The sequence below is a fragment of the Calypte anna genome, chromosome 9, assembly GCF_003957555.1.
Source record: "Calypte anna isolate BGI_N300 chromosome 9, bCalAnn1_v1.p, whole genome shotgun sequence".
In the NCBI taxonomy this organism is placed as follows: Eukaryota; Metazoa; Chordata; class Aves; order Apodiformes; family Trochilidae; genus Calypte; species Calypte anna.
In genome coordinates, this window is record NC_044255.1 from 15,346,082 (window position 1) to 15,416,173 (window position 70,092).

Genomic DNA, 70,092 nt, shown 5'->3' on the forward strand with positions numbered 1-70,092 from the left:
AAGTTTCAGCTCACACCAGCTGTCCTGAGGCTCTGTGCAGGGCACCGCATTTACCCTGATGGCTTCACACACTGCCTTCAACCTACCTGCAATATGGTGTAAGCCCTTGCTTCCTGCTAAGGATGATTTCAATCTCTCTGATGGATAAGGATGGAGTTAAGTCCCTGTCTCCCTGAATAAGTCTCCTAGTAAGGAAATTCAGCTTGACACATGGGTCTGGCAGAAGTGATGCTCAGAAAGCCCAACAAGGCAGGAATAGCCTGGAGGTTCCATGCTGCCTTCTGGATGGGGATGATTTCCACTTATTGGGGCAGAAATCCCTCTGCTTCAGAGCCAGAGGGACACACAGGCAATATTGGATCCCCATCCTTAATGGCACAGAGGCACCTAAGAGGGATGGACAGCAACCCCTAACACCCTGCTCTTGGTGAGCAGGACATAGTGCAGTCAGCTGAAAACTGCAAATCAGGTCTGGCAGGGAGACCCTGGTGAAGCACAGCAGTGTCACAGTCCCCAGCTCCCAGGAAAGCTGAACTGGGGAAGTGGGATCAAAGGTGGCTTCCCCTCTGCTGATAGATGGTTCAGTGCAGGCACTGCTCCCCACAGCAACATCTCTAATAGAGTAATGACACTGTGCAACGATAGTAAAGCAACACTCACTGTAATAACAACACCGTGCACTTGCAGTGGCCTCCATCTGGAGGGCTCTGTGACATTAATTAACCTGTCTGTCCTCCCCAGATCATAAAAAAACTGTTAGACACTTTCTGCTGTAGGGTCAGGAGAGTGAAGAGATGGCGACCCGTATTTCCCAAAGCCTCTCCTGACTTTCTGTCCCCTTTTTTAGCCCTGGCCATACAGCAGCAGTGCAGGCACAGCCTGGCTCTGAGCCAGGGCACAGGCAGTGCTCCAACCTGCTCAGCACCAGCCCTGCAGGAGCAGCCACTGGGAACAAGCAGGGAACATCAAACAGGGCTTGTGTCTGAACATCTGCAAGGCTGGTGCTTTCATCTGAGGCCGCCATCTGGATGGTCTGTAAAGGTACTTGTAGGGCATGAGCAGCCTAGAATAGACTGCTCCTTGGAGGTGAGTTGGGCCTCTTTGGAATATCTGGTTTCCTGCAAGCATTACAAAAGCATCACAGCAAGCCAGCCCCAGTGAAGATGCTCATGGAGGATTACTTGGCCAGGTTCAAACTGCAGCCAAGCAGTCTCCTCTCTGGAGACTCCTCTGCCTGCTCCCCTCTTCATAGCCACTCATCTCCCATAAACTCAGACAGCAAGTCATTCAAGTCTCCAGACTGAAATTCTTGGTATTACCATTACTGTCACAGCATCTAGAGGGACCCAATCAAGACCAAGGGACTTGTTTTGCTAGATCCTATGCATCACTTGCTTGGAGGGAGTTTCTCTGTCTAAGAACATACTCACTAACTTCCTGGTCTCACAAAGTCTTATAGGCATTACCATAAAGCCTCTGAGAAATTATATGGAAAGGACAATGACCAGACCCTATGGAAGCTGTCTGTTCCTGTCCCTGACTTTAATTAATCTGTCCACAGGCTTAAGCTGTGCTGAAACACCTTGTGGAAGACAAAGACAGGGCAGGGAAAGTTCAGGAGGAGTTAATGACCCACAGAGAGTACTCCTGAGCTATGAAAGGGGCCCTGCTCATGATGATCCTATGGGCATGTGCCACTCTGGGGGGCTGCTCATTGTACAAACATCTTTACTACTCCCAAGAGTCATCTTCCATAGGTGCCCACGCCTGCATTTGGTGGCTGCAGCACGGTCCCCTCTGCAGCAGGATCTGCAGAGGGTCTCAGCAACCTGTGCCCTGCCTCCCACAAATGCAGAGCCCAGCTCTGCAATGACCCAATATGAGCCACCACATTGGCAATGCCTGCCCAGCAGTGATGTGCTAGGAGCTTCCTCTAGCCAGTTCTCTCAGTAACAGAGCTACACCTGATATCTTTAACAGACCTGCTCCCTCCCGAGGTAAAGCTCTACACAATCATCTTTTTGCTTTACCCAGACAGTCAGACCGATGAACCCTTGAGATACTGGGAATGCTGGCTCCTAACAAGGTTGGCCAATGCCTGGGATGTCTGGGGGCTGCAGGCAGCTTAACTGAGCTCTTCCTGCTCAAGAGAAGGCTAATTAATCAGCTCTGCTATTCTGGCATCACCCAAAAGTGAAAATACTTTCTGGCAGAGCAGCAGGCACAAAATTAGCTGCTGCATTAAACTGCCAAATCTCCTTTACTCCTTTATTAGTTGCATTTGGTGATGATGAGGAGTGAGGCATTAACCGGTCCCTGATGGATAAAGAAACTATTACTCTGCTTTCTCTTTGCAGCAGGGAGAAGGAAATAGGTTTTATTACTGAGATTTCCTTGAAGACATTCACTTGACTTTGTGGCATCAGAGATGGAAGAGAAATGAAGAACACAGAAATCTTGGCACAGCAGGAGAGATTGCACACAGATAATAGAAAAGAGAAGTACTGGGTCAATTGGGATGTGAAATATACTTAGGTGATTGAATCCTTGTGTTGGGTCAAAACTCCGACAATGTGCTGGGCTCAACTAATTTCAGCGTTGCAGCCAGGATCTCTGTGCCTAAACAGGGAAACTTGCTGGGGATATATATTTGTGATGCATTGGAATGGAATGGAATGGAATGGAATGGAATGGAATGGAATGAATGGAATAGAATAGAATAGAATAGAATAGAATAGAATAGAATAGGAGACCTAGAGCATACAGGAGCAGGAGGGCAAAGCTGGTACAGAGTTGACCTAAGAATGGTAGGGGACCAACAGCCTATGAAAGAACATAGGGTAGAAACTGAAAAGCACGTGGAGAAAGAGGTTCTGCAACAGGCAGCTGGAGGCAAAAAGCCAACTTGACAAGTTTGTAATTGCCAAAAACGATGTGGTGGCCCAGAGCTGTGTGGACTGGGCTCCAAAGCCCACCCGGTCCCTCCGGTTCTTGGTCACTGAGAGACTGTTCTCATCTTGTAGGACTCTGGCTTGTGAAGCCAGACATCAGGACTGGGAAGGGGAACCACGTGAAACTGCCTTGTCCCATCCCATCCTGATCCTGAGGGGAGATGACTTGGGCTGGTGACCCTCTTTGCCATAGTGTTTGAATCTTCCAGCAGAGAAAATTCAGCATCCTGGTCCAGGAGTTGGCTTGAATATCAACAGGGCATAGTGACATGAGCTTGCTTCACAGGACAGGTCCGCCAAGAGCCCAGTGGTGGCTGGAGCTTTGCTGCTTCAGGCAGGCCTTGGTGGCTGCTGCTTGGGGCACCTCTCCCTGGCTCTGCTCCTTAAGTCCTCCCACCTCCCTCTGCCTCCCTTCCCACATCCACACCGTGGAGGTAAAGCTAATTACAGCCCCTAGAGCGGAGTTGCGTGGCTTGGCTTCCCTTGCGTTTCGAGAACGCTTGGAGATGAAAGGCACGCAAGAGAGCAGAGTATTGTTATTACTAATAATTATAAAAATTAACCAAATATTTGTCTAGCACCATCCATCCCTGCTGCTCTTTCTTACGTAAAATACACACATGCTCTGGCTGCCAAACCAAAGCCCCAGAATCACTACATCAGCCCTACAGTATCGAGAAGGGGGGCAAAAAATGCCTTGGGTCTAAAAAGGGTTGTCTGTTCCAGCAATTAATTTAATTGGCCTAAAAATAATGCAGGTATACTGCAGATCCAAATTGCTCACTGACAACAAACCCAAACAGGGCCCACGGGCTGCAAGGTAGCAGGTTAAACACTGCCTCTGAAGCTGCTTGGTTGATCCTGGCACACAAGTATTTTTTCTCCTGGTTTTCACCACCACTTGCTGCTGTGGAGTCGGGCTCTTGTAAAGTGTTTATCGATGCCTGGGCATCTTCCAAACCAAGAAAGGGTGCATGCAGAGGGTAGTGTCCCCTTACAGTCAGCAGGGACTGGATTTCATCACTTGTTTTAATTCCCATCTTTATAATTTTATTGCTTTTTTCCCCCCCTGTTTTCTAATAAGTTCTCCTAACACCTAATAAAATCAGTCCTTTTCCCTTCTACTTACCTCCCCCTGCTGCCATCGCGATTACCTAGACAAGAAAAATACAGAGCACGGGGTCCTGCAGCCTGAGCTTTTCGTGACTGATTTCAACAGACGTGAGCAGCATCGGCAATAAATTTCAATGTCATGGTGTTTTGATTCCTCTTTCTTTCATATTGCGTGCAATATCTGAAGGGGACAAACGCCAAGGAGTGGGAAGAATTCTTTTTGGTTGCATAGCCAAAAATGAAACTAAGACAGGAGCCATTTCCAGAGAGCTAGATGCAGTCAGCTGTGCAATACTTATCTGTAATAGATGGCATCTCTCACTGATGTGATCTCTATTATCCTCCTATCTCAGCATCTCACAGTCATTAATGGACTCTGCCCTCTAGCATTTCAGTGAGACCATGCCGTTGCCCTACACACATTTTACCAGCTGGGACCAAAAGCACCAACAGGCCAAGACTCAGCTCCTCTAACCTATGTTGGCACCCAGTTCCCACAGATCACAGTCTAAAAATCCATCTGAAATCTGGACATGATGCTATTTAACTGTGAATTTGTTTGCCAAGGTAGATAAAATGTTCTGTGCCCACAGAGAGGCAAACAAATCTCATAAACCCCAAGTTTGTTATTTCCTGCTCTGCTTTCAAAACAAAACACAATAATTTCAGCAGACAATTAAATTCCCAGATTTCCAAGGGAGGCAGGCATACAAATACTTTTAAGGATCTGAGCCCACATGATTATGTAAGGAATTAGCAGGAGGGAATTAACCCAGTCAGTGGAGCATCCTTGTGGAGAGGATCTCATCCACACTCAGAGCTGCTGTATGGAAACGTGTTGGAGAAAAATGTAAAAACCAGACATACTAGAAATATAAATCAAGAAGGTGCCAGAAAACATCCCAACATTGCTCCAGGTCAGGAGAAGGGCCAACTCGACCCCTCTCTTTCTCCTGCCTCACCACCCTGCTGCCTGTGTTCCCTGAAGCCCGGAGAAGCCAAGGTTGCACATACCCCTCCGGAGCATGTGGGATGCCTGTGCAGGGCAGAGCAGCAGCAGCAGCAGCTGCCTGGGGTCTGGCTGTCCATCTGTCCATGCCTTGCCCACTCTGCATAGGCACAGACTCTGCATGGGGGCAGACAGTTCCTGGGCAACTACAGGAGATTCGGCACAGAGGGTCCAGAGGTGTCAGTGTTGCAGCCCCTCCAAGCAGCCGCGAGGACGTGGGGACGAGGCAGCAGAAGTGCAGTATTTCCACAGCTCGGCAAGGATCTTGCATTCCTCCCTCTACCCTGGGGCTGCTTATTAAATATGCTGTCATATTAAAACAGAGCTACTTTAAAAATAAGTAGAAGCAAGAAGGATTCAGGGAGGTAATGAGGGAAGGTTGTGGGCCCGATCCTGGCTGCCCCTCAGGCTGGGGTAATGAGGAGCACTGGGAGAAGCCTCTGGGCAGGCAGGTCTGAGGGGGACTCCTTCATTCCTTCCTTCCACGCTGGGTGGAACAGAAAGGAGATCTGGCCCCTTTCCCATGTTTAATGTTGTCACAGTCGAATTTATCAGGCTGAAAACAGTGGTGGTGTTTACAGGAGCGAGGAGCTCAGCAGCCCTGGCACTGCAGCAGGCGGCCGGGGGATCCAACCCTCCCTGCCTGGGATGGATGCAGCTCCCAGCACGGGGCTGGCAATGAAAGCATTTACCTTCCCCGTGCAGGCAGAAGGTGCCTGAACTGTCACTTTAATTGAAACCTTCAGAAGCACTATACTTCACCTTATGTTTAATGATTCACCTCCTAAGCAGCCCACTTGTACCTTTGTAGTCTTTCTGAAGGTTAACTTGTTGATCCTAGAAACTTGTCAGGAGAGAGCGAGGCAATTTGGAGGGAGACTGAGAGGAAAAACAGTATCGTGTTTTCTGATGAAAAGTGTTCTTCTCCAGGGAGAAGGAAGGGGAAAAAAATTGCAAAATTCAGAAGAGACGATGAGACTTCAGAAAGAAAACAGAAAATAAAAAAAATAAAAAAAAAAAGAGAAAAAAAATCCATTAAAATAAATAAGGGGGGGGGAGCAGTTGGATTTAGTTTCCAGCTCCTGTGAGTCGTTCTATTTCTGCTTTATAGGAATTAAAAATATATTTGCCATTTACCAGATTAAATAAAAATAATCCCAGAGTTAAATTATTTTTAGGACATTAAGAGTTACGTTCTTATGCGTAATAATCTATTTGTAACACTGTAATGGAGTAACTGGCAATTTCATACAGTTTCAAGATCGATGCTTCCCTATTTGCCCTGTACCTATGCAAATAAATACCCCATTCGATTCATGTCCGTATCGTAGAATCTGCCTGCTTCTTTCTTACTCCTTTAGTATTTAATTATTTAAAACAAGGAGTGATCCCACGGGAATTTCTGTCTCAAAAAAAAAAAAAAACCAGCTGGCCTATTCTTGTCATTTGAGAATAACAGAAAAAGATGAGAATATCTAATTCTTCTTAAGTCCTAAAACTGAAACTCAAATAAGAAGGATGAGGAGAAAAAATCATAAAACCCAGAAACCAAACTTCCCTCCCCACTTTTTACACGAATATTCTAGGTTTTTACTGTAGCTATTCATAGTCATACCCAAATGTAGTCCATAAATCTACTAATATATTATTTAACGCTCTAACTACTGGTATAAAAAACTATAAAATATTCTGTTGGCAATACATTTAATTGAATTCTTCTCAGACACATTTTGTTATTGCCAGACATGCTTTTAGAGGTAGTGCAGAGAAATAAAAGAATTTCAGAAGGCACTAAAACAAATAATTGCCATTTTCACCATTATTTCCAGATACCCTCCCATGCAGTCATTAAATCCTTTAAGTCTAAATCAAAGGGTTTCAGTGAACAAAATATTACAGATCATTTCAAAGTATATAAAAATTATGTCAGTGTTTTATTTGAAGAGAGAAATTGAAATTCATGTAATACTGGCTTAGATGTCTGAAGAGTTATTAGGAAAATAAATAAAACAAAACAAAACAGCCTGAACTTTAGAGGCCTATTTCAAAATTATCAGGGATTCATGCAAATGCCTCTTTTAATTTCAATGTGCTTGTGCCTGTAAAAGTTTGAGGGACTGTCCTTCTTCTTAGGCTCTCTTCTGCTTTTTAATAACGGGGATCTGTAAGATTCTCCAAGGCATGAGTATAGGACTAATAAATAATACTATTAAAAATCCAAAGCAAGCACTGCCTTTATTCTTTTTAATTCTTTTTCTCAACAAAGCAATTGCTTTTACATTTTGTTTGAATAACCACAGAGTAACTCCTTATCAGGAAAGTATCTGTAGGGGTTAGTGAGGTTTTTTTAATCTTTACAGCTGAAAGCTGACAGATTTGCTGGAAAGGAAAGAGGTCAGCAGTGCTCTTCAGACACGGGCCAGGGATTTTCAGCTTCTACGGGTTACATGTTTCATATTTTCATGGGTGCCAGGATGACAATATTTGGGGACAAGCAAGGGAACAGTATAGGGATGCTGGCTGGGTGAAAGTTCCCCCACTATGTGCCTTGCCAGGGTCTCCTCAACCGGCACAACTCCACTGAGGCACGGCCAAGCTTTGGTCCATAAATGGTTAAAATTCGACTGGGACAGGGGAGAGGTGGGAGGTGATTATCTGTGGCTGGAAAATCTCTGGATGAAGCTTCCCATTCAAGTCAAAGACGGGATAGAGATGGAACAGGGCTGCTGGTGCACAATGGGACAGGGACGATCCTCACACACCTTCTAATAAGTGATGTTTATTCACAGCCAGTGTTTGGGAGATTGGGCAGGCAGGCAGGCAGGTATCTCCTTCCTTTGCCTATGTGGGAGGAAAGTAATTTCTGAGTTGCAAGTCTGCACTCTCTCCTGGCAGCAAAAGCCAAGCAGATATGCCAGTTATTTTGGCAATTTCGTAGGAATATTATCCTGATGTTTTATCTGAGTGTGGTGTGGATGCACAGCCCTCAACCGCTGGAGCAGCTCTCATGAGTCTGAGTGCAAGTCATTACCCCACACGGGGTGTCTGCACATGGCACAGAGGAGACAACACACTCTCCAGTGGCACAGGGAGCCTCCTTGTTGCACAGAGGCACTGTGGGCCAGCCAGCCACATGCCCCTCCAAAGACCTTGGCTCTCCTCCCTCCCTCTGTCTCTCCATCTCCCTGGTCCTGTCCTCAGGGTCACCCTGCATCCCCCACCCCATACCGGTCCAGTTCAAGACACTGTCATGCTGAGTGGTACCCACAGCTGTTTAAAGCCTCTGCATGAGGTGCAGTGGTAGCAACACAAATCGGGTCAGGGGCTTGTGGGTGGGTGAGTGGCAGGGGGGCTGACATGGAGCCAGGCTGGGCAGAGGCAAGGTAGGGTCAGGTGTGCCCAGGGTGTGCTAGAACAGCCACCACGACATTCAAGTTTTTCCACTTCTGGTCCTTTCCCTCACTGTAAGGACTGAGCCAGATCACAAGCACTCCAATTAAAATGAAAACAAAAGAAAAAGAGCAGAGAAGAGCAGAAAAGAAGAAGAGCAGAAGAAAAGAAAAAAGGAAAAGAAAAGAAAAGAAAAGAAAAGAAAAGAAAAGAAAAGAAAAGAAAAGAAAAGACAAGAAAAGACAAGAAAAGACAAGAAAAGACAAGAAAAGACAAGAAAAGACAAGAAAAGACAAGAAAAGACAAGAAAAGACAAGAAAAGACAAGAAAGAAAAGAGAAAGAAAAGAAAAGAAAAGAAAAGAAAAGAAAAGAAAAGAAAAAGAAAAGAAAAGAAAAGAAAAGAAAAGAAAAGACAAGAAAAGACAAGAAAAGACAAGAAAAGACAAGAAAAGACAAGAAAAGACAAGAGAAAAGAAAAGAAAAGAAAAGAAAAGACAAGAAAAGAAAAGAAAAGAAAAGAAAAGAAAAGAAAAGAAAAGAAAAGAAAAGAAAAGAGGAAAAACAGAAAAAGCAAGAAAAAGGAGCCTTGATGAGCATCACAGTGATCCATTCTCAGACATTTCCACACGCCTGGCTGCTGCTCCCTCTTCTCCTCTCAGCCGGAGCCCATGCCTCTTCCGATACCCAGGAAAACATTTTGTTCTGCGTTAAAAGCTAAAGCTAACACATGACCAGCAAGAGGCAGCAGTTTGTTTAGCTCTTGGAGTTTATTTTAATTGTGGCCTTGTTTTGTAATGAGGACAGCCGCGGCAGGGGGAGCCTCTGGGATCTGGGGGGCTGTTTCAGAGGAGTTTCCTTATCAATAAAAAGAAGTCTTGTCTATTTAAATTTACAAGAACAGGATGGGATGAGTGTTCAGCTGCCTCCCTTTCTTGAAAGTTAAGCCATACACATTTGCTTGTTAAGGATTTCAAGCTGTCCAGGATCACAGGTCCCCTTTCAAGTGCTTCCTTTAGTATCCCCACCCTCCATCGAGGAGGAAGGAGGGGGGCAAGGGACAGGCCCTGTGCTCATGCTGACAAGCAGAAAATAGCCTGGTAAACCTGAGTAGTTTGTTATGATGATGCATGAAAAATAGGAGCAACAAGAGAAAAATCATATGATTTTTATGCAAATCAGGTGAATTGGACGGTTAAAAAAACTCTAAATGTCAGGTAGATAAGATCACATACACCTAGAGCAGTGTCATGATATTCTTTGTATGTTACATTCATAGTGGGAACCAAAATGTGTTACAGAAATCAGACACCCACAAGAAGCTCTGAGATTGCACTGAGAACAGGTTCCTGCAAAGCACCAACCTCTGACAAAAAAAAAAAAAAAAAAAAAAAAAAAAAAAGAGAGAGAGAAAAAGTAGGTTAGATTAGAAAACAAGATAGTTCAGTTCAGCCAGGGAATAGGCTGTCCCTGTGCAGCGCACAGCCTGGCCTCCATGCACGCACATTAATATGCACAAAACTCCTTTTAAGTAACATTGGTGCAGCAGCAGCCGTCTCTGAACAGACAGACTGCTCCCCCAACCCACCCTTGACAGCCACTGGGAAGGGGAGATTTGCGGACTGTCTTCTGTCAGGCTGAACTTTTCTCTCCTAGACACATTTTTTTAATTATTTTCTAAAAAGCCCTGGCAGCTGTTCTGCATGGGAAACGGCAAGCCTCATGGCCTGAAGGAGTTAATTTCAAAAGAAAAAAATTATAGTGGGTCACTGTTTATTTAACCAGTATTTTGTAAAAGACAGCACTGCTTTCCAGGGGTGCAGTTCACCTGGTAAAAATACACACTGTTCTCAGTGTCACTTAAAAACCATTTCCTTATCCCCTGAGGGGGACAACCCAAACCCCAGGGTTCCCACTGCTGCCCAGCAGCACCTCCACCTCCAAGGGCCTTCGGCACCAGCCCTCAGGGAAGGCTAAATAATTTCCCACCACATTGTGCCCCGCATGCCAACAGGCAAGCAGAGGGGCTGCTTTTCGTCCAGGCTTTGCTGCAAGGGAAAGAAAAGTTGAAGCTGGAGCAGGATGCCCCTTAGGGGCTGTGAGGCACCTGTATCAGAACCCGGGGCTGCTCTGACCTCGGCTCCTGACAGCCACTCTGGCATGCCCAGGAGCACCCCTGACAGCTCCGAGGGCGATGCTGCTGGAGCCCTGGCATCACCACCACTTTGCATCAGGGTTGCAAAGGGTTGTAGCCTCTGCCTGGGTGAGGGGTTCTCCGCAGGGTAGTGGGAGGTGTTTTTGAGGGGGGGGGTGCATAGGGCTGTCCCCCCACAGTGGGAATAAAGCAGACCTCCACCACTGGGGCCGAGCTGCTGCACCTCCTTGTGCTGCACGGGCTCCTCGTGGGTGCGCAGGAGCCGTCCCTAGGCCAAAGCTGGGTGGGTGCCCCACAGCCAACATGGGGGCTGATGGTGGCTCCTCACCTCCCTCAGCAGCCCTCCCTGCCACGGGGCCACCTTTGCCCATCAAGTGAAGCCGGTTGCCACTGCCCAGCAGAGGTCAAGAAGCCCACCCCACTGGGGCACTGCTGCACTGCCCACCTGGCAGCCACCCTCAGTGCTACCAGCTGCCAAGCTGGTCCCCAGAGATGGGATGGGCAAGGGAAGAGGGTGACAAGGCCTTGCTGAGGGGGAGTCCTCTGTTTGATGGAGGGGGGAGAGATGCCCTGAGGAAATGACCCCATGCCTGGCACCCTGAAGCCCTTGGTGAGGCAGTGCTTTTGGGGACAGAAGAAAGCAGTGGGAGGTGGGGGCAGGTGACAGAAGCCCCTAGGGAACAGCAGCCAAGCCTCAGGTGAGTGGGAACTGGGAAGAGAAGGTATGAAACCAGAGAAGAAAGGCAAAAAACCCTGCAAAGGTGTCCAGGCTGCCCAGTTCCCAGCTCAACAGGGATTCTCAGTGGCTGCTCTCTGTGTCCCCACAACAAGAGGGATTAGGATGAAAATTCTGATGTGAGCTTAGCTTGGCAGTGGCCAGGCAGAGTGAGAAATCTCACCCTAGAAAAGTGCTTCTTCAACAGAAGCTGTGCTCAGCCTCAGGTCTGCACCAAAAAAAAAACAAGCCCAAGCGGCAGCCCTCACTGCTCCCCGATGTCCCGCAGACGCTGGGCTCCAGCTAAAGTGAAAGTGTCACACGCTGCAGAGAAATGGCAAACAGAAAATCTTTCCCCAACAACCCCCTTCCTTTTAATTTCATTGCTGTTAAAAGGAAAAAAAAAAAACCCAAACCAAAATCAAACCCAACTAAAAATGCCAGAGCAGAGTTTATATCTTTGGGTCAGTTCCTCTTTTGGGTGCTCACAGATCCCTGCAGCCCCCTCCCTGCCCAGAGTTGGGATCCGAATGGCACAGCTCAAGCTGCTACTTATCTCTGGGAATAATATTTTTACACTTTAAATACAGAAAAGCCCTCTCTCCAGCACATCTGTACCACCTCAAGTGTCTCGGGAGTACCGTCCCTGTCTTGCCATCAGGCTATTGTTAATGATGAGTCGGATCAGCAGAAGGGCTTTCTTCCTAATTTATTATATTCTTTTTTTTTTCTTTTTTCTTTTCCTCCCCCTCTTTGCTGTAAAGCGTTTCAGTTCGAGAGCTCGGCTGAGAAATCCAAACAGAAGCAGAACCCGTGGACTTTCTGCGTTCGAGCCGGCCGCTCCGTCGGGCTCGGCGGCGGCTGAATCAGTAGCTCTGAGCAATTGCATTAGTGGACCGAGGGCACGGTGACCTGCGGTGGTTATTCTCGTAAACAAATTTCTATTAATTGCAAGGGCCCGGGAATGCCATCGCAGCCCTCCCCCTGCTCCCTGCCACCCCGAGCGGCCGCAGCCACCTCGCTAAAAGCCGACCGGGGAAAAGAAAAACGAGCCCTGCGAACTGCTGATCCCCCCCTCCTCGAGACAAACCCTCGCAGCAGGCCCACTGAAAATAAATACGCAAGGCTAAGGGACAGAGTGGCAGAAAGCTCGGCAGATTTACATACCGAACGATACATTTCCATTTGGGACCGGAGGAAAGCTGGGGTGACAGACCCCTCCCCCTGCAGCCCCTGCAAAACCATTCCGAGATACAGATTGCAAAGGCTTTGCATTATTTCCCCTGCACACACCCCCCCCCCCCCCCACCAAAGGCCTTTGCCCAGCAATATGGCAAAAAGTGCCGAAATAAAATCTCCTCCCAGAAAAACTAACGCGGTTTTGCATCCCCGGCACAGACATTTCCGTACAAGCAGAGTATTTACAGACTTACAGGTTATTTTGCAACAGTAAGAACAGCTACAAAGAATTAACCCACCATTCCAGAGACCTGGAAAAGAGAAAACGGATAAAAAGAAAAAAGAAATTTTTTCTTTGGGGGGGGGGTGTCTGGAAAATCCTGGCAAAAAATATATTAAAATAAAAATAAAAATGGAAAACAAACAGAAATAAGAGGAGTGCATCGCGGGGGATTCCTTAAGGAAACAGCTTCTTTCCCCGAGAGTAAATCCCGCCGGAGGTCTTAAGCTGAGTGCGGCTGTTTGCAAAAAGTATTGGGAAAGAAAAAAAAAAAAAAAAAAAAAGCTGATGGAGCGAAAAAAAATTTTTAAAGAAGGAAAAAAAACCCAAAAAACCAAAAAAGCAAAAATCCAGTGCAATGCAGCAGGATCCTGGCTTTGCTCGCTGAGTTCTTTGTGGTTTTTTTTAAGGAGGGAAGGTTCCTTTTTAAATGCGAAAGTGACCCCCTCCCCAAATTAAATATAAAAATAAATAATAACTAAAAAAAAATTAAAGGCACTTTTTTTTTTTTCTTCCCATCGCACCCTCCCCCCCCCCCCCTTTCCTCCCCAGCTCTCTCCAAGAGGCAACGGAAAAAAGCGGCTGGAGCAGGGGGGAGAGGAGACTTGTGGGGGGGAAGGAGGGTGATCTGTGTTTGCACCGCTCGGCCTTGCAGCCGGGACCCCCCGTTCAGCCCCCGCCGTTGCTGCCGCTGCCACCGCCGCTTCTGCTTCTGCCGCCGCCGCTCCGTTCCGCGCCGCCCCGCTTCCGCGGCCGCGCGCCGCCACCCCGCCGCGCCCCACGTCACACACAGCACCCGCCGCCACGTGACCCGCCGCCCGGGCGAGACCACTGGGGAACGGGGGTGGAAAGAGGGGGGGGGGAACCGGAGGGCGACTCCTTGAGACCCCCGCCGCCGCCGCCACCCTCCCGGATAGCAGGTCCCTCACTGGGCCGCCCCGAACGGAGCGGACTGGGGGGGGACCCGCTACCCGGGAGGGCGGCGGCGGCGGCGACCGAGCTGCGGGGGGAGGTCCGCGGCCCTCCCCGTGCTCAGAGAAATGGTAGAGTCTGCAGCTCAAATTCCGAGAATTGGGCTCTGTTGATTCTTAGAACTGGGGTTCTTAGAAGTGGTGATGCAAGGAGTTTCTAGGAAAGCCCGGAGACCAGGTGATTGCTGCTTCTATTGCCGCGGCCGATTTTACCCTTTAATTCTCTCGCGCGCGCGCTCTTTCTTTTTTTTTTTTTTTTTTTTTTTTTTTTTTTTTTTTTTTTTTTTTCTTCCCTCCTCTCTCCATTTTTTTTCCCTCTCTTTTCCCTCCCTGCCCCACTCCGACGCCTGGCGCGGAGCCGCCTCTATATATTTCTACCTTTTTTTTTTTTTTTCTCTTCCTCCCCTCATTTCCCGCGGCAGGTGCTCCGACGGCCTTTTAATTTTCTTTTTTATTATTATCTCCTAAATTTAACATTTATGTTTCTCTTGCTTTATTTAATTCCCTCATACACTCCCCCTCTCCTCTTGCCCGCTCTCAGACGAGAAAAACAGGGGTGCCTGCATGGCAGCGTGTATCAAGGGGGGTCGGGGGGGTGTCTCCTCTCGTCGTCCTCTCCCGGGGATTATCGGTTATCTGGGATTATTGGCTTTCCCGCACCCGTGACGGCCGGTGGGGACGGGCAGGACGGAGGCGGTGGCTCCGCTCTGCACCTGCAGCCGCCCCGCGGGCGCAGGACGGCGGCGAGCGCGGCTGGGGCTGCCGGCAGCCGGTGTTTGGGGTCGGCTCCCAGTGGCTGGGTCCCTAGATCGGGGTGTGTTCTTTTTCTTCCCGTCCTCCCCCCCCCTTTTGTTTTTTCCCTTCTTTTTTATTTTTTTATTTTATTTTTAAAATTATTTACTATGCGTGTTGTGTCGCTGCTGTCTTTTCGCCATCGCGGAGCGGGGCTGGCGGCAGCACAGGGACTCGGCTGCACCGGGCACCGCCGCTCCGGCCTTTCCGCATTATTTTCCCTTCTTCCTCTCCATTTTTATTAATATAACGTCGTTATTATTATTATGTTATTATTATTATAATTCCGTCCCCGATGCAACTGCGAAACGGCTGGTGCGTTTTGCAACCTGTGGCGGGGCTGCGCCGTGATCTGTCAAGCCCCGGGCTAGGAGCGGGCGGTGATGGAGAATACTTGCGGCATTTCTCTACCGGGAGAGGAGGGGGGGAGCCCGCGGGAAGGTTCGGCCGTCGCCGGCCCCGGAGCACGGGGGAGCTGTGGGCCGAGGCGAGGGGAACCGTCTCGCTTCGACGGTGTGTGCCGGGGCGGCCGCCATAGGCTGGAAAATAAAACAGGGGGAAGGGGGAAAGTGTACGGAGGAACTCTGAATATTACGCGCAGGGCTCAAAATAATAATTATAATAACAACCCCCGCGGGGAGGAGAGGGGGTCCTCCGGCGGGAGGAGGGCGGCCGGAGGAGTAAGTGGGGTGCGGCCGGTAAGAGGGCTGGGGGTCCCGGGTACGGTTCGGGGCGAGCCCCCAGCCGCCCCCCTCGCAGCCCTTCCCCTGTGTTTACTACCGCGGCGGACTTGGCGCGGCGACAGGCGCTCGTAAATCTGCCGCCGGCAGCCGCGGGGCTGGCCCCCGGCCACACGCTATTCCTGGATCGAGCGGGGAGCCGCGCAACCCCCGCGCAACCCGCGTGCCGCTGCGCCCCCCGGTCTTCCCCGCCAAAAAAACAAAACAAAACCCACAAAAAACAAAAGCGGGAGGAAGAAGGGGAGAGAGATAAGGCTTGGTTTTTTTCGTTAGGTGTGGGTATGTATGTATATTTTTTTTTCCTAAAAAATAACGACCCTTAAAAAGAAAAAAAGGGTCAAAACAAACCCGAAGAAGCCCAACTTTGTTATGAAAACTTTCGTGGTCGGGCGGCAGCGACCTCTCCCGGCAGCCCCCCCCGACCCCCCCTCCCCGCCTTTACTTTGCAAAGTCACAGTATGAAATGTTATGAAATCGCCTCTTGGGAAGGAGGGAAACAGAAAGCAAGGCGTTTGTTTAGAAAAATCCGCGGCGGCCTCTCAGATGTGCCTAAAAAGCTGCCTTTGACCCCCCTGTTGCATTTCCAGGGAAGAGGCAAATCTGGACTTAAAACCATGAGTCAAACAACAAAAACAAACCCGTCCCGGGTTAGTTTTTTCCACTGACTTCAATAGGTGCAGGATTGGTGCGAAGGGAGGCTGGGGCCAGACGGATGAGGCACAGCAAGAAGTGCTGCATTGTTCCCAAATCTCCTTCTGGAGCCAAATTCATACCTGTGCCAGTCGAAGTGTCAGCAGGGCTGGGTATGGGATCAGGCCCTCATTTGATCTGGGGATGGTTATTGATTCCTCTGCTGAGGTTTTAAATGCTTTAAAAATTATTATGTCATGATTTCAAAGGTTTAAAGGATAAGTGCTTTCAGAGCAAATACAGGCTTCTCCCTGAAATCCTTGGGGGGCATGGGGGGTGGTGATGTTGGTTCAAAAATTGCTTTAGGAATATTGTAGGAGAAAGCTCTGTATATGCATGGGGAGGCAGAACCTGAGGTTCTTTTATTTTCTTCTAATGATAGGATCTTAGATTTAAAAACTTGTATTATAGATGGCAATTTTTGCCCCATGAAACAAATCATTGAGCCATTAAAATATTCAAAGGGTGTCTAGCAATTTTCCAGAAGAATGGATTATTACATTGTTCCAGTAAGAAAAGACTTAATCTGTGAGTGTTCAATTTTGACTGGCAAAACAGATCAAAGATCTCTTGGGATGCATTTCAATTCCAATTTCCAGTCCTCCTCAATTCTGACTGTCTGAGTCAATATTGGGAGAGGAAGTGGAGGTTAACTGGTTAGTTATTATTGAGAAGGAAGAAATCGGAGTGAGAAGTGATTCTTGCAAATCCCACCCCCCCCCCCCCAAAAAAAAAAAAAAAAAAAATCAGTCTAAAGTCTTTATGACACTTTGTAGACATCCCTGTTTGCAGTGCTGGTAGGACTCCAGCCAGCTGTCTGATGAGACAAAAATAAACCTAGCAGAAACATTAAGTTTTTTCAAAACAAGACTGGAAAAGCTCATAAAAATAATGTTGCTCAGGCGCGTTTTGAGTGAAACAGAATTGCATCGACAAAATTATATGTTTTCCAGGTTTGGTTGGGGTGTTTTATTTTCCAAGGGGAAAAATTGCTCCTGCAGCAAAGCGAACTGGTGCCATCTAGTGTCATACCCGCTCCCGGCCGGGGCAGGGTCTGCCCGAGTCTTGGGAGAGGTTTCTTTAAGTGCTCGTTAAAAAAAGAAAATTAAAAAAATTCCTACCAGCTAGGAGGAAGGTGGCAGAGGAAGCTCTGGATGCCACTGAACTTACTTAAGGAGCCTAATTGGAAACAACCGAGTGCTTATTAAAGTCACTGACGTTTCCATATGGATTTCTCTCTGGGCCTGGCCATGAAATCACATGTGAAAATCTGCCCGAGTTATGGTGTTAATCTACCCTTGAATTTCTGCCTCATTTAGGATGTATTGGAAAGCTATAAACTGTGCTTTTTTTAACCCCCTTCCCTTTTTTTTTTTATTTTTTTGGTCTTTCTAGGGGGGGGTGGTGGAGGGAAAGCTTTCAGCCCAAATGGAAGCAGCCTAGTATTAATTTGTAGGAATGGCGCTTTGATTTTTATTTTATTTTTTTTAGAAAACAGTAATGTCCTCAAAAATCCATTACAAATACAGGTGGTACAACTTCATGAGGCAGTCCTGTGTTTTAGCAGCAGAAGTGGGTGAACTCTCATTTTTATGTGAATACTACATTAAAAATAACATCTTATTACAAAGTCTCTAAGTGAGTAAAATGAAGCTCTAACCAGGAGGTGCATTTCTTACTGTGTAGCTTCTATACCTTCACATATTTATGGCATAGAGGTTGAAGAAATGTTTCGTTCCCGTTTTAGTCCATGTGCTGTAATGTTTTGGCTACAAACTCAACACAAAATGCTCGTACTGATTCAGTTAGAGCCTGAAAGGTTGTTTTCAGGTTTCTGAGAAGTTTGTAAAATCTAAATTTGGTGAAAAGTTGCCTGTGTGCTCGTAACCTCTTGTTCCATTTTATAGTAGCATGGGAGTCTATAAACAGGAGCCCTGTGTGCTGAGTGCCTGTATTCTTTTCTAGATCTATTTTTAAACCAATTCTTCTGTTTGGCAAAAAGTGACACTTGGTTTCCATGTTTACAGCAGGCATTGGCAAACCTCAAGAGTTCACAGTTTGCAGTTTGGTTAGATGAGTATCCAAAAGTTAGCATCTGACCAGTAAACTCCTTCAGACTGCAAATTTAGACTTTAGTCCTCCTTGCTTTCTTTTTTTGTTTGTTTTGTTTTGTTAAATTTTGCTTGTTCCTGTTGCTGCAGGACACTGGCAGCCAAAAAGACACACAGCCCTGCGTTAGAGCAAGTGTATAGTATTCAGGACTGCTTTAAAATCTCAGCAGCCTCCGTAGAGCTTCACATCTAAAACGCAGCAAAGACCTAAGGGTGTTGAGAGAGTGGAGGGATTTGAGGGCAATATTGATTTTTTTTTTTTCCCCCCTTTCTCCTGGTCAGTGTGCTGCCTTTTGGCTGTACGCTGGGTATGCAGGAGGAATGTGGGATCCCTGCTTACAGAGGGGAGAGCTTGGGAGAAGCACACTGCAGGACAGAGGCTCCTAATAAATGTGTCCTGTAATACAGGGCACCCTCTGAAAGGGTCTCCTTAAATCTGTGTGATTATTTAAAAATAGGGGTGAAGAGGTGCCTCTTCCATGGCCACAGGACCCCAAGCTGCATGTATGTTGCATCCCATCTAAGTGGGATGCCAGAGCAGTTCATTGCAGCCAAGGTGAGCTCTGACACCCTCAGGTCCAGAAGGACAGAGACAGGGAGGGGACAGTAGGTGCCAGCTGATGATTTACTGCTGTGGTGCAGGGTGGGGATGATGGGACACCTCCTCTGAGCCCAGCTGAGCTCAGCTGCTGGGGATGCCCAGCTCTGGCTGCACCTTGCCATTAGGTTGGCACCTGGATGCACCGTGCTGTGTTGGCAGAGTATGATGCCGGTCACTTGCTTCCTGGAGAAACTCTCTCAGCTTCAGCAGGGACACAGTTCCTGCCTGCCCTTGAAAAATTCATGTGCCAAATCGCTTGGGGTCATTTGAAGTGCTGAAGGAAGCTCGAGTCCTCACTTCCCAAGGGCATGCACTTCCTCTGCCTTGCAGGCAGAGCTTGGCTCCATGGAGGGCTGGGGAGTCCTCTCTAGTAGAAAACATTGGAGGCAGTTTTAGCGTGCTTCCCCCCCCTCCTCTGCGTTTTCTTCTGCAAAGACCAAAACAATGTGGAGACTTGAGCCGGGCCAGCTTTCAAGGGCAATCCTTTTAAACCCTCTTTTGAAGTACAAACTATAAAGTTCCCTGCAGCGCTCGAGAAAATATGCAGTTTTCCTGGTTCCAAATGCTGATAATAAACCCGTCCAGATAATGTATTGCATTTCCTAGAAACATTTGTTTGCTGGCAGGAAATTGGATCAGATTGAAAGTCAGCAGAGACCGCTCAATAGAGCGAGCGCAGCCCACTCACAGAAGGGTACGATGGAAAAAACCGACAGGGCTTGCACTAGTGATGCTGCTTTTGATCTGTGCTGACGCTGTGTGCTAGGACTTCTCTCACTCTCTTCTTGGGTTATTATTAAGCCAGCCACGTTTTGGCCTAGACGCCAACCAGAAGCTACTAAATTAATAAAATCTGCTGTGACAGCCAAAGGACACTTGGTGCCCCCTGAGTGCATGATATCAGGAAAGCTTAGCTGGGTGCTTGCACAAAAGCATCCTCTTCACTGTGGCTTGTGCCACCAAGAAGAACTGACAGGGGTGTATGCGTGTCTTCCACGCTACCCCATTTTCTTGGGTGTCTATCTGGTCCCTGTTCAGAAGAAGACAAGCATCCCTGGGCAGGGTGGAGGGGAAGCTGCCAGTGTACCCTGGTGGGCAGCAGGAGTATTCCTGTGGGGCTGGGACTGAGGAGGAAGGGGAGGGGGATGTTGGAGCTTCCCCTTGGGCGGGCAGTTTCAGAGAGCTGTGTGGTATGAGGGTGTGGGGAAGGGAGACTTCACTTAGCCACCTCTCAGGGTGATGTGAGGGAGTCAGCACTCCAGGCTCTGGAGGGGTAGGAGACTGGGGCCCACTGAGGGAGGGTGTTTGGTGTCTTCCCTTGACTATGCAGTTGGGAATGGGAGAGGGGCAAAGGCAAAGGGGTATGCCCCATGCAAAGAGGGGTAAGGAAGAAAGGTGTCTCTCCTTGGCACAGGGCTGGAGGATGATGGATGGAAAGGCTTTCCCTATAAATGGGAGAGGAGAGCAGATGGATGGAGGGATTTCCCAGAGCATGGCAGCAAGATGTATGGGGGGGGGGGGGGGGATGGGGGAATGGCAGTGAAGAGAGAAGTCGCCGAATCTCCCTTCTGCCCTAGGGTTGGGGAGCTGTAAGGGTCTTCCCTTTGCATGAGGTGGAGCTGAGGGGTTCCCTGCAGGTAGGTGCTGCCTCCCCATGTTTGCCCAGCTGGCTGTAGGGAGGGCAGAGCCAGCGCTGGGCTCCCTTCCAGGAATGGGTTTTCTCGGGGAGGTGCCGGCAGGGAAGGGCCATTCCCTGAACCACTGGGGCAGACCCATTGCCTTCCTGGAAGGCAGCAGCAGTGGCAGTCCCATGTGGCCATCCCCGAAATGGGTCCTGTGCTTGGCCTAGATTTTCCTCTCTGGGCAGTGGGAGCCCTGAGCCCTGCTGGAGATCACACACCTGCAAGGTACCTGGCAGGAAAACTGGAGGTGAGGGGCTTAGGGTGGTGTTCTGGTCTCAGGGTAGGGGAGCCTCAGTGGGCTTTGAGGGAGGGGGATGTAGGAGGCTATGCTTGAGGCATGGAGGAGGCACGGTTTTCTGTGTTCCCCTCACTGGTCTCTGCTTCTTGTTGCTGTCCCCTTCTCTGCACGTCTCTGGGGAGCATTCTGCCCTGCTGGGGTGCAGAGCTGGTTCTGAGCAGAGGCCGGGAGGGGCAGGGTTAACCTGGCTCAGCACAGCGAGGGGAAGGAAGGTCCCTTTCCCTTTTTTGTGCCCACATCCTGCAGTCAGGAGCTGCTTGGGATGCACCTGTCCGGCTCTCGGGGAGCCATGGGTGTTGTGGCAGTGCTGTGCTGGGGAAGGGTGGTTTGGGAGGATGGGGAAGGGGCTGTGCTGTGTCCAGCTCTGGGAGAGGAGCTGGGTGTCTGCCTGTCTGGGCAACACTGCGGGTTGAGGGAATTTGGTGACAGCGGCAGCTCCTCAGGGTCAGCTCCTCCTCAGGGGCAGCTCCTCACGTGATGCTCACAGGCGCAGAGTTCATCTCCCAGTTTGTAATTCGGTTGGTTTATGGACAGGTCACCTCTCTGTGTCTGTGACACCGGGGTGAGTCCCCAGAAACCTGGCAGAGTGTGTCTGTCAGCACAGCCGAGGTCGGGATGCCAGCCAGCTGCCCCAGATGCGTACATCCACTCACAGGGACACGCCGATGTCTGCTGGGCTCCTTGCAGGGGGCCACAAGTCCCTTGGCTTGCGATAGACGGTAGCAAGCAGCTGGCAGTGAGCGTGTACAGAAAGGTCAGAGTCTGCAGTATTTGGGAAATGAGTCACTTTTTGAGAGTGCATAAAGTTTTAAGCCAGCCAGGCTAAAAGCAGCTCTGAAGATTTGCATTTGAGGGCTAGAACGGGTCACTAAGACACCCCTCTGGTTTTTGCATGTGCTACATTGCCTTAGTTCTCACCTCTTCATCTTGCCCCAGTGTCTCTGGGGGCCTGGGTGGAGCTTGGGATCCAGAACTTCACAAGTGATGCAGATTTTCCCACAAGGGAAAAGGACACTTGTTCTCACAGTGCTGGATGGGCTCTCTGCAAGTGCTGGCAGCCTTACAGTCTCCAAGTTTTTGGGGATTGATCCTCAAAACAGTGTGATGATGAAGGTTCTCTTATGTATTGTGCTTCTTCCTTCTGGGGGGCTGCCTGAGGAACTTCTTCCTGGACTGATGCCAGGTCAGTTGTCTTTGCTGGTTTGTAGTAAATTTGTGAGTAATGGCATGAGCTCTAGAAGGCAGTGAACTTCTGGGTTTCCTTGCAATGCTGCCCCAAGCCATGCTGCTCATGAAGCCAACAGCTGGAGACTAAGCCCGTGGGTTGGGGGAAGTCTTTTCCAGCAGCCAGAGGAAGACATTTGTTCTGGGTCCTCATCCGTCTCCGCCGCTGGCTTCCTCTGTGATCCTGGCCAAGCCACTTCGGTGCTTGACGCCCATATCCTCCCAAGTCTGTTTGGCAGTCCTGTCCCAGGGCATTTTCACCAGTGGCTGGGGCGTGCGGGCATTCAGAGAAGGGTGGTAGCTGTTTTGGAAGAGTGGATTCAGGCTTTTTCCAGGTTTCTGAGGAGATGGGCAGCAGATGTTTGCGTGTAAGTCGTAACAAGTTGCTGGGAATATGGCATTGCTCTTGCATGTGGCACTGGCCAGGAAATTGATCTTGGCAGGGTAAGAGTTATCTCCAAAAGAAGTGGTGAGAAAATTCTCGCTTGACTTCCCTTCCCCACCTGCCTTTAAGTTCCTGAGTCATGGAAATGAAAATCTCCTTGGCATACGCCCATGGTTTGGGCTAGAGGGTGTGGAAGAAGCTATGATTGGATTCTCAAAGCTTGTGGTTGTGATAAGAACGTACTGTACCGGAAGAAACAAATGTTAACCTTGCTGGAGAGTAGAAGGTTTGTTATCTCTAGCTTTTATCCAGCTGATACTGGAGCGAAACAGCAGGCTTGTGTCCTGCCACAGCCAATTCCTAATTACCAGCTAATGTAGCATTTGTTTTCTTGTGCTTTTTTTGTAGGTTTGAAAGAAACTTTTGGACTGTGAATTGAGGCATTAGGTATGTAAATATAAATTTTGTGCTTTCCCTCGTAATCCCCCCTTTCCCTTTCCCTTGTTGAATGAAATATTTTACTAGCCCCAGCTGGAGCTTGCTCTTAAGAGAGCAGCTGCTGTGTAGAAAATACTGTTTGTTCGTATACCACTGGGGAAGGAGGAGTTGGGACTGTGGGAGAAGGTTGATCATGAAGAAATTTGATGCTGAAGATGCATGTTTCAACCCAAACTTCAGGCATAGGGAAATGTGAGTTCTCCTGAGTGCTAGTTGGACACTCTGAGATAGGTTAACAGGTGTTGTGCTGAGGGAAGGCTTCATATTCCTCGACTAACCCAAGCCTTGCTCACTGGGAGACACAGGGCTGTGCTTGTGGGTAGCAGCCTGGCAGGTCAGATGAGTTCTGCTCCTCACTGCCACCACCGATTCATTGGGAAACTATGGACAGGTCTTCTCCAGGATGACCATCACCTGGGAGCAGGAAGTAGTTTGCTGGTGGGTGAGGGTTGGTGCTTCACTCTGGGGTTGTCCAGATGTTGAAATCCTTCAGCTTCAGTTGGGACCTTCAAGACTTGTTTTGATTTGTGTGGCTGCACTTGCAGCCAGCTAGCAGACATATGAGGGGGGTGGCTGCTGAGGAAGATCTGAAGGCTGGGAAGCTGTGTTGGCAGCTTCATGGAGATGAACCCAAGTGGTGGTGGGAGGAGTGGGCTGGGGTGGAGCCACCATGGGTGAGGCAGGGAGAAGAAGGAGCCGGTTAGCTAATCCTCAGGAGGGTCTGGTCTCTCTCACCCACCAACTTGCTTGGTGAGACTGAGACATGCCAGGTCTCGCTGCTAGCCAGGAGACCTCACCAGGCAGCGTGGAAGGTACTTGGCATGGTGCAGGGCTGTTTGTCGTGGGACTGAGGAGCTGGTGCTGTCCCTACCAGGGGCCTCTGGCCTTCTGAGCACATCCCAGAGCAGTAGTTGTCTCTTGGCTGGGTTTAAAGTGCTTGCCTGGCTGCTTCTCCATTCCCATCCTGCTCCTGATTCTGTTTTGAGCAGACTCGAGATGGCCTCACCAGCAGACAGCTGCATCCAGTTCACCCGCCATGCGAGTGATGTCCTCCTCAATCTCAACCGCCTCAGAAGCCGGGATATCCTGACCGACGTCGTCATCATCGTGAACCGGGAGCAGTTCAGAGCCCACAAAACAGTCCTGATGGCCTGCAGGTGAGATCACGGTCCCCTCCCTGCCTTCCTTCCCTGCTCCATCCTCCCCAAGAGACTGGTGGGCTTCAGAGGCAGGGCAACAGAGGCAGAGAAGCCAAATCGAAAGGGGCTGCCAAGAAATTAAATTTATACCTGCAACAGGATTAAAGCCGAGACCTTTCCCCTCCGGTGTGGTGCCCACACCACTCCTCTTGCATGCCTGCACTCTCTGCTCGTTTCATATGCCCACATCTGCCTGTGGAGACAAAGGGGAGCACAGCAGTGTGAGGCACATCCCTGAAGGCAGAGCACAAACTCTCAGAAGTGACAGGACGGGAGAGGGGAGGGGGGGAGAGCTGGATGCTCACTGGGGTGAGCAAGTCCTCTGTGACCGCAGTGTCCCCTGCTGCTGCTATTTTTGGACCTATGCCTCTCAGACTCCGAGGCTGCTGGCTGCACCCACCTTTTGATTTTTTTATTTTTTTTTTTCAAGCCTGGTGGGGTCTGAAATCCCTTTTCTGCTCCTTGGATTGCTGGAATTGCTTTCTAGTGAACACTAATTAACAGCCCGCCATTGCTCAGTTATGTTAGAGCAGATGCCTTCCAAGGTTTCCTGCTGACAAAGTATAAAGATTTGAAAAAGCCAAGGTTTGACTATTGAGACATCAGAAAAATGTTTTGCCAACATTTCCTTTTATTTGTTTTTTTTCTGCCTGGTTAAAGAGTGATCATGAATGCCCCAAGAGGCTTCTGAAAGAAATGAGTCACAGTGGGAAGGGGGTGGTGGTAAGAACAACAACAACAAAAAGGGGAATTTCTAAATGGAGGCAGTGGGGAGTTGTTGAGCAGGTGAGATCTAAAAGCAGGCTGTTCTAGTTGGGAAGAGTGCAGCGCAGAAGACGCTTACTAAGTTAAGAAACCAAGCTTGATAATAAGAGGGAAGCTCAGAGAATTCTTTAATTACCTCCTCCTCCCTTCCCATTCACAAACCCCTCTGTGCTAAGGGATTTCAGAGAAATTCTCCTTTCTTTCTCTGAATTGTCATGACAGTTGTCATCTCTCCTGTTTCCTCTCTGCAGTGGCCTCTTCTACAGCATTTTCACTGACCAGCTCAAGTGCAATTTGAATGTCATCAATCTGGACCCTGAAATTAACCCTGAGGGGTTTTGCATCCTCTTGGACTTCATGTATACATCCCGCTTGAACTTGAGGGAGAACAATATCATGGCTGTGATGGCCACAGCGCTGTACCTGCAGATGGAGCATGTGGTTGATACCTGCCGAAGGTTTGTCAAGTCTAGGTGAGCTCAGTGAGTGAACTTCGGAGGGGCTGGGATGATGTGTTTGGGTGGGAGGAGGGAGTACTGACAAGTATCTGCAAACTTACCCTGAGAATGACCATGTCTCTCTGCTCTTTGCCTGGCTTCAGTGAAGTGGAGATAGTATCTGCTGTGAAGACCCCAAGGGAAGAGTTTTTGACTGGACGGATGCTGAGCCACCCAGAGGTGATGGCTTATCGGAGCAGAGATGTCTCAGAGAATGGCATGCCTCTCCAAAATGGGTCCCTCTGCAATGGGAGGGCCTTTGCACCAGGCTTGATTAATAGTTTGTCTGGATCCCCCATTTCCTACCATGGATACAGCCCTCTTCCTCTAAACAGCTTCCTTGTGGATGATGAGTTGCGAGAGATGAGGATGCCTCTTTCTGAACTCTCGAGGGCAGGTGCCTTCTCCAAGGAGAGGATCCTGCCATGTGACAGCTCCAGGACAATCCCTACTGAGTACATGAGAACCATTACAGACATCTCGGCTAACATGTGCCATGCTACCATCTATGCTCCAAAAGAAGGTGCTGCTGAAGAAGCCAGGAGTGACATGCACTACAATGTAGCTTCTGGACCCAAACCTGTTGCTCCTTCAATCCGGAACAATCCCTATTTCTCTTGTGACAAAGTGGCCAAAGAGGAGGAGCGGACCTCTTCAGAGGATGAGATCAGCCAGCACTTTGAGCCCACCACCACCCCCCTGGACCGCAAGGGACTTATCAGCCCCCAGAGCCCCCAGAAGTCAGACTGTCAGCCCAATTCACCTACAGAGTCCAGCAGCAGCAAGAACGCCCGTATTGGTCAGAGCTCCACGTCCCTCTTCACCAAGAGCCCCACAGACCCCAAAGCTTGCAACTGGAAGAAGTACAAGTTCATTGTCCTCAATTCCCTCAATCAGAGCACCAAGCAAGACAGTGCTGACCAGAATGAGATGGGAACTCTCTCTCCCCGCACCTACATGCCCATGTCCACTTGTCAGCAGTCCATGGAACCAGAGCATCTCAATGTGCAATCCCCCACCAAGATAAGTGTGAATGGTGAAGACTCTACAATCCCACAAGCAAGCAGACTCAACAATATTGTTAACAGGTAAGAAGATTTTCCCCCTGTAGTGAGGGGCAGGACTCACTGCGTTTTTGGTGGGAGTTTGGAAGCGTGTGACACAGCAGTAGTATTGAACTGGGGACTTTAGCCATGAGCAGGTGAAAGCTTCTCATTTTGTGGAGCACTGACACCAGCTGAGTGCCAACTATCCCCACCTTTATGTTGTTAGCCTGACCTGGCAATGAAATTTGGAACACTGGGTCAGGAGTCCCTGGCCCCCTTCAGCAGTTCTGGATGGTTTCTGGAGCCTGGATTTGCCCAACCTGATTTTCACCAGACTCCTTGTGCCTCAAGCTTTTGGTTGGCTGTTAGCCTTGGGAAGGCCAAACTACCAGGGAACAGTATGCTATCTTCTCAACTTTGGATGCTCTTTGAGAGGTTGTTTGGTGATGAGAACTAGAAGTATTGAAGCTCAGGGACTCAGGTGTCTGTCAGGGCTATACTGTGCATCTTACAGCTGAAGTGTCCTCTTAAAACATGGCTGTCTGGAAGGGTGCAAACAAGGGCCCAGATGCTCAAGTGCAGCAAGAGCCTTCTCACAGCTGTGTGCTTTGCTGTCCTTCCACAGGTCCCGGGATGGATCCCCTCGGAGCAGTGAAGGGCAATCACCGCTGTATATGCATTCATCAAAGTGCAGCTCCTGTGGCTGCCAGTCCCCACAACATGCTGAGATGTGCCTTCATACCCCTGGCTCAAACTTTGGAGAGGAGATGGGGGAAACCCAATCTGAATACTCTGACTCAAGTTGCGGTGAGTCTTGCATCCCTGGTCACCTTTTTCAGCCAGCAGGCGAGGGGGCTGTGCAGTCTGGTGACCAGTCCAACTGGTGCTCTGTGTCCAGACAGGCAGTCAGACCTGTCCCTGATGCTTGTGGATCCTAAGGTGCTTTACAGTCCCCTCTTAACTGTCTGACCAGCTGTGTACATGCATGTGAGGGACGCAGGCACATGGGAATTGCTTCCTTCCTCCCCTTCTCCAGCACTATCCAGATATTTTGGGCAGGGAGTTAGTCACCTGCTGCAAACTTGGCAGCTGAGGACAGGAAACAAAGTGCACCCCACCCCACCAGAACCACAGGAGAACAAGCTTGGCCGATGTAATGACCCTAATGGGGATTGGGCAAGATGGTGTGTCTCATGCATCTGTCATGATAACCTTCATTATCAGGGAGCCCAATGTTCACATCTGGAGAAAAGCAGATAATGAAGCTTGCAATCTTGTTGCAAAACTCCGCAAGACCAGAGACAAGTATCTGTGCACCCATCTGCCTGTAGCTCAGGGACGGGGAATGCAGAATTGTCACCACTGATGTAGACAGAGATCCACAGAGGGAACCCCACTGTGGTGATACTCATAGCTACATACAGCACTGAAGAGTTAGGCATCCTCCTACTGGTGGAACCAGCCCTGTGCTTCAGATGATGATGATGTTTTTTTCGTGCTTGAGGAAGACACCTATGTATGTAAAGGTTTAGGACCTCTAAGGGTGCTGGAGTTGTTTCAGAGTGGAGCATTCATGCTTTGGAGGATGCCTGATAACATGGGTGCCTTTGTGGACCTCTGAAAGATGGCCAGGCAAGAATGCCTTCCTTCTTGGAAGGAGCCTGTGTCTTGCTGAAGGAGAGGTGGCTCATGATGACTTTGCTCTCAAGCTGTGCATGTTGTTGCTTTGTGCATAAGGAGTTCAGGAGGTAATAGCACAATGCAGGCACTGTTGACCACAAATGTCTGTGCTTGTCTTTTTGTTCCAAAACTTGCTCTGGCTTCCCCTCTTCACCACCCAAATCCCATCCTATGGCTCATCGAGGAGCTGACCCATGTCTTGTCTATCTCATTGCTCTCCTCTCTGCCCTCCCAGAAAATGGAGCCTTCTTCTGTAACGAGTGCGACTGCCGGTTCTCCGAGGAGGCCTCTCTCAAGAGACACTCCCTCCAAGTCCACAGTGACAAGCCCTACAAGTGTGACCGCTGCCAGGCCTCCTTCCGCTACAAGGGGAACCTTGCCAGCCACAAAACCGTCCACACAGGTACGGTGTCAGCCATGGAGACAACTTACTGAAGAGGCTGAGGGTTGCTGGGCATGAAGGTGTTAATGGCTGGGTTCATCTTACACATGCTGTCCCCAGATGCTTTCCTCAGCACTTCGAGGGAGCCCTTGGGCAGAGCTGGGAAGGTGAAGATCCTCCTGGCTTTGTGGTGGGGATGGAGTTTGAGTTCCTTTGCTGTAAAGCACCGGGCATCACCATTTCTAAAGGCAGCTTCACAAAACACATGGCTGGGAGCAAATGCTTGGCATCCAGGTTACTTTAAGATAGACTTAGAAAACACTTAGGGAGAAGTCTGAGGTTTTTTTTCTGCCTTACATCCTAGAAATCCCAATAATATCTGTCCTGGCAGAAACTCTGCTGATGGGAAAGTCTGTGAACAGATGGACTCTGTGAATCAGCACAATGAAAGCTGAGAAAGGAAGGGGATATTAAGGGTTTAGTCATTTGCTGACAAACCTGGGGATTTTTTTTTTTTCATGCTTTTATTAATGCTGAGCATGTCAACAACCGGTTCAGTGGCTGGGAAGGAAAGTCTGTGCTGACAACCAGTGCTGCTGTACTCTGTTGGGCATAAAATCCAACAGCCTCTGCTGAGCTCCAGGAGGGCTGCGCAGGTGGATGAGCACCAGGGCAGTGCTCGACAGGGTCAAAGCCTGGAAGCAAAAGAAAAAGGCAGGAGGGAATAGGTGATGGCTGTTTCCTCCTCCCCTTTGAGCCCACCTTCAACTATCGTAAAGAAGCTACTTAAAACCTTCTTGCAGCTTCCTCCATCACCAGAAAGTCAGCCAGGGCCAGCAGCAGTGATTGTAGCTGAATAATGACTTGGGAGCTGGGTCACTGGGCATGCCCTGGCTTTCTGCTCCATCTGCTCTTCTCGCTCCTCTAAAGGGGTGATGAAAGGCCAGGGCAGGATGTGCCAGGGACTGCAAAGACCCCAAGGAGAGCCAAGTGGGCCTGCATGGCTTATCCTGACTGCAGGGAGACACAGGTGCCAACCGCTGTTGCGGGGCCAGGATGAATGATGCTGTTAATCCTTGCTGGCAGAGCTGCCCAGCTTTCTCTCTTGCCCTGAAGGCTACAGCTCCCAGCCCTAAAAAGAAAAGGTGCCCACAGTATCTGGATACCTCCTCAGCTCCCACTGAGCTGGGGACACCACAAGCTGTTCTCACCAATGCTACTTGTCGAGCCAACTCCTAAAGTGACAGTGCTGGTCTTCATTCCATGGGGTCTGACAGCTGAAGAGACTTGACTTTGGGGAACACAATGAATGACAGGGGCTGATCACATCAGTACTTCACCCCTCACCCTTTCTTTTTGGCTCTGCAGGAGAAAAGCCATACCGCTGCAACATCTGTGGAGCACAGTTCAACCGGCCGGCCAACCTGAAAACCCACACACGCATCCACTCCGGAGAGAAACCCTACAAGTGTGAGACCTGCGGGGCCAGATTTGTCCAGGTGTGTGTGGCCTCTGGGACCTGCATGGCCTGGGGAAAGGGGACGTGGCCAGAACTCTTGTCCAAGACCAGTGATGCCTCATGGCAGGGAGGATGCCGATGGGCCATGCTTGCTGCCTTGGGCAGCTCTCTCCATGGTGGTGTGGAATGAATTAGGGGCCTCAAGGTTAATGAGGGCCAGTTTGGCTCAGTAGAAAGCCTGATTGCTGGTTTTAGCTCCTCTCCATTTGCTGTTAAAGATTGGAAGTGTCCATAAGACCCTAGACATGTGTCCCTGACTCCCAAGCTAGAACCCAATAGACGAAAAAAAAAGATGCCTGGGCAGAACCTTGCCCCCACTGGGATGCCCTTGCTCCCATGGAGATACCTGTGCTCCCAGTGGGATGTGCTCTTCCCTGGGGCTGTCCTCACCCAGAGCTGCTCTCTCTAGGTGGCCCACCTGCGTGCTCATGTGCTCATTCACACTGGAGAGAAGCCGTACCCCTGCGAGATCTGCGGCACACGGTTCCGGCACCTGCAGACCCTCAAAAGTCACCTTCGAATCCACACAGGAGAGAAACCGTATCATGTGAGTGACCCTGTTGGTTTTGGTATTTTTTTTGGAGAGGCCAAACGTGAGGACCTGGGAAGACACTGGTGCATTCACATGTTGCAGCACCTCAGTGCTCTTCACAAGCCTCATGAGATCCCATGCCAAGGTCGTGTCCCTGCTCCTTGTGCCCCATCCCCCCCTCATGCATTAGCTGATGCCCATGTGGTATTTTGGTGTTAGCGGCTGCATTGGAAACACTGACGTGCAGCCCAGGCTGGGTACATCTTAGCTGCTCTTCTTTACTTCCACCCCATCTGGAAGAAGGTCATGCTTCTCCAAATAGCTATGGCTTAAATTACCGCTGCTGGCTGTATGCAAGGATGGGGGAAAGGAGCAGACAAGCCTGGCCTGGGGTCCCCTGTGCTGATGGCACCCATGCCAAGCAAGCAGCCTGTTCTGCCTCCCTTGCAGCCCTGGGAGCTCCCAGCTCTTCAAGGCTTTTCAATCTTTCCCCATCTAGAAGAAAGGAAGTTGGAGCAAGGTTTCTTGTCCAAACATCCCTCTGAAGCCATCCAGGGGTGAAAAGCAGCTTCTGAAATAGCCCTGAAGCTGATTTGAACATCTAGATAAGGAGCTTGGCACTATGTCCATCAGAGCCAAGGTCCTTTCCTAAGGGACCTCAGCCTTTGTGCATCCCATAAAGCAGAATACGCTGCTGAAAGCCTGGGACAGGGCACTTCCAGTTGCTGCTTCTCCCACCACATGCCCAGCTTTCCCTTGTTCACTGCTATAATGGGTGCAGCACCCTTGGGGGGACAGGAGGGAGAAGGCTGGCAGAGGACTGGTGTTTGCTTTGGGACCCTGAAGAGAGAGAGGGATGTGTCCCCTACCATCTCATTTCACACCTTCTGCCTTTGCCTCCCCCCACAGTGTGAAAAGTGCAACCTGCATTTCCGCCACAAAAGCCAACTGCGGCTCCACCTCCGGCAGAAGCACGGGGCCATCACCAACACCAAGGTGCAGTACCGCATCTCGGCGGGCGAGGTGCCTCCAGAGCTCCCCAAGGCCTGCTGAAGGCAAAGGGTTTCCCCAGGAGGAAGGCATCTTGGGGAGAAGCTGTCCAAAGGATACTTGCAACACTTTGAAAGAAAAGAAAAGAAATATAATAATAATAAAGAAATTTCATCACATGATGGAGTGCCTCTAAACCCATAGTGCAGATAGGTGGGCAAACATTAGAGATATAAAAAAAAAAATGACAAATACACGGGTTTTATTTTTCCCAGTTATGTGAAGCGAAAAAAAAGTAAAATTATTCAGTTCTTACTGTATATAAACCATAAAAAAGTAAAAATAGTCATTTTAAATGTCTGTGCAGTGGAGTGTTGATAAACTCTGGAGTCTAACCTTCACAGCCTTTGCCGTTTGAAGATGAGGAATGTAATGTTGACTTATGGGAACAGATTTTTTCTTTTGTATGCAAAATGTGTGTTCTTTTAAAGAGAAAGTATGCTATTAAAGAGAGGGCTTTAACTTTTTTAACCAAAGGTGAAGGAATCTATGGCAGAGTTGTAAATATATATAGATATAAATATATAAATATATATATAAAATAAATATATATAGACCTTTAAAAAAAGCTATATTAAAAATATATAAAATGCATTAAAGGCTCAGTTGGACTCTGCAGGCAGAAGCCACTCTGAGAATCTTTATTATGATAGAGCACTTAACAAGATATTTTAAAGTATTGCATCTGTACAAGTAAGAAAATATTTTGTCTAAATGCATCAGTGTATTTGTATTTTTTTGCAAGTGAAGGTTTACAATTTACAAAAAAGTGTGTATTAAACCAACAAAGCTGCAGAAGGAATTTAAAATAATAATAAAGTGTAATTTTTTTTGTTCTAGTTCTCAGTCTGTATATATGTAAAATGTGGTTTCGCACGGTGCCTTTCTTTTCAATGGAAGTTTTTGATGTATGGACTATATTGAGCTCAGTTTCTTCAAGGTACAGCCTGATGTTGCAAAAGGAGTTTTGGTGGAACTCTATTGGAGAATGTTTTATTTTTTTGTTTTTGATTATTTTTTTGTCTTATTTTACATGCTTGTGTTATAAACAATCTCGGGAGACAGGGTTTGGGCTGTGTCTAAACTGCATTAATGCATTCTGTAAAATATAGCTGTACAAATAAAAGAATAAAAAGAAGAAAAATGAAGTATGATGGAGTAAGGGGTCTGTTCTTGCCTGTCATTCTCCTTAAGCAGCTGTAAGGTGAGTTGGTGCCCCAGCAAGGGGCTGAGCATCCCAAGCCCTAGCACAGGCTCTTGGCTGGGTGCAGCCTGGCCTTGCGTTGAAGGCAGAGCTCGCTGAAGCCCTGACTCTGTTTCCAGTACTGAGTGAAGGTGGTTTCTGGCATTAGGTCAGAGCAACTCTGGAGCTCATTGCTTTGCATCCTGGTGGGGACTGGCCCACTGTATTGCCACCTCGACACTATGCATTTGCACCCAGTAACCACCAGAAATAGGGCAGAGCCTCGGAGAGACCTTTTGCTGCCCAGCCCAGGGCTGGTTCCAGATGGTTGGGTAGTTATTAATGAGTTATTTATATTTCCTGGAAACTGATGCATTTGCCAGAATTGCTCAGGGAAAAAGGCTGCCTGCTGCTCCTCTTGCTTTCCAGCCTCTGGGGCAGGGGGTGCTGCTTGTTCTGCACTCTTGTGCAGTGGAGCAGGGTCTGTAACCCCCTCCAGGAACTCCCTGCCCAGTAGTTATCCCTGGGGTGCATGCAAGGGCCTGGTCCTCTGTGCCAGCAGCCCCACCAGCTCTTTGCTGCTGAGGGCCCACTACTACCAGAAAAACCAAGAGCTTCATGGAAAAATCTTCCCTGGATTATAAAGGCAGGACCTGCTAAGTCCTGGGTGGGGTGTGAGCTGCTTGTTTCATTTTTAGTTTAGTTAACTCACGGATTCTTCTGGTGCAGGGCTTAGGGGATGATTCATGGTGGGAGGATTTGGAAACACCAGCTGCAAGGAGAGGGCCTGGATGTTTGAAGGTTCAGGAAAAGGAGAAGCTGGAGGTAATGAGGAGCTGGAGGTGCAGAGCAGGATGGGCATTTTAACACACTGTAGCGCAGAGATGGACATGAGACAATCAAAGTAGCCCTGCATGGGACAGAAATGCCAAGAAAGGGGAGAAGCTGCTGCTTGTAGTGCTGCTTTGTAGGACCCTCAGCTCCTCTGGCTTGTCTACCAGCTGACCAGGTATGCTGGCACATGAAGAAGCCTCCCAAAAAGCAAGGGCTGAGCACTGAGCTGAAGCCAGCCTCTCCTTCCTCCTCCTGCTGTTTGATTTCTGCAACAAGTGCCCCCCGGCTGTGGGGCAGGCTCCTTGTGGAGTGATGTCCTCCCAGCCACAAAACCTCTCTTGGCGTGCATCCTCCAGGGGCAGGAGCCTGTTCCTCACCCCTCAGGCTGGGCACACCCCTCTCTACTGCTCAGCAGGGCCGAGCCCAGCACAAGCCCGCACCAGCTTACTCGTGCCAGGCACAGGGTGGGGAAAAACCAACAGCAAACCGGGCTGAGCTTTGGGAATAGCAAAAACCTGCTTTCCCACCTTGCTCCCCTACTGGCTTTCTCTTCCCGCCTCTCCCCAGTTGGTTTCTAATGTTTAGTAAAGCTAGTTGTCCTCATAACGGGGTTTTGACACACATACTGTCCTCATTTGACACACATACTTAGGTTTCTCCCCTCTCTGCCAGGGGCTGCCTGCCTTTGAGCTCGCTACCTCTCTGATTACTGCAGTTGTCACTTTTGGAAGTGGCTGGGCTGGGCTGACAGCTTCACTTACCCTAGACAAGCAGGCTGCATAGCTGTGACCTCCATTTCCCATTGACTTGCTCAGCTGCGTTTGCAAAATAAATACAGTATTTTCCTGGATCATGGCTGCATTTCCTCCTCCTGACTTTCTTTTTTTTTTTTTAAACAATGATGTCATGGCTTTTCCAGGCAGTTCAGCTGAAGCAATAGCAATCATTCCATTACTATCCACAGGGCAGAGATCTGCAGACATCTGGCACGGCCAGCCTGAGCCAGCAAGCTTTGCTCAGCATGGATGGTGTTTGCAGAGGCGAGGGAGCAGTGACACACAGGGGTGCACCACACGTGTTTTATGGCTGCAGAACCCACCACAGACATTCAACTGGTGAGGCCTGCCTGTGTCAGAACTGCTCAGTTATTTGCCCTTTGATAACTCTGCTCCAGATAAAGGTCCTGATTCTTCCCAAGCCTTAGAAAAAAAGCATTAGAAAAAAGGACAACTCCAAGCTGACAAATTGGCTGCTTTCCAGGGAGCTTCCCAGAGTGTGTTTAAGCAGCTCCTCTGGTACTCATCCTCTTATGTAAAGACCTGCCCAGTAGCTGGTGATGTGGCCGAGATTTCCTTCTCTTCAGTTTTCTTCTAGACTGAGAAAAAAAAACAAACCTTCCTATGCTGCCAGGTCCCTCCCCATTCTACTTCTCAGCACAAGTGTTGGGAAGGCCTGGTCCAAGTTTCCTGGGGTTTAGCAGGACTCCATCACCCACAGTGATCCTGTGAACCAAGGGTTCCAGTTTTTCCTGTGCTCCTCGATTTCTTCTCTCATACTTGGGCCTTGTTTTGGTGCTGCGAAAACACGGATGTTGGGATGGTTTCAATGCAGACACCAACGCTGTGACTCTCCAAGAGGTGGATGTTTGATGGGCACACAGCTGGACTCAATGACACTGTAGGCGCTGGCTTTCTCTTGGCAGCCTTGGGGACCGGCTCGTCCCTGTCCAGATCACCCAGCGGGATCGACCTCCGCACTACCCCAGGGGGACCGAGCCCTGCACCGCCCCAGCGGGATCGACCCCAGCATCACCTCGGGGCCTGACGGGACTGCTCAGGTGGCTCTGCTGTATTCTGCCGGTCCTCCACGAGAGGGCAGACGAAGACGGTGTTTAAGCAAGGAGTCCCTGGAATAAAGACATCCGTCGAAAATAAATAATTAAAGAAATCAACAAATATGCAGCTCGACATGGGACATCTGCTGCTGCCGAGGAAAAGCTTACCACCCGGGGAGGTTTGCAGGCAGAAGGCAGGTGTTTGCCTGCAGCTCATCCCCAGGGTGGTCTCCTGGTGTGGGGATTGACCAGCTGCAGCCTGAGCTGGCTGGGAGAAAGCAGCCTGAGAACGAGCAGGATACTGTGTCACTTCTGCCTGCTTGTGGGGTTGGACACAAGTGTCCTTGGCCACCTGGAGCCTCCTGGCCTGGCCTGTTTGAGAGGGATCCAGTGTCACAGCTAGAGGGAAGGGAGGTCCAAGCTCTAGCTGTGGAGCTGGTGTTTATAGAGGAATGCTAAAGGGAGAAAGCAGAGCTCTGTACTATTTCATGTGCTCACCCCCCTGTATCCGTATCTCTTGCTTTATGCTATTAACTCCTCCCATCCTAGGCCAGCACTTGTGTGTGCAGTCCCTAACACAGCCCTATCTGTGGCCCCTAGTAGTCCCCTCAGTAGTACAGGTAGATACCCTGGTACTGCTCTGAGCTCAACCTGTGCACCTTTGCTTCTGCACATGTTTGTGCTTATCTGTCCCTTGTCTGGCTTCAAAGGGAGCTGCAGAAGATGAGAGTGGGAATGAATCTCAGGTAGCAACAGCAGAGATCCTGAACACAGCTCAGGCTCTTAAGAGAGGTAAGAAAAACTAAGCAGCAAGATCCTTCCTCTGTGGACCTCTGCAGCCTGCTGTCCCTTTTGCTTTTCTACCTGGAGTACAACCTATTAGGTTTTTTGCAAGCTGCAAGAACTGTTGGGCTGTGGGGCCTTCCTCACTGCCCCACAGCACCATCTGGACTTCCACAGACAGAAATAGGAATTTCATGGCCCTGGCTCCCAGATCACAGCTCGACCCCACCAAACTGAATGCTAGAACATAAGAAAAAGGGGGGGTCTCTGCTGGCAAGGGAATGGTACGAGGCAAAACTGTCCTGCTCATGAAAGCTGAGCTGAGAGTCTGGATAGCATTTTGTACATGACAGCCAAGGAGTCGAGGTGCTGTGAGATGCGGTGTTGTGGCCCTGGTGACAGCAGAGGGCACGCTTTGCTGTCACAGCGCTGAGAGTGCAGCCTGTGCACACAGTCCCCAGCATTGCTAGGATGCTCCGGATCTACGGAGCAGGCTGGTAACGTGAGGGTAAGGAAGTAGTCACAGGAATTCAATGCAATTCAGTCGTCTATAAAGCCACATTCATGCCTGGCAGCGCTGCAGCAGAAAGAAAGGAAGAGACTCTCCTCCATCGCAGCCTGGCTGGATATACCTGGCTGGTAAATGAGTGTGAAAAAAAATTCAAAGCACATTGATCACATAAAGGACCTGGGAGAGGGGGAAGTGGTATCTCAGTCTGCAACTTGCTTGTCACTTCATGCCTGTGCCAGAGCCTTAAGGACTTCTGGAAGTCTGCCCTTCCCCGGGAGTCCTCACTTGGAGATAGTTCAAAGACGTACAGAGCAGATAATGTCCCTTTCTTCACTCTCTCAGTGTCGGTTCCTTCAGATCAGCACTACAAAAGCACATATTTTATATTTGTTTAGATGGCATTTAGTTTTTCCTTGAAATGAAATATCATTATTCTTCAGCCACAGAATATCATAGTGGTCCTGCCAACCTGAGATCACCAGGAAATTCGGTCCATTCAACATTTTTATCCATCTCACAAGGCTCAGACACAATGGAAATTCAGCTTCTCTCCTTAAAACAGGTTAAGATGTTTCGAGGAGAATATTCTTACCAAAGCCTTGGCTGCAGTCTTACTTGTACCAGTCTCAGCTGAAATGCAACAGGGGAAAACCAACTAAGGTAGATGTCAGAGCCTTCCTGAGGCTTCTCTGTCTCAGGAGCCAAGTCACCTCCTGGTGGGGTTACAGGACCAGAGAGCAGAAAATGAACACATCCTTGATATCCTCTGAAATTCAGTGGGACAAATCTAAGACTTTGGATTTCCCTGCAGCAATATTTTTGCTGTTGCCAGAGGACACCGATGTAATTCCTCCAGCAACCCCCAGGTGGAGGGGCAGTCAGGGGGACAGACATCCAGCTCCAGTGCTGAACAGAGAGCTGGAGTCAGAGCCAACTTTGCCCCCATGTGTCTGGAAAAGCCACAGTAGCTGGGCTGACCGTGAAAACCAGGAATCCACAATGTGATTGAGGGTTCGAGCTTGCCCGGGAATAGACTATAGGGAGCATATCTCCATTGCTCCCAGTCTGAAACCCTGCTGAGCATTATTGCTGTGCATCAGGATGCCCTGCACTACCAGGTGGCCAGGCAGGGTTGGCAGGTCAGGGTTGGGATGGAGAAATGTTGGAATTAAAAACAAAGGCTGGGTGAAGATGTAGGCTAGCAAGGGACATCTCTGAGCTGAAAGCCTTTTGCAGGGCTGGACTCATGCACAGAGGTGCTACAGATAGCTGAAAAAGAGAGAAATGCCATCACTTTCCCCTGGAGGGGGACAAGGCCAGCCAGTGCCAGGATGGATAGTTGCCTGCTGTGTCAAGTGTCCAGGTAAATTCAGGTAGCAGGGGAGTTTGAAAGAACCCAGTGCTGTCTCCCATTTCCATCTCTGCTCCTACTCAGTCCTTTGTAATCCTGGACTGGGCTGCCACCACAGTGTGGCACAGCTGGGTTGTGGTGTGACAAGGGCCTGGGGTCTACAAAAGCAGTCTATTCCCCATGCAAGTAAACTGCAAGAGCCCAGATTGCTGCTATAGGAACAGCTTCAAGAAGTTGGGAAATCACTGCTGCTGGGAGAAGCATCCCTAGGAAAATCTCTCATTAAGACAGATAAGAGAGCCAAGATAGGTTTGATGCCCTGACATTTGCTGCCTTGGCCATTTTCTATGCACAGGACTAGCTCTTCTTCCTCCACTGCAGGAGAGGAGTGATGTTGCTCCAACTGCTAGTACAGGGACACAGTAGAGAGAATGAAGCTCTGGGAGTCATGGCTCCCATGGCTGCCCGAGAGCAATGCCAGTGCTAGAAGACAGTGTCCCAAGAGTGAAAGTTTTGGCCTTGTTCAGGCCCGGCAGCTGGAGAAAAGCTGGTTGTAAAAGCAGCACAGGTCAACCCAACCCATGGGTTGGCTTAGGATAAAAATGAAGGCTTCTTCTTTCATAAGTGTCATTCTTCTTGCACCGTGATTTGGGGAGAATGCTGAGGATGAAGATGATGTGTGGCTGCAGGTGTCTGCACAAAGGAAGAGAGGCACAATCCAGGGTGGAGAGTCCCAGTTCAGCCCACAGGTCTGCTTGACCTAGAACTGGTGACCAGCAGCATTCCCTCTTGCTGACTGTAAAGCAGATCAGGAACACCTTTGTTCATGAGCCATGCTACCAGCTCAGCCTCAGCAAATGCAGCCAGCAGCACCAGGGTTGAAGGCAGATGAGGTATACTAATTCAGCATGAAATGAAATGTCCTTTTGCAGATTTCTGGAGACATTTTTGCAGTACCTGAGTCCTTGTATACAGAAGCCTTTGACTTTCCTCAGGTGGAAAATGAGATGGCAGGGAGCCACTAATACCCCTTTTCTGGGCAGTAGCAGAGCCCCTCCCTTGCACACCCTGTTCTGCTCCTGCCAGATGGGACATAGCTGACAAGACCTGTCCTTTGGTGTGAAAAGGGCTTGCAGCTTCTTTGTCCCCAGTGTTGGCATCAGCCAGCTCACAGGGACAGGCTGGAGGAGGGGGAAAGGTTGATTATCCCAGTGGGACAGGAGCATCCCCAGGAACTAGCAAATCCATTTAACCTGAGATGGATTTCGGGCTCTGCCAGGGACCTGCAGGGACCTGCCAATTTGTAGGTGCTTTCCCGATTTGCAGAGCTATGGCAGAGCAGGGGCAGTTTTCCGGGGGGGGGCTGCCTGGATGCCAGCAAAGCTGTGCCGACGGCCAGTGGAGCTGGCCGGGGACAGAGGAGTGTGGCAAGGACTGGTGCCGGATAGCCCCGCAGGGGCCGGGGAGGCAGAAAAGACCACAGGGGACAGCTCAGCATCCCCCACTCCCTGCTGAAGCCGGGGGCAAATCCGCCCTAAAGAGGATAATTTTCATCTACCCGGACTCTGCAGCCTGCTTCTTACCCGACGGAACGGGAAGACGAGCTCCAGCGAGGGGCTTTGGCACGGGGAGTGCTGGGGAGCTTCGCCCTGCGGCGTGGGGCTCAGACCCGCGGGGTGAGAGGTGCACGGCTGGCACCTTCCACTGCCGCGCCGAGGGACTTGTGTCTGGGGAGGAGGGAGCAAAGTCGATGGCTCCGGAGAGATGGTGATTTGGAGAAAACGCACTGAGGCCGGGGACGGACGAGGGGCAGCAGAGGGGCGGCTCCGGGGAGGGAGGGTCACTCGAAGGGCACCGTGGACGCTTGGCCGGCCCCGGGCAGAGCGGAGCATCCCCGGTCCCGGCCCCCCCCTCGGTGTCGGGCAGGGACCCACCCCCGGCGGCGTGGGGCGAGGGGGGCGCCCCCGCCTTGACGTCAGGAGAAGGGTTTATAAAGGCGGTGGGAGGCGAGGAGATCCCCAACGCCGGAGCCGAGCAGCTGCGAAGCCACCAGCGCCTGCCCGCCGCCGCCTCTCCGCGCCCTACCAGCCGGCGAGATGCTGTCGTGCCGCCTCCAGTGCGCCCTGGCCCTGCTCTCCATCGCCCTAGTCCTCGGCACCGTCTCGGCCGCCCCTTCGGACCCGCGGCTCCGGCAGTTCCTGCAGAAGTCCCTGGCTGCTGCCGCCGGGAAGCAGGTGAGAGCCCCGAGACTGGGCGGCCACCCCGGGCACCCCTCGGGCACCCCTCGGCACCCCGACGGCCCTGCTGCAGATCCCAGCTTCTCCGCTGCACGAAACCCCCTGAATGCCCATTGCAGACCTTCCATTTCCCCACCAGAGCCCCCCTGGAGCCCCTGGCACTCCCATTACATATCTCCAGCTTCCTGCTCTAGACCCTTCCAGCTTCCCACTGAACGTCCCAGTACCCTCCGTGCAGACCAAATGCTCCCCAGTGCTGACCAGTGTCCTCGTTTCAGCTCCTTCAGTTTCTTGCTGCAGACCCCGCTTCTCTGACAGATCCCCTGCTTCCCTGGGCTGAGGCAGTGACAGGCTGGGCAGCTGGAGGCAGGAAAGGAGCACACTCCACCCCAACCCAGCCCAGCCCAGCTGGGTGCTGGTGAGGGTTGAAGCAGAGCCTCTGGTGAAGCTAGGCTTCTCTCTCCTGGGCTTCTCTGGGGCACTGAAGCAAGGCAGCTGCCCCAGTGAAGCAGGGTGATGTCCTTATCCATGCAAACGTGCAGCCAGGGCTTATAGTGACAAGAGGAAAAATAACCCCCAGTGAGAGGGTGATCCGACTCAGCCTCCACCGTGAGCTCCCTCAAAGACCTTTCCTAGGACACTTTAGTGGCAGTCTCACTGCATCCTCACCACATCCTCACCGAGTGCAGCACAGTGTGCTGGAGCAGCAGGAAGGGAAGGTGATGTGGTGCTGGGATGAGTTCATTCCCTGCTGCAGCCAGGACAGTGGTCTCTTCCCCACACCAGGCAGAAGTCAGAGTTCTTCTGCTTCCCTTTATTTCCTTGGTGAAATTGCTGCATAGCAGCTGTCAGTCAGGGCTCTCTGGGGAGAGCCAGGGTTCCCCTTCTCCTCCTGAGTCCTGGCATTGTGAAATCTGGGCACAGAGGTGTCTTAGAGGGACAGAGTGGTGAGATCGCAAAAGCCGAGGAGTAATCCTGGTCTCTTTTTCTCTCTCTTTTTCCCCAAGGAACTGGCCAAGTACTTTTTGGCAGAACTGCTCTCAGAGCCAAGCCAGACAGAAAATGAAGCCCTGGAGTCTGAGGACTTGTCCCGAGGGGCTGAGCAGGATGAAGTGAGACTGGAGCTGGAGCGCTCGGCTAACTCAAACCCCGCTCTGGCACCCCGGGAACGCAAAGCAGGCTGCAAGAACTTCTTCTGGAAAACTTTCACATCCTGTTAGCTTTTGAAACCCACCTCTCCTGTCCATCTGTCCCTGCCTTCTTCCTAGTCCCCTGTCCTGAGCAGAAGCTTCACCACAAAAGGCGAAGACTGTAAATAAACAATCCACAGTTATGGTGAAATTAAAAAACAAGGAAAATTTGAGTTTGATTTCCCGTTGTTTTAATAAAACTTTCTGTTCCAATTGTACACAATTTGCTTGAGTTGTGATTTCTGACTAGTTCTTTAATGACATGCACTCCGCAACTCTTTCAGATGTACTATTTTTAATTCTTTGTTGCAATAAAGTTTATGTTTCAAACAGTGATGCTGAGAATTGGTGGTCAATGAGAAAACCTAAGTCACCTCTCAAGCTGCTTGTCTCCAAAATGCCACTCATCTAGGCAGCAGCAGTAAAGAGCATCCCCATGCACACAGATGCACACATTCATCTCTTAAAGTGAGGTGGGGATTTTTTTTTTTCTGTGATCTTTCCAAGGGACCTAGCAACACAGTAGTATTTTAGATATCAAATCCCTGTAAGTTCATCTGAAGTTCATCTGAATCAAATCCACAACACTGGCACTTCAGTTAGTCTGGAGAATTTACACCCATCACCAGAGCCATCACTGTAATTCAGTTTTGTATTCTTAGTGATGGGAACCATAAAAGTGGTTCACAGTACATATTTACACCACACATATCTCACTCCCTTCTCAGCCGCAAACATGTAAGGGTTTTCTTACCAGGCATATTTTACTTCTTGTACAATCCCTCACAAACACTGCTTCTAGGATTCCTTAGGGAAGTTTTCCTTTGTTCTCCTGCTCAGGGGGAGGTTTCACATCCCTGTAAAGATGAGATGCTAACCCCACAGCACCAGCCCCTCTCCATCTAGTAAACTGGTTACAGCAGTTTTTCTACATTGTCATCATTAAAGGGAATATTGAAAGGTTCAGAGCTAGCATCAGCAAAAAGACACGCAGCACTCCATGGAAGAGAAATCCTCATGGTTTTGCAGCATCTCTTCCTTTTCTGGCTGTGCTGGTTTGTGAGATGCAACTGTGGGTGAGTTGGAGCTCGCATCCTGCCTGGGGGACAGGTGTCCCTTTGGTGAGAAATTCATCATTCAGGATTGAAGGTAACAAACAATTTGTAGCCATCACATGTGAAGGAAAATAGTGATAAATAAAGGTGTGAGCACTATCCTGTTGAATTCCCCAGCTGAGGATAGGTGAAGTTGCCTTTGGTTTGTGCTTAGCATAGCTCTTCGTGGGGCACCATTCTAGATGGCTCCTGGGCTCTTGCCTTTATTCTCAGCCTGCTCTTTCTTTCCCTGTGGGCAGGGGTGCATTAGATTGGAACTGGGAGCAGATGAATCCCATGTCATTGGGACCTATAGCAATGCCATTGTGGCATCCCAGCTCTGTCCCTCTGTCCCACCACAGGGCTTGGCTGGGCTGCTCTTCAGCCCACTGGCATTATGAGAGGGCAGTGGGGATTGTGCACAGGGAGGGGAGCTGCCAGCATCAGCCCCTCAGAGCCTGGAGGGAGGACTCTGTGCTGCTTGTGCTGCAGGAACGGCTAAGGACTGCCTCCTCCCTGCCCAAGTGCTGCCAGGGAAGCTGCATCCTGCATCTGCTGGAGAAGCATTACTATGACATGTTCCTGAAGTTCTCCAGCTCCTGGGAACCTCATCTCCTCCTCCCATGGAAGAGGGGCAGGTTTTGTAATGTGGCTTGGGGAATTCAGAGTTGGGTGCACTGTAGAATGATCACGGAACCATGGCTGTTCCGGCATTTGGGGGACAGGGGAAAAGCCCTGGAACACAGGACACCTTTTTTCACCCCCTGGATTCCTGTGTCTGGTGCAGCTGTGGAGAGTGCAGGATTAACTCACCCATGGGAGAGAGGCAGGGCTGGCACTGATGGGAGGGAAAGCCTCAAAAAGACATTTGAGAAGTGAGGGTGGTGCATATAATTTCTCAGCCCTAAAAGCAGACAGGGTGAGAAAAGGACCCTGTTTGAAAGTGATAAGACAGACTCTCTGAGTAGAGAGCAACTGTCCTCACTCACAATGGATTCTTTGCTGCTGTGCATCACCAAGGGACCAGATTTGGGGGGATTCAGTAAAGCAGAAACCTCCCCATCCCTGGCTGCTCACTCCTGCCTTGACTGACACTTAGTGTTCAAAAAGCAGCTAATTCTTCAGTGCTGAGACAGTCTCAAGACAGCAGCTACAGGAAAAGAAAGGAGTCCAGGGGCTTGAATATTCTTATGCACTGAGTCCATCTTTCATGGGATATAAATAGACCACCACTCACCTGAGGCTTTTCCTCTTGGCCACTGTGCTCAGTTAGTGCTTCTGAAGAGAGCTTAATCCTGCCAATTGCTGGAGTGAAACTCATCACAAATAGGGATGCAGATGATCCTCAAGCACAAGCAGGAATTAAAGACAGAGTGATTCACATGCTATACCAGTCTGTTTAAGCAATTCAGCTGAAGGCATGGCAGCTTCTGTGAAGATAAATGAAGATATACTGGTGGAGGCATCTGTGAAAGTCCTCAGTTCAGAGGCAGAAAGACAAACCTGCTCCCTCCATCAACTCAGAAGCTCCTGGAGTTGTGGACATGGCTCCTGGGGCATTAAATACAGAATCACAACATGTAATTGCACAGCATCAGCCTCAGCAATGCCAGGTGCTGGGATCTGGACAAACACAACACAAGTGACTGTCTTGCCCTGCTGAGCTAAAAAGATTTGAAAGGCTGAGAAAGATTTATTGTTCCTCTTTGATAGTTAAGAATTATGGGGTAAAGAAATTAAAGTACTTTATTTACTCCCTGGCCATGCAGCCACGAAACAGTGTTCTGGGCTGTGAAGAATCTTGCTGTGCAAGGTTGAGCCTGGGATGAGGGCAGAGGTACTGTCAGCTCCCAAGGCCAGAGCTGGTGAAGTGGAGAGCATCATGTGTAAGATGTTCTCTGCAGCTCAGAGCAGAGGCTCCACAGAGCAAGGGGGCTGCAGTGACCTACACACAGCTGATTCATCCCCCCTCTTGTGCTCAGTGTCACAGGCAGACCCAGAGCAATCCCCATTCCAGCAGGTACCTTAAGCCCAGTGATTCACCCGAGGCACTGTAGGGAGGTGCATGTGAGGAACCACACAAAAGGGCTTGAAACGGCTGCCTGAAGTGTTGCTTGTAATGAAAACCAGAAAAGGTTGTTTAAGGCTTGGAAATACACACCCCCTGATGGAAAGTCAATGATGAGCTTCTCAGCCATCCCAAGCAGCAAACTCTCCAACTAACGATGCCATGGGGGGTCATTCACATTAGCAAGAAACGCAGGATTTTCTTTATGTTCAGCCTAAATTGGTAAAAAAGGCAAGTCTTCCTTGGCCCAGAAAGCTTCTTGGTGACAGATAGCATGAAGTGATCCTAGATGTGGTGCAGATACCTGTGGGATCCAGATTTCATAGCCTGGGTCCACTCTGGCACCAGCTGACTCCTTTTGACTCCACAGAAAAGACCAAAAGCCTGGGCCCATGGGCACAACTATCCCTCACCTAGCACATCCTGTAAGATGCTCTGTTCTGCTTTTGCGTTTACTGTCTCTGCATCTCCCAGCAAGCATTACACCATCACTCAGATACACAGCCCCCTGGAGCACCTCAGATTCCCAGACCTCTGCTCTCACCACAGGAATCTTCTTCCCTTTCATCCTGCCCAGCTCCCAGCAGCTCAAGGGAACACTGGAGCAGCCCCCAGCACCTGTAGATATTAGCACCAGGCGTTTGAAAAGAAGCACTCACTGCTGCAATTGAGTCTTAATTCACTGAAAGGAAAGCAGCAGGATGCTTATTGACCATGATGAGAAAAGATATACCTAGGCTATAAAAGATATTATGATAAAGGAACAGACTGTACTCTCTGCTCTCTGAACACCTTCTGACTCTTTGACAGCTTCCCACCAGAATAATGCAATAAAACTCACTTGCACCGAGCTTTTTTCTTCTCCTTTAGCTTTCTTTTATTAGGGAATTATTACTTTTTGTCAACACCTAATTGCACATTTGAAAATAGCTCTTCGGCCAGATGATGTGAGTACCTCAGGAGGTTTTTTTGAATCCCGGTCTTAGGACACTTACCCCATACACAAATTGTCGAACACGCACAAAAAGCTTAACAAAAACTCACCATGTTCAGTTTTTCTGATAAGTATATACAAATGGCAGTTTATGCTATGAACTAAAACCCCACCTGGTCATTCAATTAATATGAATTTAATGAAGTGTTTCTGTCAGAGATATTCCCTGTGAAGGAATAAAATGCTACACACAAAGCTTGACTTTGTTCATCACCTAGGTTGGCTGCTGGACCAGAGAGAAGAGGGACTTGGACCCCATACATGAGGCCAGAGCATCACATTTGATGCTCTCAGCTGCCTGTTTCTCCTCCCCAGCATCTGGCTCTTGCAGCCTGTGTGATCTGTGGTGCTGAGGGATGAAGAGATCCTGGCCTCCATCCCTGGCAAAGCATTACCAGGAGACAAGATGAGAGCTGCTCCCGGGCCCTTTGCAGGTCCCTCAACCCTTGTAAGGAGATTCCTCTTCGCACAAAGGAGAAGCCAGGGAGTCCCTCCCGGCAATGAGCCGGGTGCTGCTGTGCCCCGAGGGAGAGCGTTTTCTCCCTTCCCCAGCTCTGTGTTCTGCCTCTAAGCAAAATCTCTCCTTCTGCTCAGGACTGAGGTTTGAGGAAGAAAAAGGATCCCCTGCAAATTGGCTGTCACATTTGTAAGGCTATTTTTTTTAATTCTTCACTTCTGACACTTTTCTTGCTTATTTCACTTTTTTGCGCTTGTCAGAGTATGTGTCTCTTCCCACCAGCTCGAGTACAGGATTTCTTTCCCTGCCTCTCTGCCCCCACACCCCCAGCTCCCCCAGCAACCTGTTCCGTTGGGGGGATGTGGGGGGACATTGCCGAGCAGAAGCCCGGGGACGGGGTGAGCTGCAGCCAGCAGAGAGAGCCAAAGAGCACAGATTGTCCTAGCTGTGTCCTGGCTCTTCAGGAGCAGATATTTCGGATGGGTGTCCCCTGTGCCAGGTGCTGTCTGGGCTCCGGCTACAGCCTCAGCACAGGCAGATGGGCTGGAAAGAGTGTTTTATGTCCTCCACGGAACAGCACATTCCAGAGCCGGAGCCGTGCAAGGATGCAGGTAGTGCTGCTGCCCTGGTAAAGAGTTTTCCCTCAAAGTTAAGTGCCTGTCTTTAATTTCCAAAGGGCATTTCTCATGTTGGAGTTGACGATTTTTGATGGCTTAGAAGAAAGTTAAATAACGTGAAAATAAGCAAACTGTCCTATCTAATGCACCAGAGCTGGTGTCAAAGCTGCAGGAGAAGAGCTGGACAACCCAGAGCGAGAGCCTGGAGGTTGCAGACATCTTTCAGAATGTCAGATTCATCCATTCAAACATAGAAGACCTTTCAGGATGAAAGAAACTCTGAAGAAAATCCAGACCCCATCCTCATACAGATGGCCCTGAGGGTCCTCCATCAACTGTCCACATCTACAGGTTCAAACAGCTCATGAAGGACCTGGGCTTTCCTCTCATTGCTCCATTGTGGAAAAGCAAGAGCAGCATGAAAGCTGCTGCCCTGGCTGCCATGAATTCCTGGACTGCAGAGATCCAGTGTCCTGGCTCCTGGCTGGGAGCTGCCTGAAGAGATCAGGGCTTGCAAACAGCACCTTTGCCTTTCCTCACAATGATCACCAGTTGCAGAGAGGCAATGGTTGCAATAGGAAATTCACCAGGGAAAGCAATTTGTACAAGTTCTATTGTTTTCTCCTAGGTCACATCAATAAGACATACACTTTCAAACCTAATCCCACTTGTCAAACTGAAAGAGTTCAAGAGATCAGAGTTGCTATGGACAACTGCAGAATGTCAGTGCCTCAGCCCAGCCCACTCCTCACATGTTTCCCAGGGAGCACACTGCTATGCTCATGTAAAACCACCTCTGTTTGTCCTTAACACCCCTCTTGCCTGCAAGTTCCTGAAGGTCGGAGTCCTCAGTGTTGTGACAGGTGTAACACTAAGCACTGCAAGGATGTTCACTCAGTTACAAGCCTTATTTACTGATAGATGTTTGTGCTGGGGCAGAGTGAGCTAGCTGCCTGCTGCACATGGCAAACCAATATTTTTAATTAAAATAAGAAAAGAGAAATATCGCCTGATTACTAGCCAACAAGAATAAAACACCTCAGAGATCTCAAAAAGTAATTACCCTTTCTGAAAGGCCAGAAAGACTTGTTTGCTCCAGACTATACCTCTCTCTAATGCTGCAACAAAGTCATGGCCACCCCACCACCCACCCCATTCATCCAGTGCTGTACCTGACCACAGGCTGCTCCAGTACCTGTGAAATCAGGCTCCAGTACATCCATATGTAATGGATGCAATACATGCCTTATTTTCTTTCTGAGTAGCTAGAGGATTCACAATGACAACATGGCTGAAGGCTCTATGGTTTCCATTCTTCGATTCCTTCCTACTCTGTCCTCAGGACACCCTCTCCTTTTGTGCCAAAGGACATGAGTTTTGAGGCTGGAGAGGAGCTGTATAGCATACATGCAACATAAAGGATGATTCCTCCACTGCTGTGCTCCATTTTGCTGCTTTGCTGTGCCCCACCACCAGCTGCTGTTCTAGCTTCTTCCCACCATGTCTTGGAAATGCTCCGTGTGATGGATGAACGTCATTCCAGCACAGTAACCTGGGATGCTTGTCCATCTGCTGACCTGTCACTCAGATCACTCTGAAATTTGCCCAGTCGTAGTGTTCCCCTTGCAAAAGCCCCTCTGTCAATGTGTTGTAACCAGGCTGACCTCCTGACCACCTGGCACCCTGCCAAAGGAAAAGCCATCAGCCAGCAGGCAGCACTGGTATGCTGAAGCCACATGTTATGTCATAGCCAGGGGATACAGACAGACTGTTCTGTGATGCTGAAGGCCTGATCCATTTCCTTAAGGGATCCAGAGGCTGTAGGAAATGGGGAAAAGTCAAGTCTTTGGAAGCCCTGCAGTATTTGCCAGGCAGGCAGACCTGACACATCGGGTTATCAGAGGGACTCAGAGCCCTTGTCAGCGGTCAGACAGAGCAAGTGACAGTCCCTGTCCTGCAGATATTCCATGTGATGGGAGGTAAACACATCAGCTGGGACAGGAGCAAGCAGCTTCTTGAATAATCTTGGTGTGTTCTCACATGTGCCCCTCAGCACAGCCACTGAGCAGCAATTAGAAGTGCCCTGAACATCAAGATGATGGTCTACAACTTATTCTTGCTTGCACCTCCTTGCCCCTGACAGCAAACAGCATGCAATGGGGTGTCACCATCCAGAATGGGTCTAGGTGCTTATTCTTAACAGTCACATTCAGGTGGTACTAAGAAAGAGAGCAAGGCTTAGAAATGTGCTTTGCACTCAGACATGGGCAACAAAGGGCTGTGCTCTGGAAAAGCTATTTCCAGCCCATGTAACATAGCCTGACAGAGAATCATGCCTTCTGCCAGGGAAATTCTACATTTTTAGGGAATCTCAAGAGACAGAGGAACAGGCTCCTGCCCATTAAGCAATGGTTAAGGGATGGGTCCTAATAAAGAGAATGAAACCTTGGGATTCAAGGATGCTCCTGCCATACCACATCATGAGGTTTGCTGGGTGGAAATTCAATTTTCCCCCATCCTGCCTCCTAGACAGACAGTCCTCCAGGCTGTTCATCCTCCTCCACAGCTCTGGGGATAAACAGATAGCAAAAAAGCAGCTGGGTCAGGTGGTGAAGAAGGAGCACAGCAAAGAGCTCATAAGAGAGATGACCTGGTACCTTTTGCTCTTTCCTGGTTTGGTCCTCTTCCATTTGCTGGAATCATGACCAAATTGCATGCTCAGGAGATGGCAGGGTCAGGCAGATCAATGAATTATAAATGAATACAGTATAAACAAATCAATCAGAGGGATAAAACCATTTTACAGTGCCACACTAATTAAAAATATAATAATCCAGATATCGGACATTTATTTAAAACTGTGCAATTACAGCTTTTAGTCATCTTGATTTAAATTAACAGCAGCTGCAAAGCGGCTGTGCAAACGTGTTCTTTGTAATGAGGTGCTATTAGAAAGCCAGTTTGGTGATCTCTCCCTCTCTCAGGCTAATACTCCCTCCTCTCATTGTAAAATAACCTTTTGGTGTCATTTTCTTGTAGAGTCTTGAAGATGAAGACACAATATTGGAGCTAAATTAAATCCCCTTCACATATTTTTCTTCTTTCAAGCTGTAAAAATTGCTAGTATCAGTCATTCAGTCTCTAGTGCTGACGCAACCACACTTGAGGAGAACATCTGGGGGCCCCAAGAGGAATCATAGGGAAAATAAAATCCTGTATTACAATCAGTCAGCAATTAAAAGGCAGGATGCAGTGGAGCAAAACCTACAAGATGCTGAGCAGGTTTGGTGGGAAAATCAACTGGTAGACTTGTGGTGGTCTGGGGTTCTTTTCTTCTTCACCAAGTCAACTGAAAGGAGGCTAGAATATTTCTAAATTAGCTCCTGCCCAGTGCAAGTACTCTTGGAAGCATCTCATGTTAATTCAGGTCAGTGCTGATCCAGAGGTCACAGAGTACTTGGTCTACAGAGCAACCCAACCTTGCCTTGGCTTGGCAGGTCCCTGCCAGGCTTGGTATTCAAATAGACAAAGCAAAGTCATAGTCTTATCTTCCCTGGGAAAGTGTCATGATCTTTCTCACATATATGTATCTATACGTGCCCTGTGACAGCATTTTTCCTACAGAAGAGCCTGGTATCTACCAGCCACAACGCTGACAAGAGCTCAGAGTAGTAATGGAAGTGAGCAGGTTTCCAGACACATAGCAAGTCAAACTGTTGAAGGCAAAGCCTTCTGGACACAGCTGCCCTGAGGTGACTTTGAACTAGCAGCCAAGGAGAGGCCATTTTCCACTGGCTGTGAAAGCTGTCCTGGTCTGCGGCCTGTCCACCCTGCCAGCCAGCACTCTCAGCTCCGCTCTGCTCCTTCCTTTGCTCTGTCCCCTTGTCACACTTTACACAGGGACAGGCACACAAGGGCAGAAACAGTCCTGAAAGTTCCTAAGCTCAAGACTCAGCTTCCAGCAATGTCCCTGACATGTGTCACCCAGCTCACACTGGTGACAGTGCAGAACTGGTCCCTCTCACAGCTTTGGGATGCTCCATGTCTCAGCTGGGCTTGCTGAAAGGCTGCAAGGAAGGGGAAAAAAAAAAGAAAAAACATGGGGAAAATGGTCATCCCATAGGCATGCAAATGTGTGCATGCCTACAGACATACTTCTGCATGTAAGTCACATCTCCTTCCAGAGCCACCCACCTACTCCCATATTTTGGCCACTGTCACCAGACACAGTTATGTCGAACAGACATTGAACATTGTTGAACAGTTGAACAGACTGTGGACTGTTTGCATCCATAGTCCTGAGCACACAACTAAACTTAGGAGCCCTTTGGAAAGAGAATTTCATCTCTCTAACTAGCACCAAAGCCTCCCCTCTCTCCTGTTTACCCGGCGGATGTGCAAACACAGGGAGAGGGAAGTGAGAGTCACACAGCCCCCACTGCTGCAATGGGCAATGTAATTACCTGGCCTGCACATTAAGATTAATAAATATTAACTTTACTTGTGTTTTTACTGTCCACCAAAGATGGAAACAATGAGCTTTACTACTTAATCAAATTAGAGCTATAAAATGATTTCCCTTTTAGAAGGTTCATCTCTGTTTTGCTGGCAATTAATGTTGATTATTTGAGTCCCATTTTTAAAACATTTTGAAATATGGAAAATGGCAGAAGTGCCACAGTGCATTAACTGAGCCATAATACACATCAGGTAATAAAGCATGAAGAGCCTGTTTACTTTGAGTACTCTAATTATTTGAGAGCTTTTTTTAAAAAACAACAAACCCAACATGTTAAAACTTTAATTTCAGTTCAATTACTTTTTTTAAAACAACCATGGGGAAAAAAAAAAAAAAAAAAAAGCTCCACAAACCAACCACAAACCGAAACCTTTTTAAGTGTTACTCTGAAATTCTCCACAGCCAGGCCATGTTGCAGGCAAACATTGAAAAGCATATTTTCCTCATATGTTCTTCTCTTTCTTTTCTCTCTTCAGGGTGTGCTGGGCAGGGGGTACCACTCACACACTGGATGCTCACACAGCTGCTTGTGCACCATCTCTGAAAACATCTCAAGGAATCAGTGAACCATCTCGTAGGAGACTTCCACACCTTGTGGATCTGCAGGGGACAGAGTCACTGCCATATCCTGGCCTAAGAGATCAGAAAATCCCTTCAGATCTTTAGCATCACCAAAGAAATATTCAGCACCTGCAGCTTCCTTGCCTCTGCAGCACTGGGAAGTATTAACTCCTCTTCTTTACAAATCAGCACCAAAGAAGCCATGTAACTGAGGCAGGATGGGACTTCGGAAGGTCTCTGCTCCTGTCCCCTGCACAAGAGGGCCAACTTCATAGTTAGGTCATATTGATCTGGGCCTTGTCCTACTGATTGTTGAATATCCCTAGAGACAGACATTCCCCACCACTGCCCTGTCCCAGGGCCACAGCACTCTTTATGAAGGTGCTTTTTCACCATACCTAGTTGGCATTCCCCCTGCTGTTGCCTGTGCCCATGGCCTCTTGTCCTGATGCTGTGTACCTCTGGGGGCAGTTCAGCTCCAGCCTCTCAGTTCCCTTGGTGGCAGCTGAAGCTATAAGCAAGATCCTCCTTGTCCTGCTCATCTTCAGCTCAAATAAACCCAGCCCTTCCATCAGTAGCTTCTGACAGGCTTTGTCCTGTCCACTCTGCTTCATGCCAGAGGCTCCAGCCATTCCTCTCTGCACCTGCCTGTCCTCCCATCCTGCTTCCACCTCCACCATTTGGCTATGGCCACAGAGAAGAAAGAATCTCATGGAAAACTGAATGGCTGATAAAAGGGAGAAGACACATGGACAAATCCTTGCCATCTCCCTTGATATGACTCAGTAATGCCAACAGGTTGGTCAGCCTCCTCCATACAGCACCTATGCTGCTGTTTATATCCAAGCACACTGTTTCCCTGACCCTTTGCCTGCAGCTTAGTGAGTTACCCTTCATGACCTGGGAGATCTTAGCCTGAACCAGCTCAGATGACACGCTTGAACTTGCATGAGCTCCCCCTGATCAGGTGTGATCAGGTCCACCGTACAGAAGATTGACGTGGGATCAGCTCAAGACCTTTGCAACCGTGCAAAGAACAAGGTGGTACAGACTCTGGCCCCAGATCTGATGGCCTGGTTTTTCTACAGCTCAGCTGTTCTCCCTCTTGCAGAACTTGCATCGCTTCACCAGTCAAGTGTATTTGCAAGGCTATACAAGCCAAGATAAATTTGCCCCCAAAGTAATAATTTTTCAATTACCTTCATTATTCCTTGCTCAACACCAGAACAGCACAGCACCTCTTGAGGGGGCAGCTGAGTACTTCTCTCCAGGGTGCACATTTATTATTTTAAGAATCATTTAATTTTCCATCTGAACAAAAGGGGAGAATGTAGGTCCTGAATGACTCCAGGGCCCTGTTCAATACTTCGCTGCTCTATCCATCATGCCATTTGCTCATAGTAATTCATCTCTGAGAAACTTTAATGTGTGGATCTGAGAGAATTTGAGGTACCTGGCATGGCTCACAGCTCTGGGAGCCCATGGAAAGAAGGCATCATGAGTTGGAAGCATGTTGTTATGCCAAAGAAACTCAGGCAAAGTCTTTAGCAGTGAAATTTTGAGCATATCAACAATCTGCAGCCTAGCTTTCCAATGTCTCTCCCAAACTCTGCCCTGCCACAGAAAACAGGTCCCACATCACTGCAAGTCCCATTGCTGGAGCCAATGTGACGTACAGTATTTATACAGTAATGCACTTCACAATGGGTTCACTGTCGGGCCAGGCTGAAAGTGTTGCCAGCATGAGAAAAGTGACCAAAAGCCACCACAACAACTAGTCCAGAAGAGAAACTATTTACTCTCTGTGGTCTGCAGAGCAGCACCATCTCTTTATCAAAGTGACCTGCAGGCTTGAACCTGAGGAGGAGGAGGAACCGGACAAGGAGGAGAGTTTAATTACAATTTTCAAACATAAAGAAAATACCAAGACAGCTCTGATGTTACAGATGAAGTCTTTCCCTGCCTCCAGATGCTCTCTGCCACCTTTATTACCTTCCAGTATCCATTTAGAAAAGGCTACCTGGGCTAGAAAAGTTACTGAGAGCTGTGTCTTTGGCACAGATGTATCCAGAGTCAGGTCTCCAGGATATTCTCTAGATCCTCCTTCAATAGCTGTTTCTTGGTGGTGTGAATACAACCCTGGTCTGTAAAGCAAGTCAGGGATCACACTAAGCCCTGCAGGAGCACACGGAGATGCAGGGTGCTTATTCAGTCCCCATAGAGTGGGAGTGGGTGGACTCCTGTCAGCTCCTCAGAGGCACAAGAAACAGCCTTAAATGAAAGAAACAGCACTGTCACCGGGCTCAGGAAATAACGAGAACCGTAGTTTGCTTCAAAGTGTTTCAGGAACAGGTACTTGCTTCATGCTGAGAGGCCACTTTGCATGACTGCATATTTGTGCAAGCACAAGTGCTGGTGCCCAAGGACAGACAGTCCTGAGAGACTTCTCTCCATGTCGCTGACACGTGTGTCAGCCCTCAGCAGGGATGAAGCAGACAGTGCCAGTACCCCACGCACAAGTGACATCCTGACTCTGTGCTCATGACTCTAAGGAATATGTCCCCTCCAGCCCCCTGAGCCCATCGCACAGGCAGCCTGGATGTGGGTCACCTACCACCAGACACCAGAGATGGATGCTTCACTGGGGAATTAAAGGTTAGCAGGACAGAGCAGTATTTTTCATGGGGTGGCACTTGTCTTCTTACTGTTGTTTCAGTTCCCAGCATCCTCCTCTCAGTCAGGTCACCAGAGTGGGCATCCCTGCAGACGCCAGGGAAGAGTTGGTTGAGTCCTTACAAAAGAAAAAAGTGCAGGTGAGTCCCCAGGATTTTATTTCTCTGAGTTTCAGGAAGATTAAAGGCAATAGAAAGTCCAGTCTGGCTGGTCTTTGGCTGGGGGAAGCCAAGCAACAGAAAAATTCTTCAGACTACGAATATTCATTTGACCATTTCTTTTGACTTTATGGACTACACAATTCAGGAAACTCCTCCCAGAAATCCAATGAGTACTCCTGATTGCCTGGACTATAATTTTTTGTGGAGGTTTCCCATCAGTCTTCAGACTGTTGGACACCTGCAAAAAAACCTGAAAATTCCTGATGCTGCTGCAACTCCAAGACTAACTCTGAACAGTCCGTATGGAGACCTCAGTCCCCTCCAGCCAGGGCACTTTGGCAGGCACAGAAGGTCCTGCAGGTTGAATTGGAAAAGCCATGTGAAAACCTCCCAGATACAGGGAAGAAAATGTATTAGACTAATTGCTGTTCCCAGACTAGGTGTGCTCAGAGACAGACCCATACATGAGGCGATGGCAATTTGCAGCCATCAGGAAGGAATCACTGCTGTAAATGAGGCTTCCTTTGGCTTCATTTGTTCCTCGTGGACACAATTGCTGTAAAGCAGACCTGTGGCATTTTCCTGGGTACAAGGACATGTTCAGGTATGAACCTGTGCCTGGCTCTCTAGGTTTTTATGAGGAGGACCTCATAAAAAGCAGGCAGCAAGGTGAGTTGAAAGAGTAGAAATGACAAGCAGGGCTCCTTAATGCATTGTTGAGCTCTCCACAGAGCTCATGGGAGGCAACCTGAAAGTTTGGCTAATTGAAAAATCATCTCATTCAGCTGTGGAGGTAAAGGGCTGTTCTTCCTCAGAGAACCATTACTAACAGGAGAGCAGAGAGAAGATATCTCAAGTGTTTGCATTGCCTACTATTTTTCTCCCTTTGTTCAACTAGTTAAAAAATTCTTTCTCTGCAGTTCCTCAAATTATCACAAGCCTGGTCTTACTTAGCAAAATGTTCCCCAAAGTGCCAAAAAGCATATGGGTCAGAGCATGACAATGCTCAGATGCTTTCAGTATTCCCAGCATCACCAAGCTGTCCAAGGAACACCACAGCCCATCCCAGTTTGCACTGTTCTTGCTGAAAGTGCATAAAAGTGTGAGAGCCACCTCCTCTGCCTGCCTGAACAGTAGCAATGCCCCTGTGTACCCATTGCTGCTCAATGCCTGTCATAATGCTGTATTTGTGTCTAGAAGGGCAAGAAGAGGTCTGAAATTAGGCTCAATTTCTAGGGTGCATATTTTCTGCCTGAGATGAGGTCTCACGTCCTCTAAAAGAGCCAAGTTAATGACCATCGAGTCCCTTCATAGGATCACTGCACCATTTTGGTTGGAAAGCACCTTTATGATTATGAGGTCCAACCACTGACCTAGCACACTGCCAAGTCCATCACTAAACCATGTTCTCAAGAACCATATCTACATGTCTTTTGAGAAACTCAAGAGTTGGGGTACAACTTCCCTGGGCAGGCAACTCTCTTGTATGCCTAGTTCCACTTCTCAAGGTTTAGCTCAGTCTACCAAAACATTTGGCTCATTTTGCAAGAAGCTAAATCAGCATATGTGCAAATACAAAACATGTGGTGTGTGTAGCTGTTTCATCTCTGCCTCCATCTCCCTCCTGAAAAACAAAGCACTTCACTCTGACTGTGTAGAGTGACTACCAGCAAAGGGCATGGCAGCGGCATGAGCTGCAGAGGAAGGAACTCAGCAGATCTTTTGGGCAGTGTGGGGTGGTATTTTTCCAGGAAGACCAAAGCATATCAGCCAGACACAGGAACTACTGTGCTTTGGTAGCACTGACAGACCAAGCAGCCGTGTGGAGATGCTGATCTCACCAGGCCTTGCATGCATGAAGATGCAGTATAATGAACTTTCTTCCAGAGGAGTGTTTAGAGGATGCCCTTTGTTTCCTTTTGCTGGGGACTGCAGAACAGTCACTATCAAACAGTCACTATCAAACATCTGACACCATGCAGGGGACCCAGAAATAACAAGAAAATAACATGACTAATTAGCCTCATGGACTTGTTTAACTGGCTCCCTCAGGAATACCCTTGTTGAACAGCGTTAGATTTCTTCCCTTCCCCCCAATTACTAATCCTCACATTTAATTACACTGGAAACCTGGCTGTGCCTTGTTCTGATGGAGTGTTTAACTGCTTACATGGTCTTTGCAGATAAGAGATGATGATGCTATTGCACAAGTGGAGAAGTGGCTTTGAGGGGTTTTATATCTCCTTTGGGAAGCTGCAGCATCTGCCACCTCAAGCAGTAAGACCAAGACAGAGGAAGAAATCTATGAGAGGAGGCAATAACTCCATACCTTGTACAGGAGAAATAATGCTGTCATTGTCTTGATCCTTTCACCTAACTGAAGAGGCTAAAAATGACAAACTGTTAGGTGAATAGTCCATGTGAGAGAAAGGAGATAGGATTGGCTCCATCAGAGGCCTGGCTGATCTCACAAGGATAGTGAGCTTCCTGAACAGCTTACTCAAAGGATGATGCCAGGCAGTGTTTGGAGAGAACAGGATGAACATCCCTTCCTGACAAGGGTATTTAAGGCAATGAAACTGATATGGTCAACAGCCAGGGTGAAATTGCAGTATATAAAACCTTCCATCCCATCAACTGACCAACACATTTTCAAAGGACACAAAACCAGATGCCTCCAGAGGGGGATCCAGGGTCGACCCCTGGATGAGAGAAGATACTGGACTGAACACTCAGCATTTAATAGGGGTTTATTTTTTTTTTATACCAGCCACTGAAAAGATCTTCAAAATGGAAAAAAAAAATTATGCTTCTTTCCCTATGTCCTGGTTTGGGCCAGGATAAAGGTGGTTTTCTGTTTTTGTACTTTTGCTTCTAGCTAAGTCTCCTGTAAGTAGCTGCACTTGCTGAAACTAACAGCAAGTTTCTTAGTGTCTGTTTCTAGGATTGATAACACTTGATGTTTATAGTTACTGCTAGAGACTGGTATGCAGGGCCAAGGACACTGCTCAGCTCTGCATGAAAATATTTTACTGTCCAGGAGGACACAGAGGCCCCACCTGAACCCTCCCTTTAGGGAGGAACGGACAAGATAGATGCCAGAATTGACCAAACAGAGTATTCCATCCCATATACGTCACACTCAGTATAAACTTGAGGCATCACGAGGGCCGAGCCAGATCTTTTCCGGATCTTTTCCTGCTTCCCTTCCTCCCTGGCATCCTGGAAGGATCCTGTCCATTCGTCTGCCTGTGGTCCTGACCCGTGCCAGCCCATATCTGTGTGTTCCTGCCTCCGGTTCCCGACTGCTGCCGACTCCAGGAGTCCAGCCTGGACTTTCCCAGGGCTGCCCTACAGCCTCGGTGGTGACGTGAGAGTTATTGGGGGAGAGGGGGGAGGAATGTGGTTTCCATTTTCCTGTATATTTGTATATATTTAGTAATTTTTCCCTATTTACCATTACTGTTTCATTAAAGTTGTGTAGTTTAGTTTCCAACTCATAAGTCTCTCTCCCTTATTCTCTCTCCTTTCTTCATCGAGGGGAGAGAGAGATTAATAGAGAGCGTCTGTTATTCGGTTTAATTGCCGGGTCAGTGTTAAACCGTGACAGATTTATTGGCGCCCAACGTGGGGCCCGAGCTAATTGGCTCGAGTCCAGTTTAAATTTTGACTAAATTGCCTGAACAGTTTGAATTCCAACTCCAGAGAAAGAATGGCTTTCCTGAGCTGGAATCAGACCTTGTTCTTTGAAAATTTCACAGGGTTGGAGATTAAACCAATCGTGCCATATCTTTGGTATTTAGGGTATGTGATGTGTATTTTCGCAGCTGGAATTGCTGTTGCTATGTGGGTTTTCGTTCGTAAGAAATGCTTAAGAACCATCGTTGCAATATGGTCCTCCATACTGATGTATATCATCGTGCATGGTGTAGTGGTGTTTCATAGAAGGATTAAGAACTTTGTTGGTAATTACATTTTCAGCCTGCTTTTGAGGAAATACACCACTCTTGGGCTGAGTTCAATGGATTCTAGTCAAAATGGCATTATGATTGTTATAGTTTTGTGCCTCCTGATTCTTGTAGGCATTGTTGTTCAGGTGTCTGTGAATATTTTCATGTGCTACCATATATTGGTGAGGAGTAAGACAATTACAACTAGGGGAACGAGCTCGCCTCGTAAAGAGAGCACCCCCACTCCTGCCTCTGCAGCCGCTTCTCGCCCCCCCTCACGCAAGGGCACAACTCAGATAAAGCCGGCCAGCATTGCCAGCTTATCGGCTACAGCTCCAGTTGCTGTGTCCACTCCCACAGACACTGCCGCTGCTCAGAAAGCAAGCCCTGCTGCTGCTACTGCTGCAGATGCCTCAGCCTCTCCCCCTCAGCCCACACAGTTACTTGTTGACCCTGTAACTAGGAAAAAAGGAAAACAAGGGAAATCAGAAATTAACCCTTCCAAGTCTGAACAAGATGACCAGGTGATAGAGGAAACAGAGGAAACAGGGGATACTGCCTCTCCTCGTACAGCATTCCCTAGAGCAGAGTCAGATGAGGACTCAGACTCAGAATCTGCTCAGCCCTATTCCATGAGAGACTTGCGTACTCTGAGAAAAGATTTCAGCCGTTTTACAGGTGAACCACTCCTCTCTTGGTTATTCCGATGCTGGAATGATGGGGCTGCTACCATAACATTAACTCAGAAGGAAGCCAGGCAGCTGGGCCCTGTAGCCAAAGATGCAGCTATTGATCGGGCATTTGGGGAAAAGGCTGGAACTACTAGCCTGTGGAAACGACTCTTGTCAGCTGTCAGGGAGAGATATCCCTATAAAGAGGCAATAGATTGCCCACGAGTCAAAGCAGCCACACTTGGAAAAGCTATCAGGTATCTGGAAGAATTGGCTGTACGAGAAGTGATCTATAATGATGATGACATTGAAGACCCTTATCACGTACCATGTCCTAAACCTATGTTGCAAAGGTTTGTGCATGCTGCACCATCACCTTTTAACCATACTCTATCAGTACTGCTATGGGTTCCTGCAGAAGTGGATACAACTGTGGGTGAAGTGATTAAAACTGCACGAGAGTGTGAGGAGGCTGTCACAGCCCCTCATCGGGCCTGGGTCTCAGCTATCAAGAGAGCATCTGAGAAACTGCATTCACCCCTTTTTCCTCAGACAGACGGAGGACGCCCCATTGCCACCATTAAGAGGAGACGCCCTCCTATGAGACAGAATCGAGGGAAACAGAATATCCCAAGAGGAATTCTATGGGCACTCCTGTGTGAGTGTGGAGAGGACATGACAAAGTGGGACAAGAAACCTACTGCTGACCTACAGGACCGAGTGATTAAGTTGATGAGTAAGCCGAAGGCAAAAGGAGGTCCTTCTAAAAAGATGGCTGCTCAAATCTCCAGTGTGGAGCTACCCAATCCAAATATGCTGGTGACTCAAGATCCCTGCACATCAGGTGTGAGTACTGGGGATGCAAGCTCCAGTAATGCACCTACTGATAATGCTGTATGTGCTCAAGCTTAGAGGTGCCCTGCCTCCAGCCAGGTGGAGGAGAGGGACAACCGAATCTATTGGATTGTGTGGATTCGATGGCCTGGCACATTAGAGCCACAAAAGTATAAAGCCTTGGTGGACACTGGTGCACAGTGCACCCTAATGCCATCGAATCAGAAAGGCACAGACTCCGTCACTATTTCTGGAGTGACGGGGGGATCTAAAGAACTGACTATTGTGAAGGCTGATGTGAGCCTCACTGGAATAAAGTGGCATAAACACCCAATAGTGACTGGTCCAGATGCTCCAAGCATCCTTGGCATAGACTACCTCAAGGGAGGTGATTTTGAGGACCCGAAAGGGTACCGCTGGTCCTTTGGTACTGCAGCTATTAAGACTGAGAATGCAGAATGGCTGCATACTTTGTTTGGCCTTTCAGATAAATCCTTTGTAGTGGGATTGCTGAGGACTACAAACCAGCGTCTGCCAACTGCTACTTCAGTAGTGCATCGTAGACAATATCGTGTCAACAGAGATGCTGTGGTCCCCATTCACAAGCTGATCCGGCAATTAGAGAGCCAAGGAGTGATCAGCAAGACTCATTCACCCTTCAACAGTCCTGTATGGCCAGTGAAAAAGCCAAATGGAGAGTGGAGGCTGACAGTGGACTATCGTGCCTTGAATGAGGTTACACCACCACTAAGTGCTGCTGTGCCGGACATACTAGAACTTCAGTATGAGCTGGAGTCAAAGGCAGCCAGGTGGTATGCTACTATTGACATTGCTAATGCATTTTTTGCTATTCCTATAGCACCCGAATGCAGAGCACAGTTTGCCTTCACCTGGAGAGGTGTCCAGTACACTTGGAATCGACTGCCCCAGGGGTGGAAACACAGTCCTACCATCTGCCATGGACTGATCCATGATACCTTGGAAAAGGGTGGAGCTCCAGAACATTTACAGTACATCGATGACATTATTGTGTGGGGTGACACAGCAAAGGAAGTCTACGAGAAAGGTAAGAAGATAATTGAAATCCTCCTAGAGGCTGGTTTTGCTATTAAAAGGAGCAAGGTTAAGGGACCTGCACAAGAGATACAGTTTCTGGGAGTTAAGTGGCAAGATGGACGTCGCCACATCCCAATGGACGTGATTAACAAAATAACTGCTATGGCCCCACCAACTACCAAAAAGGAAACTCAGTCCTTCTTAGGAACTGTTGGTTTCTGGAGAATGCATATTCCTCTTTATAATCAGATTGTGAAACCTCTCTATGAGGTTACCCGGAAGAAGAAAGACTTTAAATGGGGCTCAGAACAACAAGCTGCTTTTGAGAATATTAAACAGGAGATTGTACAGGCAATGGCCCTTGGACCAATTCGAACAGGGCCAGACATCAAAAATATTCTTTACACCGGAGATGGAGGTGATGGTCCTACATGGAGCCTCTGGCAGAAAGCTCCAGGAGAGACTCGAGGCCGACCTCTAGGATTTTGGGGTCGAAACTACAAAGGCTCCGAAGCCAACTACACAGCTGCTGAAAAAGAGATATTGGCTGCATATGAAGGAGTTAGAGCTGCTTCAGAAGTGATTGGTACTGAAGCACAGCTCCTCCTAGTACCACGATTACCTGTACTGGGTTTTATGTACACAGGTAGAGAATCTTCCCATCATGCTACCGATGCTACCTGGAGTAAATGGATTGCTTTAATCTCACAGAGAGCTAGGATAGGAAGACTCAATCGTCCAGGAATTGTAGAAGTGATAACACATTGGCCAGAAGGCAAACACTTTGGAATGCCACCAGGAAAAGTGGTAAAACGGGCTGAAGAAGCCCCACCATACGACCAACTATCAGAGAGTGAGAAACAATATGCTCTTTTCACTGATGGATCCTGTCGTCTGGTAGGAGGCCATCGAAGGTGGAAAGCTGCCGTATGGAATCCTACACGACTAGTTGCAAAAACAGATGAAGGAGATGGTGAATCAAGTCAATTTGCAGAAGTAAAAGCCATCCAATTGGCTTTGGATATTGCTGAACAAGAAAAGTGGCCGAGACTTTATCTCTATACTGACTCATGGATGGTAGCAAATGCCTTATGGGGTTGGTTAAAGCAGTGGAAGCAAAACAACTGGCAACGTAGAGATAAACCTATCTGGGCTGCTGAACTCTGGAAAGACATTGCTACTAGGTTAGAGAAACTTGATGTAAAAGTGCGTCACGTAGATGCCCACGTACCTTCATATCGAGCTACCGAGGAACATCGAAACAACCAACGAGCAGATGAGGCTGCTCAAGTGTTCCAGATAGATCTGGACTGGGACCATAAAGGTGAACTGTTTTTGGCCAAATGGGCCCACAATGCTTCAGGTCATCAAGGCAGGGATGAAACATATCGATGGGCTCGTGACCGAGGGGTGGATTTATCTTTGGACTCTATTATGCAGGTTATCCACGATTGTGACATATGTGCTGCAATTAAGCAAGCTAAAAGGTTGAAACCTCTTTGGTATGAAGGGAGATGGTCAAAATATAGGTATGGGGAGGCCTGGCAAGTCGACTACATCACATTGCCTCAAACTCGCCAGGGTAAGCGCTATGTGCTTACAATGGTGGAGGCAAGTACAGGATGGCTGGAAACATATCCTGTGCCTCATGCCACAGCCCGAAACACTATCCTGGGCCTAGAGAAACAAGTCTTGTGGAGACATGGTACACCAGAAAGAATTGAGTCAGATAATGGAACTCATTTCAAAAATAGTCTCATAAATAACTGGGCCAAAGAACATGGTATTGAGTGGATATACCATATCCCCTATCATGCACCAGCCTCAGGTAAAATTGAAAGGTACAATGGTCTGTTAAAAACTACCTTAAAAGCAATGGGTGGTGGAACTTTCAAAAATTGGGACAAGCACTTGGCAAAAGCCACCTGGTTAGTTAATACCAGGGGTTCCATCAATCGAGCTGGTCCTGCTCAGTCAGATCTTCTACACACAGTAGATGGGGACAAAGTGCCTGTGGTGCATGAGAAGAATCTGCTAGGGAAAACAGTTTGGATTTATCCTGCCTCGGGCAAAGGTAAACCCATTCGTGGGGTTGCTTTCGCTCAAGGGCCTGGACACACTTGGTGGGTGATGATGAAAGATGGAGAAGTACAATGTGTACCACAAGGGAATCTAACACTAGGTGAGAATTCCTAATTTCTGCTTGTCTAGTTTAATCAGTAATGCATGGACTCTTTGGGAGTCATGAACTTGTATCCCACCATAACTACTGTTATGTGAACTGTTGCATAAACTAACAGTGTTCTATGAGTGTTTTTCAGGATGATTTTGTGGTGATGAAACCAGAACTAGGTTCATCGGCTGGCATCCAGTAACTTCCTTGAAGTTACCACCTGCAACTTGTGGACCATGGAAATGAACTGTGAAGACTGGTCCTTCTTTTGAGAATCTGCTACAATAGATCAACATCTGCAATTGTAGACTGAATTACTTAGTGAATTTTAGCACTGAGAGATAGTAATCATTTGTGTATAGATATGTTTAGGAATAAGAGTTAGTAATGATTGGAGCATGACGCAAATGGTATGGAATAAGGGGTGGAATGTCCTGGTTTGGGCCAGGATAAAGGTGGTTTTCTGTTTTTGTACTTTTGCTTCTAGCTAAGTCTCCTGTAAGTAGCTGCACTTGCTGAAACTAACAGCAAGTTTCTTAGTGTCTGTTTCTAGGATTGATAACACTTGATGTTTATAGTTACTGCTAGAGACTGGTATGCAGGGCCAAGGACACTGCTCAGCTCTGCATGAAAATATTTTACTGTCCAGGAGGACACAGAGGCCCCACCTGAACCCTCCCTTTAGGGAGGAACGGACAAGATAGATGCCAGAATTGACCAAACAGAGTATTCCATCCCATATACGTCACACTCAGTATAAACTTGAGGCATCACGAGGGCCGAGCCAGATCTTTTCCGGATCTTTTCCTGCTTCCCTTCCTCCCTGGCATCCTGGAAGGATCCTGTCCATTCGTCTGCCTGTGGTCCTGACCCGTGCCAGCCCATATCTGTGTGTTCCTGCCTCCGGTTCCCGACTGCTGCCGACTCCAGGAGTCCAGCCTGGACTTTCCCAGGGCTGCCCTACAGCCTCGGTGGTGACGTGAGAGTTATTGGGGGAGAGGGGGGAGGAATGTGGTTTCCATTTTCCTGTATATTTGTATATATTTAGTAATTTTTCCCTATTTACCATTACTGTTTCATTAAAGTTGTGTAGTTTAGTTTCCAACTCATAAGTCTCTCTCCCTTATTCTCTCTCCTTTCTTCATCGAGGGGAGAGAGAGATTAATAGAGAGCGTCTGTTATTCGGTTTAATTGCCGGGTCAGTGTTAAACCGTGACACCCTAAAACACTGTGTCTATTTAGATCATAAATTCTTTAATATCAAGACCTTGACATCATCTTCTTTTCCATGCTGTCTCAATTTGTCACCCCACTATTTAATACACTGTGCCTACACACAGCCAGGGACTGTGTCTGCCCTGAGACAAGCCTGGCAGAGGTCTTAGCACTGTCCTGTACCTTCTTATGAGATAGTTGGACTTGTTTTCCATGTTAGACTAGCAATAAGTATGCTTGAGTCACATAATAGTACAAAATTTCCATCTTTTCAAAAGTCATTTTCTTCTGACAGGCTGAATCTCTCCCCTGTGTCTCTCCTTACATTAATATGGAGCTTTTCAGACAAAGATTTCAAACTAATTGTGCACAACTGCAGGTTAATATGATCAAAGGAGCTAATAGGCTTTCATATGTATTTACATGATATAAGGCTCCCAAATTCAAAGGCAGGATCAAGAGATTTGCGATAAATTGCGAGGATTATTTGTCTGCCTGTTTTGCAGCAGAGCCCTTGCCTCTGCTCCATTGCAAAAGTCAATGGAGTATTTGCCCAGGCTGGGAAACTGAAGCTTTCTAAATAATTCTGTACAGCTTTCACTGTCTTCTATAAAGAGAAGAAAACCTCAGTAGCTGGCATTTAAGCTAACTGAGGTGCTCGTACAAAGGAAAAGAGAGATGTCCCAAGTCATGAGCCAGGCTTGGCAAGGCTGGGAAGATGCTCACAAGCAGAGACTCTGCTAAACAAGAGCCACCATGGCAGACACAACAGGAGGAATAAGAGGAGGCTGGGAAAGAAGCTACAGATCAAGGAAGGGGTTTTGGGGGAGGAGGATTTCACCTTGCAAAAGCAATGCCATCTTCATTGTTGGCTGTTTAAAATGAGGGGTGCTGCTCTGAGCAGGGCCCAGGCAAAGTCTAACAGGTCTGTTCTATTTACCATGTGGAAAAGTGTAGTAATTTGAGCAGGAGGGCAATGAGAGAAGCCCCTGATAGATAAATAAGGTATTTTTTGTTGTGGAGGCCAAGTCCACATCTCTAGTCCAAATCAAGAAGGTGGGGGATGTGACCCAAGTTTCCTGTGATTCTCATGTCATTCCATCAATAGAATCCTTATCTTTTTTTTCCAATTCAGAAGCAGAAAACCCCAAAGTTTTAAACCTCTCCAGTATTATTAATTTGTAAAAATATTTTAATGGAAATGTTTAATTTTAGAGAATTCAAGCTTCCCTGCTCTTTTACATGTAAAGCTATATCAGATATATATATCTCATAAGCTGTGGTTTTGTTTTTGAATCAAACCAGATGAAAAATGAAAATCATCCAATGCCAGCATGTGAATACAGGATAATTTGAGCCTCTTCTTGCTAGACAATATTGTGCAGAAATTCATATGTTTGGAAAAAAGGTTTTCATTTAACTTAAAATAGCCTTTTTTCATCCAAACTGTAAAGCTTTTCTGGCCTTCTCTGTAAGAAGCACAGCTGATTATCATCTCTCTTTTTCTGCTGTAACTCTATAGAGCTCAGAGCAGCCCATGTTTGCAGCTGGGATGTGCCAGGCTGAGGCAGGGACCTGTGACAGGCTGGTGCAGCAAAGGTGAACACTGGGGTTGGGGACGGGGGAGAGTGTTGCAGTGATGGTAGTGTGGCTTTGCAATCTCCTTTCTTGACCCCTGCATCTCAGGTTTTTTGCCCTGTTATTATAAAAAGAAGAGAAAGGAGGACATAAGGAGAACAATATATTATGTGTTACTATTGTGACCTTCTGGATCTGCAAAGCTTTGCAAAGTTCTGCAAGACCTCTCCACGAAAGATACTGCTTTTAAAAAGTGCTTTGCAGGTCTTTTTATTTCACTAGCAGATCTGTGGCATGATTTCAGAGTAGTACTGCTTCAAAAGAGAAAAATGGTCTGAAAATTGTCATCTGCTTGGAAAACAGAGAGGAAGAAGAGTGACACATAGAAGAAGATCTGCCTTTATGATACCTTCTTTGCGTGGACCACAGTGTTCTGCAGTCCAGCTTCAAGATTTCCCAATATTCTACATGGGCAGATGGTGTAAGGCAATGAACTCCCTTCCCTACAATATAATCATCATTTCTGCACAGAAGCATATAGCCCTTGGATATGAAAGCCCATTTCCTAGAAACTGGGAGCACATCAAATATGTTGATCCTTTTTGGGGAAAAAGAGAGAAGGGACGTGTCCTGGGAGGTAGAGAAGAGGCCAAAGCCAGTGGGATGGGAGAATTGGTGTCAAGCAGTGTCTAAAATACCCTCTTTGCATCATACTGGCTCTTAATTGTCACCAGCCATGGAGGAACTGGTTGAGCCCAGCAAGGGTCCAGCAAAATAGATAATTTCTCACAGGCATCTAAAATTCATGAGCGTGGCGGTGATCCCGTCACACCATTGCTCTGTTGCTTCACGGCCCAGAGACTTCCTTGAAGGGTGAAAATATCAGGGGTAATTTTTTTTCCTGAGAGTGGAATACATTTGGGTTGTTAACACATGGCTCACACTTCAGGCGGGTCCTCACTGAAGGGTCGAGAGCTCATCTCAAACCGCGTGTTGTAAATTAACTCTTAATGTGATGAATGCATTAAAGAGCTGTTAGGCCTGAAGGATGTGCTCAGAAACCCAAAGTTCTGATTAAGGGCTTGATTCACAAAAGCTTTACGCACCATTTACGCAGGTTTCTTTATTGGAAATGTTACTTGGAAAGAGCTCTTGAGTAGCTTCTTCCCAGAGAAATGGGGTAGGAGCCTGGACACGCAGGCTCACACGTGTGCCTGCAAACATAGGTACTCACAGAGACAAGAAAACGAGGTGGACATGCAGAGTCTTACACGTACTGATCAAACACTGCTGTCACACTTTTCTGGGATGTCCTGAGCCACTCACGATGGAGCTCAGAGACTGAGCACAGCAGAGCAGTCAATGGTCCTCCTGCAGACTCAGCCCCATGCATAGCTCAGACTGTAAACCTTGGCCCTGCTCAGGACTTTTTCCATGTGTGGCTCCTGCAGTGTTCCAGTGGGACAGAGACTCCCCAGAGTGCCCTGCTGTCTTCTCTGCTGAGACTTTGGGGCACAGCACTCCCTTTATGGTCAGGGTTTGGGGCAGCATCTCTAGATAAAAGAGGGAAACCTGGGTGGGATCAGCTGAGACAGGGTGAGAGCTGGAGGAGAAAACTCAGAGAAATGATGGGAAACACTTCTAAAAGAAAAAGCTCTGGGAAATGACCCATGCCAGTTGGGACAGGGAGATGTGGAAGTGATGAGCAAATTAATTCCTTTTCTTTTGCCTGTGCCTTATGCCTAAACCTGTACAGTTTAGGGGGGGTAACTTCTGCAAAAAGGTTTGGGGATCTCATGATGCAGGAACTGAACTAGACGATCCCAGCCTGGCTTTTATCTCAGGAATAGAGATGTGGAAGCCAGATGCACCGAACAGTGCTACCCAGGCTGCTGGACACATGCAGCATGTGTCCCCAAGGGGCTTTGACCAGGGGTCTGTCCCTGCAGCCAGAAGCAATGAAACAGCTGCCATCCCTGCTACCTGAGCTCCTGCTTGGGGGGAAATATGTCCCTTGAGGAAACAAGTTGTTTAATTTCCACATTGGCTGCGTGGAAGGATATATATGCCATTTTCTATATCTTGCTGATCTATAGAGAGAAGTAGTCAGAAAATAGCTGGAGGATAAAAAATAATTCATTTTAAATATGTCATTCCAGGGGGATCTGGATGAATCAGGTTTTAACTGACACCCCACGCTGATCATGACAAACATCCCACTTGCAAAGCAGCCCCAGGAATTTTACAGCCTTTATTGAATAGCTTACACTGAGAAACAGGGGAAGCCCGCCCAGCAACGGGGTAGTGCTGTGCTCTGTGCTTATCCTACCCTGTGCCACAGGTTGAAGGATGGCCACGGTAACACCAGCTCCTGCATCCACAGCCACTCTGACCCTGTTGACACAGTCAGATGCCACAAACACCAGGCAGCATGTCTGGGAAATGGGCTTCCCCTGCGAAAAAACCTGCTGCCTCCTATGTGGTTTAAATTGGTATCCTGCCAGTCTCAGTGAATCTGCTGTGGGATGCAGGGAGCAGGTCTGCAGTCACCTTATCTAAAAACTTTACTATCTCTGTCTCAAGACTGCTTCTCTCCCTGCTGAGAGTACCAGCTTTCTTAGTCTCTCCTCATAAGGCAGCTGTCCCATCCCTGCACACTCCAGTCTTCCCTGTAGCCCTTCTAACCTCTTTCATCCTACACCAGTGTGGAAACCAGGGCTGCCTACAATGCTCAAGCACAGCCCCAAACCCACAGCAGGAGTTGGGAGTCAGGGTCCCACCACCCACCTCCCAGGCCAGCTGCCATGGCAGGTGTTTTCATCAGTTCAGGAAACAGCAATAGACCTAGTCTACTCCTTCAAGTCTCTGGAATTACCTTATATTTTCTATCCCAAATTCCCCCAGTGCAGCACAACTACACTGTGCTCCCATGTGCTGAAACAGAGGATGCTGCATGATTTGGCCTCTGTGTTTCACCCGACATGCCTGGCTGTGCACAAAGCCAGAAGCTCTTCTCATCAAAGGTTAGCAATGACATTTATCCTGGTTTTAATTATAATGTGCTTCTGTGAGTCTGCTATTAGCAGGATGGAATAATGTCCCATTCAATCCAGGCAGTCTGCCTGATCCCAGAGATGTTTAATCAGGCATCGACAACTGTACCTGAAATCATCACATTAAGCTGTATGGCAACACCCCTCCTCTCATAATGCTGCAATAATGAGCCTCTGTTCAACAGGAATAGGCTTCATTTGAAAGGCATAAGGCAAATGTCTGATTTTTCTGTGCTTGATCTCAGAATTTACTGTTATCAGCATCTGCTTCGACCTCACAGCCAGTGGCTGGTCCAAAGCCACAGCTGGGGGATGAGGCAGCTGTAGGTGTCTTCTGTGTCACATCCATTGAAGCCATGTCTGGTCCTGAGTAACTCTAGGTAAAAATAGAGGAAAGAGGAGAAAAGATTTGGGATAGCAAATCAAATCAAAGATGTGATTGCTCATTTATGGCATACACGTGTGTCTCGTTTCCAAATGTTCTTGCAGAAGAATTGCTCAGCAGGCAAATTGGGGGAAATGATGTGCTAAAAGTGGAGCTTTGGCTGTGTTCAGGCAGTGACCCCATCAGTCAGGAGTGATACCACATGGCCCTGCTGTATTTTAGCATCTTGCTCCATCTACCCAAGGCAGCTTCCATGTGGGGTGCAGAGTCCCTGAACAACCAAGAGAGCAGGAACGAGCCAGCAGGAAGTTTTACCTGGTTGATGAGTGATCCCCACATTTTTGCCCTGTTCAGCCAGGGCTCCAGGCACCCTGTCTCTGCTCTCCTCTGCGAGAGCAGAGTCAAGACAGAAAAATATGAACCTGAACAGTGGCAAAGTCAAAATGACAAATGAGTTTCCCAACTGTGTTTGAAATATATATATAAAAAACAAAACAAAACAAAACAACAAAAAAAATCTCAGTCTGGCAAAATTTAAGTGAACATTAGAATTTGGAACAAGGGGGCTAGTGGTCACTTTGGGAATGCATAAGGTGAGCAAGGCAAAGCTGGAGGGCTTCTCCTGAGACCTTGTTTACGAAGGCATTTTTTTTCCTTC

At 48.4% G+C, this 70,092-nt stretch overlaps 2 protein-coding genes and 1 long non-coding RNA gene across 9 annotated transcripts; 2 read left to right on the forward strand and 1 right to left on the reverse strand.

Annotated features, from left to right (window-relative positions):
* Positions 1–12,025: 12,025 nt before the first annotated feature.
* LOC115598787 lies at positions 12,026–13,548 on the reverse strand. Of its 2 annotated transcripts, none has more exons than XR_003987918.1 (2): positions 12,765–13,548; positions 12,026–12,564 (listed from the first exon to the last, which is right to left on the reverse strand). It is a non-coding gene; the product is annotated as an uncharacterized LOC115598787 (long non-coding RNA). The 2 variants fall into 2 exon arrangements; XR_003987919.1 differs by having other exon boundaries at positions 12,026–12,243; positions 12,765–13,545.
* Positions 13,549–13,780: 232 nt separating this feature from the next.
* On the forward strand, positions 13,781–32,600 carry BCL6 (BCL6 transcription repressor). 6 transcript variants are annotated; one of them, XM_030456630.1, is made up of 10 exons: positions 13,781–13,939; positions 22,693–22,731; positions 23,772–23,939; positions 24,998–25,219; positions 25,348–26,331; positions 26,915–27,096; positions 28,205–28,372; positions 29,720–29,850; positions 30,280–30,417; positions 31,312–32,600. In XM_030456630.1, the coding sequence occupies exons 3-10, from the start codon at positions 23,779–23,781 to the stop codon at positions 31,453–31,455; spliced, it is 2,130 nt and encodes a 709-aa protein (XP_030312490.1). In that variant the 5' UTR covers positions 13,781–13,939; positions 22,693–22,731; positions 23,772–23,778; the 3' UTR covers positions 31,456–32,600. The 6 variants fall into 6 exon arrangements, with proteins under 6 accessions (XP_030312490.1, XP_030312495.1, XP_030312491.1 ...); XM_030456635.1 differs by lacking the exon at positions 13,781–13,939 and adding an exon at positions 15,214–15,233; XM_030456631.1 differs by lacking the exon at positions 13,781–13,939 and adding an exon at positions 20,240–20,624.
* Positions 32,601–39,974: 7,374 nt separating this feature from the next.
* Positions 39,975–41,711, forward strand: SST (somatostatin). The gene is made up of 2 exons (XM_030456637.1): positions 39,975–40,182; positions 41,193–41,711. The coding sequence occupies exons 1-2, from the start codon at positions 40,045–40,047 to the stop codon at positions 41,403–41,405; spliced, it is 351 nt and encodes a 116-aa protein (XP_030312497.1). The 5' UTR covers positions 39,975–40,044; the 3' UTR covers positions 41,406–41,711.
* Positions 41,712–70,092: the final 28,381 nt, after the last annotated feature.

Coding starts and splice junctions, on each gene's coding strand:
- BCL6 (XM_030456630.1), top strand. CDS start 23,779: ATGGCCTCACCAGCAGACAGCTGCATCCAGTTCACCCGCCATGCGAGT. Junction 27,097..28,204: donor ATACTCTGACTCAAGTTGCG/GTGAGTCTTGCA, acceptor CTGCCCTCCCAG/AAAATGGAGCCTTCTTCTGT. Junction 29,851..30,279: donor GCGGGGCCAGATTTGTCCAG/GTGTGTGTGGCC, acceptor TGCTCTCTCTAG/GTGGCCCACCTGCGTGCTCA.
- SST (XM_030456637.1), top strand. CDS start 40,045: ATGCTGTCGTGCCGCCTCCAGTGCGCCCTGGCCCTGCTCTCCATCGCC. Junction 40,183..41,192: donor CTGCTGCCGCCGGGAAGCAG/GTGAGAGCCCCG, acceptor TTTTTCCCCAAG/GAACTGGCCAAGTACTTTTT.